The sequence below is a fragment of the Molothrus aeneus genome, chromosome 6 (genome assembly GCF_037042795.1).
Source record: "Molothrus aeneus isolate 106 chromosome 6, BPBGC_Maene_1.0, whole genome shotgun sequence".
In the NCBI taxonomy this organism is placed as follows: Eukaryota; Metazoa; Chordata; class Aves; order Passeriformes; family Icteridae; genus Molothrus; species Molothrus aeneus.
In genome coordinates, this window is record NC_089651.1 from 17,279,585 (window position 1) to 17,342,064 (window position 62,480).

Sequence of the window (62,480 nt, forward strand, 5' to 3'; positions counted from 1 at the left end):
CTCTTTTTCATTTCCATGAGTGCAGACCACTTGCATATTTTCTTTAAATTTGCTCTCCATTCTAAATTCTTTTTGAATCAGCAGTGTGATGTGGTTGTCATTTGGTACTGCCCTGGGACTCCAGTCACTCCTACACTGGCCACCATATCAGTTCTGAAGTGGGCAACCTTTAATGTGCTCCTATTCCATGCGAGGCCTGCACGTCCACACAGGGTCCGCTTCCAGAAAGAGGAAGAGGCATCATGCCTGTTGGAAAGCAGCATGTAATTTATCTCCCGTTTTAGGAGAAAAAATGAGGGCAGCTATAACGCAGAGCCCTTGGTCCCAAGCCCCTCTATCTGATAAATGCTCAGTGCAGCATGCTGAAGTTGTTGATGTTTGTGCTCCCAGTCCGGAGCTACAGTGACCACATTTGTCTATTCATTATGCCCTCATCCACAACTGACATGTGCTCCCTCCTGGCAGCCTTCACGCATGAACAGTCAACTGTGCCACACATCGGGCCACCTGTGACCACAGAGAAGACCACAGCCACCACCTCCATCAGCAGCACCTCCAGGACCTCTGTCTCCACAGGAGCCAGCCCACCAAGCAGCACAGGAGTGCCTCTGGAAACAGCCTCTCCACATCCCAGCTCTCCACCTGCCCCCAGCAGCCCGCTCAGCACCCGGCTGCCATCCACTGCCACCACTTCCACAGCCTCCTCCACAGCAGCTCCCAGCACCAGCCCCAGGCCCACACCTACAACCCTGAGGCCCAGGGCTTCTTCCCCAACAACCAGTGCTGCAAAGGAGTCTCCTGTCACAGAGTCCTCTGCTCCCACCACAGCCAAAACCAGCACGCTGCCATCGCCTGCTTCTTCTCCCTCCTCAACTGTGTCCTCAACATGGCTCAGCTCCGCACACCCTGGTAGGCTCTTGTCTGAACCCAATTTTTGATTCTTTCTGACCAGCCACACAGGTTGCTTGCAGAGTTGTTTTAATTTTTGCTCACTCTTTCATCTTCTTTCAGCTTTGGGACTGTGGTATATGGCCTTAGTTAGGGTTCTGGGACACTGGTCTCTCCCATGGAGGCTGAACTGCCAGTCTCCGAGGCAACGGTCCTTAAGGTCTCCCTATTCCCTGAAGGGACAGATGCAAATTCACACAGGGTCCTCTCCCAGGGATTGGTAGAGGGATGTTGCCTGTTGGAAGGCACTCCATCCATTTCCTCCCGTTTTAAGACAGAAACCAGACAGCTTCAGACAGGGCCCACAGTCTCAGTGCTCCCTTTTTCCCAGGGAAGACTCAGTGCAGCACAGGCCTGCTGTTTTTGTTCATATCATAAATCTGAGGCCTCTGGCCACTACCATTTCAACTTTTGCTGCCCTCATCCTCAAAATCTCTCTGCTTTACTTCCAGCAGCCTTCACCCACAAACAGTCAACTGTGCCACACATCAGGCCACCTGTGACCACAGAGAAGACCACAGCCACCACCTCCATCAGCAGCACCTCCAGGACCTCTGTCTCCACAGGGAGCAACCCACCAAGCAGCACAGGAGTGCCTCTGGAAACAGCCTCTCCACATCCCAGCTCTCCACCTGCCCCCAGCAGCCCGCTCAGCACCCGGCTGCCATCCACTGCCACCACTTCCACAGCCCCCTCCACAGCAGCTCCCAGCACCAGCCCCAGGCCCACACCTACAACCCTGAGGCCCGGGGCTTCTTCCCCAACAACCAGTGCTGCAAAGGAGTCTCCTGTCACAGAGTCCTCTGCTCCCACCACAGCCAAAACCAGCACGCTGCCATTGCCTGCTTCTTCTCCCTCCTCAACTGTGTCCTCAACATGGCTCAGCTCTGCACACCCTGGTAAGGCTCTCTCCTATCCATCCTGGTGCTTCCCCCCTCTTGCTGTTCCACTCATCCTTTGCAACCACACAGGTTGCTTGCAAAATGGTTTTATTTTTTGCTCCCCATTCCCCCTTTTTCTGATTTCAAACACTACTGTCATCTTACTAGGTTATGGATCTGGGGCACTTCTCTCTCCTACAGAGCCTTCCTCTCTTAAAGTTGACTGTCTTTACACTCTCCTTGTTATTAAATGGAGACTTGCATATCCAGACAGGGTGCTCTTCTAAGAACAAGTACTGGGATCTTGCCTGTTGGAAGCTACTATATCCATTTCCTCCCTTTTGATGCCAGAAGCCAGACAGTGGCTTCTGGAGAGGACTCCCAAGCCCAGTGCTTGTTTTTTTCCAAGAAATACTCACTACAGCACTGGCATTTCATTTTAAATCCTATCCACAATCTGAGTCCTCTGCGCACCTCCATTTCCTACTCTTGTCGTCATTCACACCTGACCTGTTTTCCTCCTGGCAGCCTTCACTCTTGAACAGTCAACTGTGCCACACATCGGGCCACCTGTGACCACACACAAGACCACAGCTGCCACCTCCATCAGCAGCACCTCCAAGACCTCTGTCTCCACAGAAGTGCCTCTGGAAACAGCCTCTCCACATCCCAGCTCTCCACCTGCCCCCAGCAGCCCGCTCAGCACCCGGCTGCCATCCACTGCCACCACTTCCACAGCCTCCTCCACAGCAGCTCCCAGCACCAGCCCCAGGCCCACACCTACAACCCTGAGGCCCAGGGCTTCTTCCCCAACAACCAGTGCTGCAAGGGAGTCTCCTGTCACAGAGTCCTCTGCTCCCACCACAGCCAAAACCAGCACGCTGCCATTGCCTGCTTCTTCTCCCTCCTCAACTGTGTCCTCAACATGGCTCAGCTCTGCACACCCTGGTAAGGCTCCCTCCTACCCATCCTGGTGCCTCCTGCTGCTCTCCCTTTTCCTCTCTTTATTTCTCCCAGAGCAGGTTCCTTGCAAGGTTGTTTTATTTTTTGCTCTCCTTTCGCATTTATTTTTGCATCAGCACGGTGGAATGACCATTCTCTTCATTATGGCCCCGGAAAAGGGCACTCCCATGTAGCCTGGCCTGCCAGTCTTGGAGGGGCAGTCCTTACACAGTTCCTGTTCCTTGAAAGGACATGAACATTCAGAAAGGCCATCTTCCAGGAAGAGGAAGAGAAATCTTGCCCCTAGGAGAGCACCTTGTCCATTTTGTCCCATTCAAGGGGGATGTAAGGAGCAGCTTGTGGACAGGACACAGTTTTAATCCTCCCTCAAATTTGGGAATAGTCACTGCAGTACAGGAGATCTGTCTTTCCTTTTGCTCACAGTCTGAAGCTTCAACCAACCATCTTTGCTTTCCCCTTCTGCCCTCATCCACAACTTATGTGTGCTTCCCTCCTTGCAGCCTTCACGCATGAACAGTCAACTGTGCCACACATCAGGCCACCTGTGACCACGCACAAGACCACAGCCACCACCTCCATCAGCAGCACCTCCAAGACCTCTGTCTCCACAGGAGCCAGCCCACCAAGCAGCACAGGAGTGCCTCTGGAAACAGCCTCTCCACATCCCAGCTCTCCACCTGCCCCCAGCAGCCCGCTCAGCACCCGGCTGCCATCCACTGCCACCACTTCCACAGCCTCCTCCACAGCAGCTCCCAGCACCAGCCCCAGGCCCACACCTACAACCCTGAGGCCCAGGGCTTCTTCCCCAACAACCAGTGCTGCAAGGGAGTCTCCTGTCACAGAGTCCTCTGCTCCCACCACAGCCAAAACCAGCACGCTGCCATCGCCTGCTTCTTCTCCCTCCTCAACTGTGTCCTCAACATGGCTCAGCTCCTCACAGCCCAGTAAGGCTCCTTCCTACCAATCCTCCTATTTCCTTCTGCTCTCCCATTTCCCCTCCTAGTTTCCAGTTGCAAAGGCTGCTTGCAGAGTTGTTTTAATTTTTGCTTACCATTCCCCCTTCTCTCTGCATTGGATCACTGGCATGGCTCTACTTAGGTAGGGCTCTGGGACACTGGTCTCTCCCATGGAGGCTGAACTGCCAGTCTCCGTGGCAATGGTCCTTAAGCTCTCCCTATTCCCTGAAGGGACAGATGCAAATTCACACAGGGTCCTCTCCCAGGGATTGGTAGAGGGATGTTGCCTGTTGGAAGGCACTCCATCCATTTCCTCCCTTTTTAAGACAGAAAACCAGACAGCTTCAGACAGGGCCCACAGTCTCAGTGCTCCCTTTTTCCCAGGGAAGACTCAGTGCAGCACAGGCCTGCTGTTTTTGTTCATATCCTAAATCTGAGGCCTCTGGCCACTACCATTTCAACTTTTGCTGCCCTCATCCTCAAAATCTCTCTGCTTTACTTCCAGCCGCCTTCACCCACAAACAGTCAACTGTGCCACACATCAGGCCACCTGTGACCACAGAGAAAATCACAGCTGCCACCTCCATCAGCAGCACCTCCAAGACCTCTGTCTCCACAGGGAGCAACCCACCAAGCAGCACAGGAGTGCCTCTGGAAACAGCCTCTCCACATCCCAGCTCTCCACCTGCCCCCAGCAGCCCGCTCAGCACCCAGCTGCCATCCACTGCCACCACTTCCACAGCCTCCTCCACAGCAGCTCCCAGCACCAGCCCCAGGCCCACACCTACAACCCTGAGGCCCAGGGCTTCTTCCCCAACAACCAGTGCTGCAAAGGAGTCTCCTGTCACAGAGTCCTCTGCTCCCACCACAGCCAAAACCAGCACGCTGCCATCGCCTGCTTCTTCTCCCTCCTCAACTGTGTCCTCAACATGGCTCAGCTCTGCACACCCTGGTAGGCTCTTGTCTGAACCCAATTTTTGATTCTTTCTGACCAGCCACACAGGTTGCTTGCAGAGTTGTTTTAATTTTTGCTCACTCTTTCATCTTCTTTCAGCTTTGGGACTGTGGTATATGGCCTTAGTTAGGGTTCTGGGACACTGGTCTCTCCCATGGAGGCTGAACTGCCAGTCTCCGAGGCAACGGTCCTTAAGCTCTCCCTATTCCCTGAAGGGACAGATGCAAATTCACACAGGGTCCTATCCCAGGGATTGGTAGAGGGATGTTGCCTGTTGGAAGGCACTCCATCCATTTCCTGTGGAGAGCTTTGTGGATAATTGGCTAGCTGAGAAAGGCCACTTCGATGTGATACTGTTGGATAAGGATAGGGGAAACAAGCTGGGGATTAAGCGACCAGTGTCCAATCACTGACAAAGGTCATGGTGACCTTCGCTGAAACAGGAAGATGGGGGAGAAAATCGCTTGCCAGAAAATGAAGATAGCCTAGGTAGAGTAGCTATAAGAATGTAAACATAGAAACAAAATAATCATTAGAGCATAGAAGTAGGTGTGGTTGATCTAAGTGTGCTTTAACCAATAATGAGCTCAGCTTTTGCAATATGTATAAGCTTCTACACCAATATAAATATGTGTGAGCTATCAATAAACTTTGGGATTTGCTGTTCACGCATATTGTGTGAGGCAATTCCTCCGCCGATCACAACAATTTCCTCCCGTTTTAAGACAGAAACCAGACAGCTTCAGACAGGGCCCACAGTCTCAGTGCTCCCTTTTTCCCAGGGAAGACTCAGTGCAGCACAGGCCTGCTGTTTTTGTTCATATCCTAAATCTGAGACCTCTGGCCACCACCATTTCAACTTTTGCTGCCCTCATCCTCAAAATCTCTCTGCTTTACTTCCAGCAGCCTTCACCCACAAACAGTCAACTGTGCCACACATCAGGCCACCTGTGACCACAGAGAAAATCACAGCTGCCACCTCCATCAGCAGCACCTCCAGGACCTCTGTCTCCACAGGGAGCAACCCACCAAGCAGCACAGGAGTGCCTCTGGAAACAGCCTCTCCACATCCCAGCTCTCCACCTGCCCCCAGCAGCCCGCTCAGCACCCGGCTGCCATCCACTGCCACCACTTCCACAGCCTCCTCCACAGCAGCTCCCAGCACCAGCCCCAGGCCCACACCTACAACCCTGAGGCCCAGGGCTTCTTCCGCAACAACCAGTGCTGCAAGGGAGTCTCCTGTCACAGAGTCCTCTGCTCCCACCACAGCCAAAACCAGCACGCTGCCATCGCCTGCTTCTTCTCCCTCCTCAACTGTGTCCTCAACATGGCTCAGCTCCACACACCCTGGTAAGGCTCTCTCCTATCCATCCTGGTGCCTCCTGCAGAGTTTAGTTTTTGCCCTACATCCCCTTCTTTCTGCATTGGACCAGTAGTATGGCATTACATTGTTATGGCTCTGGGGCACTGGATTCTGCCATGTAGCCTGGCCTGCCAATCTCAGAGGGGACTCTCCTTAAGCTCTGCCTATTCCTTGAAGGGACACCTGCATATCCAGACAGGGTGCTCTTCTAAGAATAAATACTGGGATCTTACCTGTTGGAAGCTACTATATCCATTTCCTCCCTTTTGAGGACAGAAGCCAGACAGTGGCTTCTGGAGAGGACTCCCAAGCCCAGTGCTTGTTTTTTTCCAAGAAATACTCACTACAGCACTGGCATTTCATTTTAAATCCTATCCACAATCTGAGTCCTCTGCGCACCTCCATTTCCTACTCTTGTCGTCATTCACACCTGACCTGTTTTCCTCCTGGCAGCCTTCACTCTTGAACAGTCAACTGTGCCACACATCGGGCCACCTGTGACCACACACAAGACCACAGCTGCCACCTCCATCAGCAGCACCTCCAAGACCTCTGTCTCCACAGAAGTGCCTCTGGAAACAGCCTCTCCACATCCCAGCTCTCCACCTGCCCCCAGCAGCCCGCTCAGCACCCGGCTGCCATCCACTGCCACCACTTCCACAGCCTCCTCCACAGCAGCTCCCAGCACCAGCCCCAGGCCCACACCTACAACCCTGAGGCCCGGGGCTTCTTCCCCAACAACCAGTGCTGCAAAAGAGTCTCCTGTCACAGAGTCCTCTGCTCCCACCACAGCCAAAACCAGCACGCTGCCATTGCCTGCTTCTTCTCCCTCCTCAACTGTGTCCTCAACATGGCTCAGCTCTGCACACCCTGGTAAGGCTCCCTCCTACCCATCCTGGTGCCTCCTGCTGCTCTCCCTTTTCCTCTCTTTATTTCTCTCAGAGCAGGTTCCTTGCAAGGTTGTTTTATTTTTTGCTCTCCTTTCGCATTTATTTTTGCATCAGCACGGTGGAATGACCATTCTCTTCATTATGGCCCCGGAAAAGGTCACTCCCATGTAGCCTGGCCTGCCAGTCTTGGAGGGGCAGTCCTTACACAGTTCCTGTTCCTTGAAAGGACATGAACATTCAGAAAGGCCATCTTCCAGGAAGAGGAAGAGAAATCTTGCCCCTAGGAGAGCACCTTGTCCATTTTGTCCCATTCAAGGGGGATGTAAGGAGCAGCTTGTGGACAGGACACAGTTTTAATCCTCCCTCAAATTTGGGAATAGTCACTGCAGTACAGGAGATCTGTCTTTCCTTTTGCTCACAGTCTGAAGCTTCAACCAACCATCTTTGCTTTCCCCTTCTGCCCTCATCCACAACTTATGTGTGCTTCCCTCCTTGCAGCCTTCACCCACAAACAGTCAACTGTGCCACACATCAGGCCACCTGTGACCACGCACAAGACCACAGCCACCACCTCCATCAGCAGCACCTCCAAGACCTCTGTCTCCACAGGAGCCAGCCCACCAAGCAGCACAGGAGTGCCTCTGGAAACAGCCTCTCCACATCCCAGCTCTCCACCTGCCCCCAGCAGCCCGCTCAGCACCCAGCTGCCATCCACTGCCACCACTTCCACAGCCTCCTCCACAGCAGCTCTCAGCACCAGCCCCAGGCCCACACCTACAACCCTGAGGCCCAGGGCTTCTTCCGCAACAACCAGTGCTGCAAGGGAGTCTCCTGTCACAGAGTCCTCTGCTCCCACCACAGCCAAAACCAGCACGCTGCCATCGCCTGCTTCTTCTCCCTCCTCAACTGTGTCCTCAACATGGCTCAGCTCCTCACAGCCCAGTAAGGCTCCTTCCTAGCCATCCTTTTCCTCCTTGCCTTTCCAGCTCTCATTTTTTCTGTCACTCGACTGATTGTCCCTACCTCCACCGTTTCTTTCAAAAAACACATCCCAGTTCTGCATTTGTGTGGCTGCTTACCCCTCTATTACTTTGCAATTGACCAGTTTGGTTTCCCATTGTATTCCTGGGCTTGTGCACTGGCTCTGCTTGGGACAGAGCTCATTATTGTTCCCAGCAGGTTTCCTGGTACTGCATTTTAGATGTGAGTCCCAGCCAGTGTTGATGGCACATAAGAGCTTTGGTGATTGATCAGGAGTGGCAGCTCCACCCCTGGGCTTCCTCTATTTGTCTTTCTGCCAGCCAGGGAGTGGGCATGGGGTGGTCAGGAATCCATCAGGGACACAGCCTGCATAGCTGGCCCAAAGCCAGCATCCAAGGAGACACTGCATGCCACCGAATATCATGCTGAGCTGTACAGTGGGAGAGTAGGGCAGTTACTGCCAGGTAGCCATTGCTTGGAGACTGGCTGGATATTGGCAAGTGGTGCAACGTGGTGAGTTTTGCATCTCCAGTGTGGATCCTCATTTACGGTGCCTTTGCATCTCTGTATGTGGATCCTCATTTGGTTTTTAATTTCTTCATTTCTGAAATCTGTCTCTCTCTGGATATGTGCATGTGTTCCTGCTTTGGCTTTTCTGATTCTCTCCTCATGTCTGAGCAAGGGGAGAGAAGTGTCCAGGTGGGCATTCCCAATTTGACCTGTGCTTTCCTCCTGGCAGCCTTCACCCATGTACAGTCAACTGTGCCGCACATTGCACCACCTGTGACCACGCACCAGACCACGGCCACCACCTCCATCAGCAGCACCTCCAAGACCTCTGTCTCCACAGAAGTGCCTCTGGAAACCTCTCCAAATCCCAGTTCTCTGCCTGCCCCCAGCAGCCCACTCAGCACCCGGCTGCCATCCACTGCCACGTCTCCCTTCTCTTCTGCTTTGGCCTCAACCGTCAGTACAACATCTGTGCCTACATCCCTGACTACTTCCACATTTAGGTCTGCTGAGAGCACTACACATCCTTACTTCCAAAACACCACATCGACTCCACATGGCAAAACATCTTCATTTGCTGTCCCTACTAGTATCTCTGCCCAGTCTAGGCCAGCATTGATCCCAACTGTTTTGTCTACAACTATTACCTTTGCTCCCCATGTTATCACGACGGCTTCTACAGAGTCAGTTGAACAGAGTTCCCTGCGAACAACAACACTGACCACTGCCCACACAACATCATCTCCTTCTCTCACCTCTGGTCTTTCAACATCCCTGTCCTCTGTTGTGCCATCAACAGTGCCACATGGTAATGTATCTCCATCTCATTTCCTCTATCATGGATTTGCTTTGAATGCCTTTTTTTTTTTGATGAGCATATGAATTTTCTTTATGTATCCTTTGGCTATGATCATGTTTGTATCCATTGGCTCATCTTTTTTGTCCTTTCTGCAGTTACTTTTCTAAAGCTATTGTCTGACGTCTTAGATTTCATAAAGGTTCCCTGCTATTCAATATTTTAAACATTAAGAAGTGTGAGTTAGAGTCTAACAGGATGCACTTCAGGAGAGCCACAGAACCTTCACTCTGTCATCTTAAAAAGCAGTGTAAGAAACTTCTTATTGAACAGGCTATCCCCTCATTACCCTGCAGCCTTCCTGTTAGGTCTCACATGCTTTGCACACTTGGGCATATAGATACAGCATCTTAGTCTACTGCCCAGTTAGTAGTTATCTTATTTTCTAATTTAAAAAATCCCAAAGTCATACCACAGCATTAACTGAGCCTCCCCTGCAATAATGTTCAATAATCTATAACCTTTCTCTCAGCTGAGGACCTGAGTGTGCTTAAAAGATTATTGTGCAGGATCAGGTGTGAGCAGTGTATGAATTGCCTTTACAGTTTTCAACATCTTTGTCTCCTTAATATAAACTTCAAACACTGTCTTTGAACTCCTTGGAAAACTTGTGTTGTCAGTCAGCTTTCTGCTACATAAAGTGCTTAGTGTGGTGCTTCAAGGCAGGGGAAAATACAACACTGACACATAGAATTGTTACCTAACATATAGCATTACACATTCTCCCTAGCAAGGCAAGTTGTGAACTTCTGGCTACCTATAAATATATCCTTAAAATGAGTAAATTAAGCAATTTTCAAATAAGTATAGTTGTGAACCAGAAATAATTCTACCAGAGTGAGCCAGCTGGTTGCTCTCTTTGCATCTCTGTGTTCTCAGCATAGGATTAGTTTTTCCATGCTGGACTGAATATGTACTATATTCTTAACTGGATATTTTTGCTTATTTGTAATTCCAACAACTTCTGTTTTCTTAAAAAATTATTCTTTTCTTTTGTTGTCCTCCAGGGTAAGCCTCTCCTGCAACTTTAGTGCCCAGTTTAAAACCTTCTCTTGCTGTGTAACTCACTTATGACTTGTTAATTATCTCATGCAATAAGAATGGTTTTCCAGGAAACCAAATATGGAGGCTTTGGGCATCTAACAAAGGTCACTCAAGAAGACCAAGATGAATTATAGCAGAAATTTTTTCTTTTTACATTTGACAGAGCGTTGTAGAGAAGTTGAATATGAAGAAGAAATAACTTACAAAGGCTGTTCCACAAATGTCACTTTGAGCCGTTGTGAAGGATCATGTACCTCTTCAACAAAGTAAGGATAATTGAGGCTGTACAGTACTAAAGTTGTTTTCCTTATTTGGTCATCTCTAAGTAGGGAAATTCATGAACAACTGTGCCTTTATAATTCAGGGAGGAAAATGTGGTTAGCATCCACCCAGCAATGTACAATGTTGCTGTATAAACTGGTTAATAGCAACAATAAGGTCATTAATTACACAGGGATTTACATCTAATCAAGGAAGGTCATCTCACTTCCTTAAGTTTTTGTTGTTTTGCTTTAAAAAAAAAGCCAGACATCAATACTCCAGGTTTGGAGAGCTATTTTGTTGTTTTTGATGGTTGGGGGTTTTGTTTTGTTTGTCTGTTTTTTAAAGTGGTTTAGACTATAAATACCTATTTCAAATAGCTAAGATAGTAAAACAAGAAATTTCATCTAAGGTAACTAATGCCACTTCAGTTGTCTCATAACATGCTCCTAGTAGTGTAATTCAGGTACATTTTATAATTACAAGGGCACTATCTGAGCCTGTGCAGTTCTGCTCCCCATTAGGAGAATTTGACAGGAAATCAAGGCTTCAATACAAGTAAACAGTGCAGCAGTATTAGAGTTCAGTTAGTGTGGGGGGGGGAAGTTACATTCCCAACAATCCAAGCCAATACAATGTTCAAGAATGGAAAACAATGAAGGGTTCTGCTTTTGCAGAACTAATTTAGGAACTAGTTTAAATTAATCCTTATGCTAAAAATTGTCCCCTTCAAAGCACATTCAAGCATCCCCCAGCATTTGAAAACTGAGCGTCTGACCTTATATGCTGAGTTGACAAAAGGGCTGTGAAACCTGGAGGAAGACTTTCAGAGTTAAGGTTTGTCTCAATTGCTAAGAAAGTTGTGTTAAAACCCAGTTTTAACTGAAACCAAGAAAACTTTTCTCTGTTTCAAAAGAGGGTTTTCAGAAAAAATTTTTTCCCTTAACTCTCCTTTCCCCATACCTGAGTTCTGGCCTGTTATCGATAGAGTTTTCCACTGACAAAGAGAAAAGCAGAACCAAGGCCAGCAGGAGGCTGAACATGGTCAGGAATCAACAGCCTGAGAACTGCAGTACTATAAGGACAGACTCAAATCCTTACCTGCCTATTCAAGCTCTCACTTCACCTACCTGTGCTGTGAATTCAGCAATTAAGTGCAAGTCTTCTACCTTGTTAGCTGACCTCAAACCCAGAAGTGGCATCATACAGCCACCACCTCAGCTTCCAGCACTAACTGTGCAGTGGGAGAAAGGGGTTTTCCTTGCTCTGTGAACTGCAAAAGGAACACACACAATTCAGCATCTGCAAAAGAGACCTTCTGTAAACTCTAAGTAGTCCAGTGCACAGCTTTAACAAATTTAATCCCTAGGTACTTTACAAATATTCAGAAGGTCAAAAAGAGACCAGGGGAATCAAATTCTATTAGTTTTCCAGTGAGGTCTGAGGCCTAACAGATGATGAGATCATAGAATCACAGACTAGCCTGAACTGGAAAGGACTCACAAGGATCATCAAGTTCATCCTGTTCTAAAATGGAAGGCAGCAGCTGAGTACACCAGAGTTTCTGCCTCATGAGAACTTAAAATGGAATAATTTCCCACATTATTTGTAGTCCTGCAGGTGACAGAAGCATTCGACTGAGGGCTGTGCTCTTTCCTCTAAACATCTCACCATAGGAACGAAAGAAGTTCATTGAAAGAAGTTCACTTGAAAGGCTGTGAGCCTAAAATGCTGTAATCAAATGCCAACTGATTATCCCTCCCTTCCACACAGGCTGGATGTTGAGAAGATGATGGTCATCACAACATGTGGCTGCTGTCGGCCACTTGAACTTCTTAAGAAGCAATTCCAACTGCCATGCCAAGACCCAGATAACCCTGGAAGAAGGCTCACCACAGAAATAATTGCATTTAGTGGCTGTGTGTGTGACTTTGACAGTTGCACACACTAGCCAGACCTGATGGCTGCAGATACCATTTTTTGTAATTAAACCCTGATCACAAGTTAATCCTTCGACAGCTCATTGCTGGGTTCTCTTGTACTGATTACACAGACAGCCTTGCTGTCATGCTGCCTGAGCAGCTGCCTGGACTACCAATGGAGTCACAAGATGATAAATTATTCCTGATCAGGAGCAGGGTGGGGTGCACAGGAGGAAAGAAAGAACAGGCACAGAAATCAAGAACAGGCTGAGGGTGGGGATCAGGAGGTGAGACAAGAAACTGTTTGGCCTTGCTCAGCACGATTTATTCAACCAGAGCTAAAACCTGGCCCATGCACTGGGCAGTATCAGAAATTTAATAATCAAATAAAGTAGAAGGAATTGAATTTGCTAACTTCTTTCTCCTTATTTGACCAATTATTTAAACTGAAAAATAGTCTATTAGGTTCACTACAGTCAACTTGACTCTGTAGAAGAGCACACTACTTGAGTGGGAGAAGGGAAGTGACCTGTTCCCTGCCTTTGAAAGTGGACACAGCATGTGTCTCATCATCCACAGATGACAGGTTTGGAAAGCAAGGTGCTACACAACCCAAAGGTGAATGGTGAGGTTTCCACAAGCACCCTTAGTATGGTGGGACATTTCTAGAAAGGTAACTAATACACACATGGAGCAGCTTTGGGATAAAGCAGGAAGCTGAAGGCATTTCTTGGCAAGAAATGAAAGCCTACACGCGTCTAACAGAATACAAGTGGTTCACTCACAAGCAATTTCTACTTGCTGCAATGCCAGACAACCTTTACATTGTTGCAAGTCATTTGAGAAAAAGCTGTATGATTGCAGAAAAGCTGAGTGCCCTTTTTTCCCTTTCAGCAAATGTAAGAGAAGAACCTGAAGCATACATTTAAAGCTTATGAGGTTATTTAGCAGTTTAGATTACTCTTCTTCTACAGTGCCATCAACCCTGCATCCAATACAGGTGTGTGCTGCTTAGCTCATGTACTTACTGCTGTTAAACACTCTAGAAAGAAAGATTTTACACCTGGGGTTTTTAAAAATAAGAGCATTTATAATTTATAACCAAACAAGAGCAAAATCAAACTCACTTACTGGGGGAGCAGAAATCCATAGACCAGGTAAGACTCCAGTGAACAAACCCACCAGTGCTTCTCAGAGAAGAATCACAGCAATTGTGTTCCACAACAACCATTCCACGAGAATATTTTTTACGCCTTCATGCCCCCAGACAAAAAAAGGACAGTTTCATCACTGGTCTAATCATTTATTTAATCTTAATATGTTCTTCTGATGAATATAGTCTAATATATAGTCTTCTATATGAAAATTCTCCACTTAATTTGACAGAACTTTGTTTTATACAAATAAGACAATCACCATAAATGTTACATACTGGAGTGTAGGTCAAGAATGAACATATGCTACCTGTTTTGCTATTCAGTTATTTTCACATGTCAATGCCTGAAAATACTGCACTTAAAAACAATAACACTGTTTACTGCAGAAATTACTTTGTCTGCTTGACAGGATACATCACTGGTAAGTTAACCATCATTCACAAAAAAAATAAAATCAAGTATTTGTCTTTAATTTGTTCACTTTTCTGCTCATGGCTTCATTGAGCTGACACTGAATACAAAGAGTGAACAGTCATAAGCTTAACACAGTCACCACTGAAAAGACACTTTCCCTTACCCCCCCTCCTTCCCACACTTTAATGCACATTTTAGCACAGCTTGAACCAAAGCAAAGTGAAATAAAGTAGTGCAGTGTCTCAAGGTGTCCTTTAATGAGGGCACAGAACATTTTCAGGGGGACAGATATACAACAGGATTTGGAAAATACAAAAGAGAACCTCCTCCTCTGTCTTTGCTAAGACTCCCTTTAGTTCAGCACATCAGATTTTAACAGAGCAGCCAAGAGCATGGTTAACATAACAGGACTAATAATGAGACACAGAACATCGTGAAGCCAAAACAAAAGGTATTCCATCAGTATTTGCCAACTGCCCAGCCTGACCGCAGGAACCACTCACCAAGATTTTCAATGACAATATTTATGATTTAAGAGTCTTAAGAAAGAAGAATTTGAAAGGCCTTAAAGGGCCAATTGTTCCAGAGAACTTTTGCAAAAAGACCAGGCCTTTAGCCTAGCTTTCAGCCGTAATATCCAGTTACCAGCAATTTCTGGAAAAACAAAACACATCCCCCAAAATCCACACATCACAGCCAAACCTTTGTTCCTCATTTTTCTCTTTTACTCAAGTACAACAGGAGCCTTCAGCCAAACCAAGTGATAATCTCCCATTTACATCATTTAAGCTCAAAGCACTGAAGACAAAAAGCAAGGCACACTCAATCATGGAGAATCCTGTCCCCTGCTGAGAATGGGCAGCATGACAGCAGCCCCATTTAAATGTATTTTCAGTGTCACCACCATGACTCAACACCTTCATTTCCTGGGCACATTTGCCTGTATGTGTTCTGACACAGCAGTCCCAGGCTTCCTTTCAGTGACCATGAGGAAATCTTGACCTGAGGTTCCTTCTCCTGTCAGCAGGAGCTGATTTTGTTCACCATGATCTGTAGCTCTTGCTGACACCAGCTCAGGGTTTCTAAGTGGGCCACCTCACCTGCTTTGGTTTAGCAGCTTCTCTTGCACCTCAAGGCTTGAGGAGCATGAGTCAAAGTTTCTGTCCACTGACTTCTGCAGAGAGGCTGCAAAGAGTTTGATGTGAAACAAGGTACAAAGACTTCGGCTGTAAAAACCTCTAGAAAAGCTAAACACTTTTGGGTTTTCTACTTTCAGTTTCAACAGAAGTTTTCTATACCATGTTGGACATTTTTACCACTGACAGAAAGGAAACTGCTTAGGTGTCAGTTATTCAGCTCTTGAGTCTGAACATTAATGTACGCTGGGGAAAAGATATTGATTAAAATCACATTTTCACCTAAGAGTGCATGCCTTACAGCCCTTCAAGGGCCCATTTCTTCCCACTTCTTTTATACACCACTAGTTTCTGCAGTTAATTGTATCACATCATTAGGACTATTACTTGTCAAGTCTGATGGCAAACAGAAAAAACATGGAACAGAATATTTAACTTCACTGAGAAACAACAAACAAGTATATACTCATTCACCCCCTACCAGAGAAGCTCACCTCATTAATGGAGATAAGCAGGAGGATTAAGAATAGCTTTTGAAATAGTGTTCAATCCAAAGATCAGAAAACATTAGGATGTAAAATATTACAAGATTAATACCTTTAAGACTCTGGTCCTGTGGCATTTTTCAAATACAAAGACTGGCGACTCAACATAAATGTTCACTTTAATCAGATTCAAACACATCTTCAAATCTGCCCTTCCATCCAGTAGACAACTTGTGGCAATGTTCAACTGTACAAAATTTTGACTCTACATTAGCATGGGAATTAACCTTCCTGAGCAGCAGTACACTGTTTTCTTTCAGCTCAGAGCAGAGGAAGTATCTCTTAAAGGTACTGAAGCAGAAGGTTTTTGAGCTATTTTCAGCTGAAATCCTTGATTGCCACAACGAAAACCATTTCCCTTCAACAAGTTTAAAAGCCTGACCTCTGCAAAAAAAGGAGCAAAAGACAGCCCTCCCACCCTTTATGTAACACACATAAAAGCCATTTTTAATGGAAAAGTCACTTCCCTGTACTGTACATTTTATAGTCTTAATTTCAAACAAGGGTCAAGTCCTATTAAGGCAGGGAGCTGGTATTGGTTAACATTGCAGTACTCAGACAGTGATGTACAAGACATTTATTTGCAGTATGATGACAGTGATATAAGTGGAAAAACCAAAACTGACATGGTTAATATTAAAACTGTTCTGACAGCAATTCACATAATCTCTGAGATACAGCTTCTTTACTTGTTCGTAGTGTGAGCCTATACATCTGAAAAAGAACATAAAATACTATTTAAACAGTTTGGCATTAAAGGAATGCACAGTCAACAGTGAAAACTAACAGTTACCTCTTACTTGCTTTGTAAACTTTGTTAAGAAAAAGATCTCATAACACTCAGAGGCAGCAAGCCACTGAGCATCACAGCTTTTTCAAACCACTGGCTGAACCAACCCTATCTTCAAACCCTTGTTGAGAATTACTGTTACTCAAGTATTTTTGGGCTTTAACAGAAAGGTGTTGTCCAGAGTATCTGTTAAAGAGGAGCAAATGCTGTGGAAAAGTCTAAAGACCCTGTACAACCACTTCTTCAGGGAACAGAAGACACAACCACCCAAACCCTATTTTTAATCCTCAGGTTATTTTGGTTAACACCTCTGTCAAAAAAGCTTTAGTAAAAATACTCTTAACATTGTATCACTTGCTTATGCTTTCATCTTTTAGCCTATTACTCTTTTAATCATTTAAAGTAGCAAAAGGAAGCATACTTAATGTGGTCCAAAGTGCACAAGACAGTCTGGAATATTGTAACCATCTCTTCCAAGAGGAAAAGAGAATTCCTCTGAAGAAGCATCTTACCCAGCTGGGCCAGGACCAGCTGCTACAATTTAATTTCTTGTTGGAGTCTGCAGTCATAAGCAGCTATTGCAATAGTGATTTTAAATATCTTAAAGGAGTTTCAGATACACAGAAGTATTTAGTTCAAATGAGAACTTGTATCTAAGCTGGAGACAGTTACACAGATACCTGTGCCTGGAGGTTGGGTTCAAGGCGCAGCAAGCATCCAATCTGAGTGGTTTTTGTGTGTATGATACCAGCACCAACAAAGTTAGCAGGATTGGGATCTACCTCCTCAAGCAGGGCTGATCCAAATCCAATTATCTGTGAAAAAAACCAAGATTTAGATGTGGGGAGAGGAAGACACAAATACCAAGTATACTCAAACTGTCACCATCAAATAGCAAAACAAGGAGGAAATTAATTTTTAAGTCTTTGAGACTACTTCATTACTACAAATTTTTGAAGGCTGACCCTGATAAATGAGCTATTCTGTAAATAAGGCTCTTTTAGAAAGCAACTGAGAAGCAAGTTAAGATTTAACATCAGTCTTCCCCAGTTTTGATACAGCCATTCCTGTACACAGTCACTGTTCCTGTTACACATTCCTGTTACAGTCACTTCTGTTTTGCCTAACGCAGCCAAAAAGTCACTTCCTTTTCTAACCAGTACCTCAAGTATAAATTAAGGCTTGAATTATCTTCCAATTCAGTTTTAAGCAGTGAATCGGTGCTTTCTTAAACAGCTTCAAGTCTCCAGCTGCCACTGAAGACTGCATCCAATTCAAACCACAGCTAGAAGCTGTCCATTCAATTCAGCACTGCCATGACCTATCACATAGCATGGACTTACTTTCACTGGATAATCCAACTGCCATATAAACAAAAATGCATAAAGTTTGCTTATACCATGTGCTAATTTGGGCTGGGATAGAGTTAATTTTCTTCCTAGCAGCTGGTATGGGGCTGTGTTTTAGATTTCTGCTCAAAAGAGTTGATAACCCAGGGATGTTTTAGTTATCAGTGAGCAGGGGTTACACAGAGCCAAGGTCATTTCTGCTCCTCAGCCCATGAGTGAGGAAGCTGCGATGCACAAGGAGCTGGGACAAGCCAGGACAGCTGAACAATGGGATATCCCATACTGTAACATGTCCTGGCACAGCATGTAAGGCTGAGAAAGGAAAGGAGGATGTTCAGAGTGGTGTTTCGCCTTCTTAAGTAACTGTTAAACCCGATGGAGACCTGCTGCCTTGGGGATGGCCAAACACCTCCCTGCCAATGGGAAGCACTGAATTAATTCTTTGCTTTGCCTGTGTGCATGGCTTTTCTTTTACCTACTGAACTCTCTTTACCTCAACCTACACATTTTCTCACTTTTACCCTTATTCTCTGTACCATTCCACTGGGGGAGAGTCAGCAAATGACTCTGTGGTGTTTAAGTGCCAGCTGGGGTTAAAACATGACCTGCCATTGCCCTGTACACTATGAATTAAAAATATCGCCACCACCCACCTTTGCTTTCGTGATCTCTGCATCCATCGGGTGCTTTGCTTTAAAGATATTCTGAACTTCCTGTTTGGGACTGCAAGACAAGGCAAGACAAATACATTATGAACAGCATTTCCAATAGCAATTAATTGTACTGAGAGACCTCATGGCTTACAGGATTGAGTGTGGGATAAGGTACTGCACCAGCTACATTCACAATGTATCTTTCTCCTCCCCTGCCCACCACAAGAGGTCCAAGTATAGAGTCTTACTTGCTCAGCTGCTTCCAACGCTGAAAAAAGTCTTGAGAAGACATCTCTGTTGGCTGGAAAAATTTATTCAGAGTGATGGGTAATTTTACTGAAAGATTTTGAAATGTTCCACCGTACCTGCAGATGGAAGAGAAAAACCACAGTGCTTGTGGCAGCCTCAGCAGTGTCAGCAGTAATCAACCAAGCAACTGGGGAACTGTTTATGATCAGAATCCATCAACTGCACATGACATTTCTAATATACAGTTTCAATCCACTGTTAAATAAATTTATTTTCTCTCCTTAGATGGCAATAGATGAATTGGCAGAATTGCTTATAAGGTTCTCTCAGCTTTAGCATAGGTTTATCCTTCTAGATAGCACCCTAAGGGGCAAAAATACGTCCTTGGGAAAACATACCAATAAAAACCAGTTTAGACTAGAAAAACAGCATGCAGCCCAGAACTCAGGATTTTATAAAGCTGAGCTGATGTTGAGTGGACAGAACAAGAGTCTATTTCTGGTTGCATACACTTCCAGGCCAAGTTATTTGCAGAAATGTTCTTGGTTTCCAGAAGGGAGAAGTTACTGCGTATATTCCTGTCAAGATTTCTTAAGCAAACAGGAAGACTGCTGTTTTACACAGATAGCAGAGACAGAAGTCATGGAGACATTTTATCAGTAGCTGCTTCTTGATTGTTTGGTTTGGCTGGGGTTTTAAACCACATTGTTCCAAGTGGATTCTCCCTAGCACCTTAAAGCTTAATTAGATCAAATTTTCAAGTTGTCTACCTAAGAGAGCTTTCTGTGTCCATATTTTGCATTTCAGTCACAGGGCCATGCCAAATTTAACATCTTTCATCCAATTAATTCACTAACATTTGAATCCTTTGTTTTACCTGAACTGAATGTTCAGGATTGGAGCTTCCATGAAGTCTGACACACATTCAATGTTCACAACCTGCTGAACCTGTGCACCTCCATCCACTGTGGGGTCAACAGGTTTTGTCTGAAGATTCAGGCGTAGAAAAGTTGTTAAGGAAACAGATCAATGAACTGATAATATAAAAAGAGCAAATCTTCCAAGAAACTCTATGAGCAATTAACATCATGTTTCCACTAATTCTCTGTGTGCTACTGAACATTTAAAGCTCAGTTTTTTGTACAGGAAAAGAGTTCGTGGGGTTTTTCATATTGACACATATACAAGCAATAGCTCTGAAAATTCTCAGTTAATTGGATATTCTTAAAGAAAGATGCCCTTAAAAAGGTGTGAAGGCACAGAGACTTCACAATAAAAGCCACAGGACTATTCTGAACATGACAGAGATGCCTTGAGTCAAACAAGCCTGATTACTTAATCTCCCAGAAATCCTAAATTTGCAACACCAAGCATTAGGGGCCAGCCATGAATTAAGTACCATCATCTTGGTAATGCATCTCCATGTCAAATTTTAGCCTATCTGCTAATGCCATACTCGAAGGACACATTTCTACCTCTGCTACTTCATGTCAGTGGTGCAAGCTACAGTTCCAGTACCTTCTTATTTAGCTTGATTTCTTGTTATATCAAAAGTAAAATTTGAGTTTATAACCAGGGTGTTAAGGAAAGAATCTTTCATCCGTGCTCAAGACTTGATCTTCCTATGAGAACTTGAGAAAGCTATCAGCAAGTTTCTCATTTCTTCATGTTCAAGGACACCGTGTCTTGATCCAACAGATTTATTATATTGTGCAGCAATAAACCACAAAAATCTAATAAGAACAGACAACTCCTACTACATTTAAGGATATTTGACTGAAGGTCATCTGAGCAGATGACTGTTGGAGTAAAATTCAAGAACTGTGTTGATGTCTTATTACCATAGAATATGAACATACGTCCTGGAAAGAGAAGAACGAGACATCAGAATTTTTAGGTCATGTAATCGCATTGAACTACTCATGCTTCAGTTCCCTTTCTACCTTTCTTTAAAACCACTTTTAAGAACAAAATACACTTTACATGGTTTATCTCACCAAGACATTCACAGTTCAAAATGCAGCAATTTAACCAAGCCATTAGATTTCTCCTACAGTAGCTGTCACACAGGCAGTTAAATCATCAGTGAAGTCTTTCAGTTGCTGGAGAATTTTGTTAAGATGCTACTATGTCACCAAGAGTTTTACAGAAAGGGAGAAGCAAGAAATTCTATTGCTAGCCTGTGTTCAAATTCCATCTCCTTCCTAGATGGTTCCAGTATCCTGTGCATTCAATCTCATCTGAAATGTATTGTGTTTCATATCACAACAATAAGCCATACTACAAGATGTAAATTTTGAAAAGAATGGTGCTTTATAAACCTGGCTGCACCAGCCATACAAACAGGCAGCATGAGCTGGAATGCTGGAGCTAAACACCTCTATTTCATATCAGCTACCAAAACAATAAAAAAAATTCAAGGAAGCAAGAGCCCACACAAAAGCCAGGGATGCGCAACAGTGGGAGCTGTAAAACAGCTAAGGCCTATAATGCTATTTCCCTCTTCAGGAGCTGAAAAGTGAGTCCTGTCTGGAATATCATGCTGGCATTGTGATTGATAATGCAGACAGCCAACCACAGCAATACAGATCTTACCCAGGTTCTGTCGAAATTCAGATTTCAAGCCAATTTGTAGCAACTGATTTTCAAATAAGACTCCATTATTTTTACACACAAACCTAGGGGAAGAGAGGGAAAACATGTTTTAAATTGAGCCATATTAAACAATATTTAGAACCACAAAATTCAGGGTTTACACAGAGGATGAAGATTGCGGTTAACCTAGAATGCATCAATCTGTGAGAGAGGCCTTTGCAGAAAACTGCAGTTAGAAAAGACAGTTTTACATCCAGAACCACCACTTGTAGGACACTAAAAGAACTGACATTTTTATTTGATAGGCTGTCTGAGAAACTATGAAGGAAACCACAATATGCTATATGCACACACACTGTCTAATAAAGGACCAAGCAACAGGATTTTTCTTTTTAGTCTTGAGAACTTCTGAAACTCATTAGGTTCGTGCAGAATTGAAAAGTTTGAAGTTTTGACTGTTTTAACCTGAAAGAAAAAAACCCTCCTTGATTTATCATTTCTGTATCACCTAAGCCAACTAGAGATGTACATTTTCCATTTTGAGAGAGGAAGCCCATTCTCCAGTGATCTCAGTCCTTTCTATCACCCTTCACTTAAAAGTAGAAGAGGTGGTCAGCAAACATCTGCCTTTTGCATCCAAGGTACTTAAAACACACTCCCAAATATTAGTACTTTTGACTAGTACTCTGTTTTTTATTTATTTCCAAGTAGTTGCAAAAACTTTACATACAACTGGCATTGCCTCATTTTAGAGCAGTGTGTGGTAGCACTGACTTGTAAAGAAGACTCTAACCTGTGTATTCATGAGCCTGTCACAAAATCCACAGCATCCACAGAGGTGTTCTAGTCACAAGTCTGACAGTACATGTTTCTCTAGTCTTGCTGGTATTAAGTTAATGAACAATATAGTTTTTCTTTATAACTATATTCTGGAAATTGCCCAGCCTTGCAAGGTTTTAGTATTGCTTACTTGTGAAAAAGCTCATCAGCATCATGCACAGTATCAGCTGGTTCCTCAGAAACTACCTCAGATGAAGCCAGGTCAGGGCTAGTTCAGGCAGCACAAAGGAAGAAAGGCAGTAGCGACAGAGACAGCAGGAGTTAGTAAAGACAGCTTAGAGCTTAGTTACTTCTTTTACCTCCTTCCTCAAAAATGGCACTGCTGAGCTTAATGCACGAGAAATTGATTAGCTGCCCTAGCTCAGTACCCTAGAAAGGTTTTAGGCATTAGGCAATGTTTTCCCCCACTTCTCTCCCCCATCCCACCCCGACTGCTAGAAAACAGCAATCCTTCACGAAGAGAGCTGAAGGTGTTCAGTAAATGTAAATCTCTTACAGAACCAAGTCCTTTCAGGTGTTTAACTGTGACAGCAAAAGTGTTTAAGTTCAAAATCAAAAAGGTAAGCTGCATATTGACTACTACAAAGATGCGCTCAAAAGCGGAGGCCTCATCAACCTTAGACACCCTTCTAATTACAGGTGCACAATCAGTACCTAAAAACACACAAGTATTAAGCATAGGCAAGAGTACAGAGGCACACAGAGAATGACTTACCCAAGCAACAGATTAGAAACAAAAGTGACAACAGCACTAAGAAAAAGCAGGAAACTGTAAACAGCAACTTCTCAGTATCATTAGAGAAGCATTTAATAATCTACAGACAGACCAAGGAGTTGGGCATTGCTACACTTTCTTCTGCAGAGAGAGAAAACTCTTTTTATGTAACATTTGCTTATGAAACTACTAGCATTGGTTCCTCTTTGAACCCGCTTAAAAAAAAAAAAAAAAGGAGGCATGAACAAGCTTGTGTAGCTTCCTAAAGCCCTGGTTTTGTGTTGTATGATCAAGTATCACTTCAGGCCTTCCAGCAGAAACACAGGATCAAGTATTAATCACTGCAAACCTGCAACAATGCATTGCCTGATATAAAATTTTGATGAAAGTGCCAATGATCCAGGCAGATCAGTTTCCCTAATTATGTCTTTTATATTAAGATGCATTGAAAATTTGTTGTGCCAACATTCGAAATTTGGTCCTTGACAACAGTAATACATTCTTATCCAGTAAGACAACTGATTTTAAAGACATTCTGTGATTTTATGCCGTTCATTCCCAAAAATTTAGCTAAATAACATATGAGAGTAGCCACAGGGACTTTTAATAATAATGGGGTTAATAACACATTGTACTTACACTACACTTACTAATGTATTTGTAGTATCAAATCCCCTTTAAAAAAAAGAAAACCAATTGTTCTTTATCCCCCTTTTCACACCCCTTTGTCAGACAGTAGAACAATTGAAGTGTAGCATTAAAATATGGGAAGCAGTATCCTGGATACAATCCATCTCACTGTTTCAGTAGCAGCTTGCCATAAGTGGAGAGACAACAATACTTTATGAAAAGAAAATAAGAATAAATGTATTCATATCAGGACAGATAACCCCCACTTCAAGATGTATGGAGATGCACAAGCAGCTTAATTTAACAAAGAAACAAAACCAGCATGAAAACCAGACACTACTGTGTGGCAAATATCCTCAGGTTGAGTAGTACAGACTCAGTTTTTCCATTACAAGAGATATTCAATAAAGACAGCACATCCAGCAGAGTGTCCAAGAACACCTCTCTTGCTGCAAAACTACCACCCAGGAATGCACTTAATATGCTGGAACAAAACCAAAAGTTATGTGTGCTTTTCCTTCAATCCTGTTTCAACAGACAAATTCTCCTTCAAATTCCTTTCAGGGTGACTTAATTACCTCGCAAAGTTGTCATCAGAACCAGGAGCAAGAGGTGCAACTGCAGAAGCTGAATCTGAAAATACATCCACGAGCAGGCTACCACTAGAGGAAGGTGGGGGAGCTGAATTGGTGACAGGGGCAGCACCCAGACCCAGCAGATCCGCCGATGGAGAAGGAGTAGACTAAGGAAGACAAGACACTCCGGTGTTACACTGCAACAAAACTACAACAAAGCTGTCTCGTTTGCATAGACAACTACGCTATGGCACAGCGCCTCTCCCCACCCCAAATCCACGTTTGAATGGATGTAATAAGGTTCACAAATGCAGCAGCTGCCACGCTGAATTTCAGCTTAAGGTCATTTACAGGTGTGGTTTTCTTTTTTTCCTTTGAAGAGAGTCAGTCCATCTAACTGTTAAATAAAAGCAAAACCAAAATTCATCTGTCTAAAATCTGGTTCTGCAGAAGAAAAATGACAAAGATGAGAGTTTTTCCCCCCTTCTCTTTTCCCATTAGTTTCAAGGGAAAGTAAGTACTGTAGGGAATAAAATTCCCATGTTGCTTTTCATTTATGAAGAATCCATCAAGAAAGCAAGTGGCTTTTACACAAAGCTAAATCACAGGTCATTACAGCATTTTTAAAAGTGACTATCAGTTTAATCCTGGGTTTCTGAAGCCTAGCAAATCTTAGAAAGAATGCAAACCCAACCAGCAAAAATAGCAGAGCCTGTAGCCAGTTCAAGCTGCAAACACTAGAGGAAGAGACAAGATGTTTAAAGTGTTTTTTCCTCAAATAGAACAATCAAGCAGCCAGGACACAGAATCATGCAACAGAGGCTGCATATATCTGCCCAAGTCGCATGCAAGTACAAAGCACAGACTGTTAATCAAAATGGCCATGTATTAGACATTAGCAGCTTCCACTATGCCAGATAATCTGAGGATGAGTCATGAAATGTACTTGGATGAATCTGAAATCTTGTTTTTGTAAGCCAACTCCAAGTTATCATTTACTCCATACAGTATAATGAAAGACTGGCAAAAGACTTTAAACGGCCAATCACTAGGATCAACTAAAAGTTTGGACCTCAAATTTCTTAACATTTTTGCAATCCAAACGAGATAAAGCCGCTGGTGAAGGTAACTGTGCAGTTTGTTACATGGCTGCAACCCATTAAGTGAAGCTCGTAAAGCACAATGCAGTATTAACTGCCAGTCACTTCAATTTGGCATTCAAACAAAATTTTGCAACTTCTCTGCTGGAAAGAGATTTCTGTCCAGTCAAAAGTGTTGCACTTGGAGTAGCTACTCTTATACACTGCAGTGACTAAGAAGTAAATTATTATGCTATAACAAACTGCGCAGGGAGCATGCTACAGTATTTCCTTCTCTAGGTAATATTCTACGGCATCTTAAATCTAATTACAAGTTATTCTCAGCATTAAAACCAGAAAGAAATATTACATTATGGGAAAAATTGATCCTACCAGCTTTAACTGACAATAAAATGAGAAGTTTCAGCTCAGAAGGAAAAATCATGTGGACTTGTCAAGCATAACAGAACTCAAATAGTACCGTCAAATAAAAAGTAACAACTTGATATTGATTTAAGAACATCCCAGTGAAGGTAAGTGTTGTCCACTTCTATTAAAAACAATAGCCCAAAACAAGATGCAAAACAACATGTTAGACAAAGCAGAAAAAACAGCTGATACTCTGAAATTCAAGTTAACTCCTTTTAAATATGTTAATTTTATAAACCCACCCTCAGTGCAATTTCATCAACAAGGAAATTCACATCTCTAAAAGTAACAGCGACATTTTTCAAATAACAATATAAAAGGGAGTTTTTTAGGCTGCAGACACTTCATCCCCACTTACATAGGATTTCCAAAGGAAAACTGCATCCAACCATGCAGTGAGGGGAAAGCAGCTGTACGTCCCCTGCTTTACAGCAAACACCCACAGCCTTAAGTTTCAGATGGGAGATTTTAAATCCCCAAAAAGCCACTTTATGAAACCAGTCTTTTCTCACGTGCACACCATCTAAATTAGTGAAATAATAGCTTTTAAACTCACAACAACACTGGCATTGACAGAAGCAGGTTCAGCACTTCCATTCATATCAGAGCTCCTCTCCTTTTTGATCTCTTCCAGGTCAGTAACTGTGCCTGGGCCTTTCTTCTTCTTCAGTTTAGCCAAAATGGAAGATTCCCTCTCTGGAAAGGGAGGCATTTCTTCCAACACTGTAGCCTTACCATAGAATAAAAAAAGTATTAGTTAAACTTCAGAGAAAAAGCCAAACAAGCTTCTGAGTCTTTGAAGAGACACACCCTTATAGATTGCATAAAGCAAAAGCAGAAGTAGTTACCCACACAGAAAATTATTATGCAGTTTACTGTAGTGAGGGATTGATCGATTTTTGAAAGAAAAAATGCTTTAAAACTTTCTGAAGTCCTTCCAAAGCACTTGGTTAAGAAAACAGGAGCGTATCACTTCTCTGAAACAGTGATAATAAATTTAAAAAAAGAAAATTTAAATAATTAGATCATAGTAGACTTAAGGGTCCTTAAATCAAGAAGACCTAGACTTAAACCACAGAATACTCAAGTTTCTACCCAGACCTAAGCATTTATTAGATGTCAAACCCAAATGTGCCATGTCCTGCTCAGACCTGAGAGCACCAAGTTAAATCACTGAACTTCAAGAGACAAAAAATTACACTTTTCCTGCCCACCATCAAGTCCTCAAAAGAAAGCCCCAGCCTTTTAATTAGGAGCCTCTATTGTGCCAGCTTTCCCTGGCTTCTCTGCTCCAGATTAACATGTCTTAATGGTCATATGTCCCACTACAGCAGTAACAACTTGGAATTTAGCTCTAAATTAAAGATGACTACAACAGAATTAAGAAGACTAAAAGAACCAGCATCCATATTGTAATCCTGAGATTTCTGAGCAATCAGGTAAGGTTTAGTTGAGTTTAACTTGCTGATAGAGTACTGCATAATTAAGAAAATAAACCTCTATACCTACCAATATATCAGTACTAGCAATAGTACTGAGCCTCAAATACTCAACAGCTCTCTGCTGCAGCTCAACATCAGCATTCTTTAGCTGACTGTCACTGCGCAGCACATCTTGAATTGTAGTTTTGATTTCTGGAAACAGGTTCACAAACTTGATGTAGGTAGACAGAAGCAGAGCTCGAGTAGGAACACTACACAGATGAAACTTGGAATGTAGCAAGTTGAACTGGATGAGGGGACTTAAAAGAAGGAAAAAAATTTGTTCAGTTTTTGTAGATATGATAATCCTTATTATTGCATTATTAACAAGAGCTGAATGATTTTTTAACTAGCCTTTAGGAATGCTAGGAATTAAATTCTTTACAAAAAGCATTACTACTTCAATTCAGTATTTTAGAAGGTGTTTTACCTTGATCTTGGATCACCTGCTATCAGATTTCCAAATTCTCCCAAGATGTAACCACCTACTTTTACAAGATTCTCATGGCATGCTGGAGCTTGAAGGGCCTGTAACACATTAGAAATCATTGATATGCAATGTACAAAAAAACCCATCTTTTCTGTCACTTCCATTCCCAGGCTTCTCATCTACTTTCCTGCAAGAGCAGACTGTGGATCTAGGCACTACAGAGTACTTATGACAAAAACATCATGGGTGGTATGATTTCCCAGAAGACTCTGATGTGAGTATTACTTGATTTAGAGCATTCTTAGGCCCATCTAGCAGTACTGTGGACTTTTGATAACAGATAGAGCTCCTTAAGTTTCCCCTGTTATGTCACGTGCTGCTTCCTTAATTCTTAGCTCATTTTGAAAGGGAATTGAAAACAGTGACTCTCACCTCGAACACAGTCTTTGCTGCATATCCTTGCACATCATCCCTGTTGATGACAATCTGAATAACTCGGTACCACACTTCTTCACTGACATAGTCACCAGCAATGCGAATCAGATTCAGGATTGTATCCACGTACCAGGTGTAATCCACTGCATACTTCTCAGCTAGAATTGCAACCTTCAGAACCTGAGCACACAAAACAGAACACAGAAAGCTGACTAGCTCTTACTACGAGCTGTATACACCTGGTGATGCCCCACAATGGCCCAGGAGCCTCAGTTTCAGACGCATGAGCTTGTTCCCCTGTTCCCACAGCCAAGGTGAAAGGTGAACATTGAAATGCTGTGCCAGAATACAGCAGTTGCCAGGCACATACTGCTTTCCCCATAATGTATTCAAATATGTCGTATCTTTGTGACTTTCCAGTTGTGTACCTAAGTGATCAAGAGCAATTTACAGAACATTTTTTTGTTTGCTATAAAAACACCATCTAAACTACCACTGAGAAAGGATCAAATAGGAAATTGGAAACCTCTCAAAAAAAGGCAAAAGCAAACTCAAGATAGCAGAGGCAAATAGAGTCACCAAAGCACAGCTGACTTTTTCAGGTCATACTCAGATTTCTGCATCCTGAAGCAACAATCAGCTTCAGGGGAGACTCCAAAAAATTTATTATCAGTTGCATTTACTACTCTTAAAAGAACAGATCAGTATAAGGGAACAGAATGAAATTCTCACTATCTGCCAAGTCAGGGGACATTGCCAACAGCAACCAGACAGCACAAGAGGTAAATCAACAAACAGTATATTCCACATTCACTTCTCCAACCAAGAGACTTCAGCACCTAAGCTAAATAACTACTGTAAGTACAAGTAGTTTTTTTTACCATCCTAAAAAGGTTGGAAGTTGAGTATTTCAACTTTTATTCTACTGGTAAGAAGGGGATAAATATCAGGCCTCTTAGCTGATTAGAAGGTATTGGTTTTGGGAACCCTTAGACTGAACATTCTCAGAGCATACAAAGTCCTACCTACAAATAAGCATTCACCACTAAATTCATTTTGCTTTCTATATACACTGTACTGAGACCAAGATCAGCTTTTAAAATTCTTAAGTTTCCAAGGTTCCTCCCTGCCCCCTGGATTAGTTGAACCTAAATTCTTTGCTGTTAGACTACAAAGTTAGGAGGTTTTTGCTTGTTTGTTTTAGTAGTTTTCTCTAGTTTGTTTTTTTTTTTTTTAAGCCACCGTGAAAAGTAATCTCTATCACAGACTATGCAGCATCCTAATCAATAAATGATAATTAAGGTACCAAATCCAGCTACAAAACAAATATTTAAGAAAAACACCAATAGCTTACAATTTCTTCTCTAATGGAATAATCAGCAGTCTCCAGGTAATTGAGCATTTCAGCCACAATCTGCTGGGCATTGCTTCGGTCACACATTGCATACAGGAGATCTACAGCTCTTTGTCGTACACTCACATCTCTCTCAGTCTGCAAAAAGACAGAGGCAAAGGTCAAGATGATTTCATCTTTGTTTGGGAAGTACATGCAACTTAAGAGATGAAACTTAGTGTAATACACAGTGAAATTTAAAACAAATGAATTTGCAAAATTTTTCAGATGCAGAATGAACTCAGATATACCCTTTATATTAGCTGTGAGTTTCTTATTTCTCACTTTCAGTCACCTAAGAAAAGCTCAGTGGAGACTCAGACAGCTCCCTGCTTTTAAATACTATCCAAAAATTCAAATAATCAGGTTTTGTTTCTGTAGCATACTTATTCAAATCTGTGCAGGTGCTAAAAGAATGGAGGAGTTTGTACAGAACATTTCAGTATTACGCAGAGTAGGGTGGGTGAATTTGTGGTCAACTATGCACTGAGTAACTGGTACCAGTGGCCATAAATGCATCCATAACTGGCTGAAATTCTTAATTGTTACCTCAGGTTTAGTGTCAGCCATGCCTTGTAACAACTGAAGTCCAGCTAGAACAAATACATATTTTGAACTTAGACAAAGGTATAAATATGCTACAGCACAAACTTGGAAGAAAATAAAGCATTTAAATATCCAAGTATGCAAGTAAATGTACATGCAAATCAGTCTTACTCTTTTGACTTTTGCTTTGTCACATAAACATGGCCTGGGATTGTGTCTTTCTGGTTTCTTTCTGGTCTTTACAATTCTAGTGCAAGCTGATCTGCTCTACCACTCCCCATAAGCTATTACAGCAAAGGAAATGTGTGCAATACCAGCAAGATAGTAATAAAACTGTTTTCTCAGCATTCTCAATTTTGAAATTCCACATCTTTAAACAATTATTCATCTTCAGCCTACACTTGAGCAGATACCAGTGTTACAGGGGACACAGCTCCAGGTATCAGATTTACCGGCAAGGTGCAAAAACCAACAAAAGCTGATCATTGTGATTGCCAGCACAGCAAGATTTTTCTGGATTGAGGTAAACTGAGGTAGACTTCAAAGAATAACTCATTTGATTATTAGGTATTATTAACTTAATTGGGGACAGGGAGCTTGGGACAGTGGGGGAGAGGGCACTGAGGGAAGGGAGAAGACAACACTCAAAACCAAACCACACACTTCAATATTTACCTTCAATGCATTGATAACTGTTTCTATGTGTGTTTTCACAGCCTCATGTGAGAATTCAGAGCTGGCAAGCGTGCACATGCTTTCCAGTGCTAGGTAACGCAAATTAGTTTCTCGGTGCTGCAAGAACTGACCTAGCTGGTTACAGGCACGGACTAGCAGGTTTGGCTCACTGCACAGAACAGGAGAGAAAGTGAAAGGGTTAAAAGCAACAGGTTTGAGAACACTCAATTCAGAATACTATTTCTGTAGTGGAGATTTCTTAAAATGCTTCAAAGTGTCTGCTAGAATGCTTTGCTAGTGAAATGCAAATTCAGATACTGTGAGCAAATAATCTCTGTTGGATTAGAGCAGTGGGGTCAATACAAAACATCAAATAAAGAAGCAGCAAAACCCAAAGCTACACAGCTCATTAAGACTGTTCAGTTACATTGCTGTGGTTGTGTTCCAATCTAGCAAGCAACTTTGTGTTGTTTTCCCCTTCACTCCCTCCCCCATTAAAATCTGATTAACTGTTCAAGACATAGCCCCATATTTTCACTTTAAAAGCCTCTCTGATAACAGAAGTGTTGTGCCAGCTCACCTGTCATGATGTATAATTAAGCTTATTGCCTCAAACAGGACAGCATTCTTTGCATTCGAGTGTTGAACCTTCTTTGACTTTGGTGGCTCCTGTGCTTTGTTGAGGATGGTTTCGAGGCATTCTGTCAGACGGCCACGTACCGCAGGGTCTTCTGGAGAACAACGAGCCGTTGGACAACTTCGCTTTGCTCTAAACCCTAATCCCTACCTTAGCTTTTCCCCTGGCTAAATCCAAATTAACTGAATTATTCTGAGACATTAAAAACATTTAAACTCCCCAACACACACTTGGGAAAAGAATTCCAAGCCACAGTTCTATTTGGGTGAGAACAAAAGCCAAACAATCTGTACTACAACTGCTTGGAGGCTTTAATACAGTTGATAGTATTAATGAATGTTCAAAATGGCAGCTGCCAGTGATTTGTAAGATGCACACTGGTTAGACATTTTGTTAAAATTAAACACAACATAACTCAAAAGGCCAATTAGCTTAGAGCTACCAGAAACACTCAGGAGTACAAACTTCAGTATCTTTGCCTTAAGACAACGTGCTTGCACTCCGAGCTATGGTAACACTGCAGCACAGTAGCTCTTTGGAGCCAGTGTACTGTGTAAGGGAGATGACCAGTGCTGTGATGTGTGCGTTACCTGGAGGCGGATAGCACTGTAACAGCCTCAGAAGTTTCACAGATAGCCAGGGAGCAGGAACAAAGTAGTATGTGTAATCCTGAAGGTCTGTTGATGCAGAAGTTACAATCTGTAAAACAAACAGCCAGCATGTCAGCTGCTGAAGTTAATTGATTCACAAGCTTCAAAAAGACTCAAAGAAGACTGTAGGTCACCTCCGACAGAAGCTTAAAAAACTGTGTCACTAGCAATGTCTAGTTCAGTAGATTAATTAGGTGCAAGCTGTCATACTATGGATACACCACAGTAAATGCTAGTAATGGAAATCCAGTTCTGTAGATACAGTAGTCTAGAAAGTCTCTTCTGAAAGCCTACTTGCATTTTTAAAGAATGAAGACAACCGTCTTGTAACATCAAAATGTTTAACCAAAGTTTGACTTTCTCAGTTCTAGCAATTCACAGATTCAGCCAACAGCCTGGTGGCTGCTGACAGGTGACCCTGCAATTCAAGTACAAGATGCTATGACAGACTGACCTAAAGCAGAAGGATCAACTAACACCTTCCGTAACATCCATACAGCAAAGCAAAAAAGAGATAGCATTCACAGAAGAGGTTTATATACATAATGAAATGTGGTAAGGATTAGATTAGATTGCCCCTCTTCGTAGATTTATTTTACCCCTTTTATTCTAGGGTTACCATAACTTTGGCACTAGCTTTGCTCAAAATAATTGTACCTAATTCTTACTGTTCTATTACAGAACAGCCTTTCACTTCCCTTAGCATTCCCTTGCTTTTAAGTATTAGAAAAAAATCTTCGTATTTGAAAAGAAAGTTAACAAGTAATTTGGGTATAAAACTGCATATAACTGGGTGTAAAACACATTTGTGAAGTAGTAGCCTCCCTAGTCTTGCACACCTTCCAAAAGGAGGGGGAAAACAAAATCAAACAGAACAGTGACATCAGTTTTCCAGCACAGAAATGTTAACTTACACACATTTCTCCCCACTCTTCCCCGCTCCTGCTTAACTCCCTACATCATTTACAGAATATCAGATGCTTACAATTATTAAGTTAGCAGCAGCTCAAAAGAAGTAATAGGAAGGCAATTAGCCTTGTAAGAAGCTTAGATAAAGTTAAAGCTACAGTCTGTATTTTCGAGGGGTTTGTGTGAAGTCTGTAGAATCAGTCTTTGATCCAACTATTTTTTGCTATTACAGCAACAAAATGAGGATTTACTACTTGGAGCACAACAGGGATTAAACCAAGAAAGTTTGGGCAAGCCAATACAGCTTTCTGTCCTGGTAAGCAACAAGCATTTAGAGGTTACCTGAAGCACCCACATGAAGTGACACTGAATCATCTTCACATTTCATGGTACAGTAAACTAATCTGACCCTAGAAAGCTGAACAGGAAGCTAACCTGATCTAGAAAGCTGAGTAAATTAATCAATAGTGAAGTATTATCAGGGTCATCATTGGACTCACTCTGCTTAATCGAGACACTGCCAAGGAGACTGAAGTCTTAAACTCTTCTGGGTTCTTCTGTGCCAAAGTGGTGATCAGACTTGTAGCTGCAGTAACCACACCCTAGGGAAAAAAAAAAAAAACCACAAAAAAACCCCCATGTTCAATTTTGGATCAGTTTACGACCCTGCCGCCCACCAACACCCTTCAATTCAACTGGTTTTTAATACACAAAAAAATTGTTTATCCGCATTACAAAGCCCTACATTAAAAAAACTCTTATTTGGCTAGCAGCTAGACTAATTACACACCTGCAGAATCCAACAGAATTTTCAACAACATGATACTGCCATGCTTGCAGAGCATTTTATGCTATTTTTTGTGCTAGCTTTGTCACATGATTGGATAGTACATCTAAAATAAGAGAGCTGTATTAAAATTAAGCCTGGACACAAAGTGTCTTACTATACAAGAGAAGCATGAGCAGAAGAAATTCAATGCAGCAGATCATCCAGGACAGAATTCTTACAACCCAACATGAGGAGAGGGCTTTGTATAACACAAGCACTGGATATTACTACTGCAGACTACAGCACTCATTACTGCTAAAGCACAGGTATTAATAACCTTATTTCCATAAAGTAACTGGACGGGGGAAAAAAATAGGGTCTCCTTTCTAAAGCAAGAGGGTTTTTTAAGCATCAAAGTAAGAATGACATGGACATCACATGACAAGGAAGTCTAAGCAATGACAAATCAAGTCTTGAATCTTTAGTGCACATCTATTCTTAAAAGGCCTAGGGCAATTAATATTACACCTATGCAATGTAACTTAGTGTAATAAGTCATAAGATTAAATTATTTACAGCCAGAGGAAAAGAAGAACTTTAATACAGTATTCTCGTATCTCTAGTGGAAAGGTAAACAAAGCTTTATTAAAAATTAATAAATACAGCAAATAAAAAAGGGCAACTCTTCCATTTTCTTCCCAAAGCCTGAAGACAACAGTAAGCCACTTGCTTGAAAGACTCCAGAAGAAATAAATTGTGTATTTCACAGCAGAAGTCACATCATTCTCTTTACACACTAGGCCCAAGAAGCATAATGAGGCTGATTTACCAAGTGCTGGTCATTGAGGAGATGCACCACTCGAGACGTCCAGTCTCCCATGGGAACAAGGTCAGGAGAAGTTCTGTATAAACGCAGCAAGCATAAAGCAGCACTTTGCTTCACACTATCCATAGTGTCTCTGCAAGACATACATACTGATTTAAAATACAGTGGTTAGGGCACAACAATACCTGCAGGACAGCTTTATGCCAGATCCCACACTGACTCAGCATCCCTGGCCAGGCTGCATCTTTTCAACAGAAGTCACTGAAGTTTTCTTATGCTGAAGTATTTCTTCTTCTTAATTTTTCTAGTAAGTTTACTTAGTCAAGTTTTCAACTATTATAGAGGCTACAAGACATATGTAATGATTCTTTACAAAGTGGAGTGACATTTCATATCTTTTATGAGAATTGAAAGTTCATCTTATCTGATCACAAGAAAAAGCTTCTTCCAGGCTGACTGAAATCAGACAGTTCAGATATACTACCTTATGAATGACCAAAGCTGGATCTACTGATAGGTCCTGCATGTCAGCTAGAAATCATGAACTACTCAACAGCTTCAGCACCTACAGCTAGAATGTAAGGTGGCTGTCAACAAGCACACAACCCATAAATCTATTCACCTTGCCATCCCTGCTGCTGGCACAGAAATTGACTATTTTAAGAGTGGCAAGCAAGGAGCTATTCCAGTTCAGTGAACTCCTTTTCACAAAGTTGTTTATTAAGCATTTTGTGTGACGCACAGACAACAGCTATAAAATGTACAGAGCACTACCAGTAAGAGTTTTAAGAGGCAGCTTATAAAGTGCAATCTTGGTAAAATGTTCAGAAACCTCTATATCCCCAGAAGTTCATCTCAGCTATTCTTCATAAATTTACCAGTTTTCCACGAGATCAAGTTGTACCTCAGTTAAAAACCACAAACCTATTCCTCCCCTGTCTCTGATTTCTATTTAAGCCAAGAGAGCTACATTGAATTGGCAAATGTAACTGACAATGCTCATTCTGCCCAGGTCACTTAGACAGGACAGGCACAGAAACATGTTTCATATCTATTATCTTTGAAATGCAGAAAGAATGAGACCCTGAAGAGTGATCTCAGAAAACATAAACACAGCTCAAAGTTTAAACACTGACCTGAAGGTGCTGTGCTCTGTTTGCGATTAGTGACCCCAAGTGATATTCTCAGAATTTTTTAAGGCTATCTTATTAAAACCCCATGACTCATCACTGCAGTATTGTCTCCACTATGCTACATGGAGAACAGCACCTAGCAATGGCAGAGGCCTGACATTTAGAATACAGTTCTTACATTAATATAGAAAGTGACATGTGGTATAAGACTTGTTATAAAAAGATCCATGCATATTCTAAAACATTTCATATCCCTAGAATTTAAATGCACTGTTTGCACTTGGACATTTTAAGTCTCAAAATAAATTAGCCCTACAATCACTGGTCCAACTTTACACTGACTTAACTATAGTTTCAGACATTTGCCAGGTCTGTTTAGAAACTTTCAGCTATACCAAAGTAAGAAAGTTGGTGGTGACTATTTGCCATTTACACAAATTGCTCTTTACATGGTTAGTAGAGCAAGTAAGAAAACTCACAAATCATTATTATCATGTTCCTTATGAGATCAGTACATTTACATAAGAACTTCAGTTTATAACAAAATGTGTAGTATAAACATCTATTTAGGTTCATTTATTTTTCATCAGGAGAGGTAAGGAAAGTAAAACATATGCATTTCAGGGGTATTCAATACCACAGATTTATCCAAAACAAAAATCAGATCAGAACAAGGCTGTAAAAGCCTATTCAAGAAACCTAAACCCTTAATTTTCACTCCAGTCTTACACTCCTACAAGCAACTCCACATGCAGGCAAGCAAAAGCACCTGCAGGTATTTGAACTGTCATTATCACTGCAAGCCCAGGGCTGTAGAGCCCAAGCTTAAGGTGGTGCAATGGAACCAAGTTGCTGAAAAGTTTACAGATGTTGTATTTGAAAGAGGCATGTCACACCTACCCAGCCACAAGAATTTTGGGAATTTCTCCAGCAAATGCTTCCGCCATCTCCCGGCTGCCCACATTGGCAATGCAGTGCAGAGCAAGGCCCATGAAGGTGGGGTTGCGGCTGGCCAGGTCGTTCTTGATGGCATTGTTTATCAGGCGGATGAGCTCGCTGTTGGAGTTCACCAGCACGGAGATGAACAGATAGCCCTGTGAGTCACAACATGGAAAATCTATTTGAGCTGACTTCATTTATTGGGGCATTAACAGGAAATATGATTTCTTGGACACATACACTTCTCTCCAATTCCATGCGGGCAGAAATAGGCATTTAGACAGAGCGAAGGCTAGAAAGATTAAGTGAATTAAACAAAACTGAGTAAGTTCACTGTTACCCTAATTATCTGGTTTTTAAGTGTTTTCTCAGTCTATTCTGGCATATACTCAGAAGATCATTTTAGATGGATGGGGACCAATCAAGATTTTGGCTTATTATTCAAATACTAATAAGTTACATGCACCTGATAAACACAGCCTTACCTATGGAGATGGAAAGAGACATTTGGAAAATTAAAAGGTTACTTACCTTTTAATGCAAGACTCAAGGCAGTTTCTTAATAAGAGTAATAATTTTATGCAGAATGCACATTTTGCAACTAGTTCAAAGACTCCCTGTGTACAAAGGTATTTAGATTTCAGAATCATTCCTAGAGCCAAAATAAGGCTTTAAGCCCGGGCAGGGGGAATGAAGCAAAATTCTTTATAGACTCCACAGCTGAGGCAGGATATCAGACAGACCAGTTTATCTTTTTTAGAGCTCAAGTTACTCACAATTTGTTTCTCTGTATATCTATTGGAACTGAGCAGGTTTACAGCTTCCATGTGACCAAAGTCAATGTCATGCCCCAGCAGAAAGATGAAGAGCAGTTTGCAGACATATTTTTTCTTACTGTAACCATCCAGAGCCTTGTCACCTGAAAAGCAAGGAAACAAACAATTAAGTCTATGTTGAGCTTTTACCTTGGTTACTTAGTGATAATTTCATCTATCATTATCTATATCCTAAAGGATGGTCAGGAAAAAATGGTGTCATCTAGTCCTTGAATTATCCTGCAGTGTCCTTAGAGTATGTTCTTACTAAGAGGCAGCACATCCATGCTCGCCCCGTTTTGATTTTCCCGCTTCAGTTAAGAACATTTATGTCTTCCATACATGTTCTCCTCTTAAACCAATTATCAAACCTTTATCTCAGTAAAAGTGTTAATGTACTTTTCCAAGTTCACCACTGTCGAGAACTTAGCAGCAACAAAAAAAACCCCAGCAAGTTGTTTTACAAAGATCATGTGACAACAGTCTATTCCAAAGACTGGAAGAAATACATGAAATGAGAGTATCACGAGAATTTTAAAGCTTTTGTAAAATGAAAGTTTTCACAAGTGTTCCAGTTTCAGAAGAAAAATGCACTCTAAATAGGTTTGGCCATATGTTACAGTTCTGCTGATTTTAGAAGCTTGCAGAAGCAACATGGAGCAGTGCAGCTTCCAGTTCATCAGGAGACCATTGCTTTTCCTGAAGGGAAGAGCTACCTATGAACATAACACTTTCTGTGTTACATTCCCTCCCTACCTCAAATCAGGAAATAAAGGGGTATCCAGTAAATCAGGCAAGACTGACTGCTGGGTAGCAAAACTCTGATATATACTGCTGCCTAACAGACTATATAAGCTCCTTCACCTCAGCATTCTGGGCCTGGAATAAGTGATCTGTCACATCAAATGTGTATTTCTTGGTGACGGGCAAGCTCAGCCAGGAACAGCACAGCATACACTAAAGCTTCAATAAGATATCCCTTACTCATTGCCCTTGCCAATAAAAGCTCTAAGCTGCCTTTTTATTTAATATTTCGCTGTCTATTACATAAATCTGAAGTTAAAAAAGAATCTTAATAGTACAGAAGTTGCTTCTTCTTCCTTCTCATGAACTTCACCTTAAAGCTATTTTTACATTGTGCAAAGAGGAGTCGTCTTCAGGGCCATACTACAGAAGCCAATATATGTCACGTTTTACTTCAAACAGGAGGCAGCACTACTGAAGATACCCATAGCAGTGAAATTCTGCTGTACTGGATCCTGTGAGCATCCTCTGACAACAGCCAGCTCTGCAGACAGCTATCTAAAGACATGTTTTCTCAAGCCACTTTTATAATTTGCTGCTATAAGGCTCTTTTCCTGCTGAGTCAGCAAACAAATGTAGGGAATTTTGTTCTCCTAGACATTGGAATTACTGTCAGAACAACCAGAGCGAAACATTCAGTGGGAAATATATTTTTCCCCTTCTTTGGAAGCAATATGGCCAGAGGAAAGAGAAGATACTCAACCATGTCTGCTTATCTGCTGTGACCTCCAAACTATGGTGTAAGCAACAATGGAGTATTCTGCATAAATACTTCCTGTTGTACTATTTTCCCAATGAAATGGCACTCAAGAGCAGAACCTTCTTCCTATCCCACCATGGCAGGGAAATGCAGATCAAAGATACCTTTCCTTAGGAGAAGCAAAGGAAAAAAAACCCAAAACCAAAACACAGGAAAGGCAGTGACAGCTTTAGTTTTCTAGTATTTTTTCAGCTGCTTAAGAAGAGTTTCTACAAACTCTTAAGATTTGATTTTAATTGGTCACCTACATGAGATCCATAAGGAAAAGAAATCAGTGAACAAACCAGTAGGTCTTTACAAAAACCACTCTAACTCCTGACAAGCCAGCTATTCTAGGGGACGGATGAAAGGAACAGGTGATGCTCCTTGCCATTAAGAGATACTATTGTGACTCACAGAAGGGGGCACTAAATAAGCTAAATCCATTTTAGTCAGTCTAACTCTAGTGGCCAAGCTCTACATTACTGAGGACTTACTATAGTTACTGGATAGCATTAATAGCATGAGTTGCTTCTCTGAGATTCAGATACACCAAAAGACATCAGAAAGTAGCTTTCACATCAACGTCACCACAAGTGAAGACACCCCAACCAATCCCCAAAACTGAATTCTCAGGAGGCCAAGAGGTTGAACTGGAGCTGTCTGTTAGTGTACAATCCATCAGCAATATAAAATGGTTACAAGTATTAAATCTAATCTCTTATATTCTCAAATGACTGGTGGTGACTTTGTGATACCAGAAAGGAAAGGGGAGTACAGAATGCTGCAATCCAATTGCTTAACAAAGAACATAAGGGATGAAAATATGTATACTTTGAACCACATCAACTTTCACAACAAACTATTTGTCAGAGTTTAGCAATTCCTTTTTTAGGTTTAGGACCCAGCTATTTAAAACATTACATCCTTCCAAGATCCCAGTATTTTAAGAGCTCAGATTAGCAAGGTCCTTGGATCTCAGGGTATTTGAAGAATTTTTGATAGAAGCTACACCATGGAATCAAGCACAAAACATATCACCATCCCACTAACAAGCAGCTTCCTTCTCCACCATGTGGTATCAAAGAAAAATATTGAGAAATCAGTACCTGAAACACCTTTTCCAAAGACAGAAAAAATGCTACACTGACTGCTTTCAAAAGCTCCTGTTCCTTGGATACAGAAGTGAAGGCAATGTGAGAGTTCTCAGGTTTATAAACTAGGCCAAGTTAGAGTTCTACAGCTCTTCTTCAAAGTCTTATTAGTTCCCAGCAATAACAGAATATCAGGGGTTTTAAAAATTTTTATTATTTAGTTATCTGAGCCATTTGAAAAAAGACTACTTCAGTCAAAGATCTCACAGTAGTTGCCTAAATCCAGCTGTCTTTTGAAGAAGTCTGTTACTGATTCTTATTGAAATTTTAACTATTCCATTCCCTTCCATGTCACATTTATGGAGAGTTCTAAAGGTTCTATTTTAAACATTACTAACAAGTCTCATTGCTTAAGTATGTGCCAAAATAGTACAGCTTCCCCCAGTCCCAAGCAAACATCCGAACGAGAGCAGAAGGAAATGTCACATGTTCTGTTATCTTTATTGCAATACACAATCATTTCTTTTAACTCAGCTCATTTTCAAATGCTTTTGGGAACATTTGCAAGTGCTGCAAATCAAGTCAGCAGAAACAGGAAAGATTCACAATACATGTCAGCAGGTTTTCAGCACAGTGGGCATTTCAAAGGCTACTTGCTTTTCCTGAAAAATGTATTAGTTATTTGGCTAAGAAAGAAATTATTAACAGCTGATTAACAATGAGTACTACTAAGAAATAATTACTATTTCCAAATTTCTGTGTATCAACTCACTAGCATTTGAACACAGAAGTTTTAGTTTTCTTTGCTCATACACAACTACCACACAGCCCTCTGAAAAGAAATAAGGTAAGTATTTTAAGACCTTTTGGTTGTCAGGCAGCAGCTTCCAGCTCTAGATTGGAACATAAGTTAAAGAACAGCACCTGGTTTCCAATCTAACTCAGTGTACTTAAAAGCCAGTGTGCTGCACTGTTCTGAGCCTGCTACCAGCAAGAGGGGTCAGGAAAACAGTTTAGTCCTTGAGATGTTCACTGGGGGTAGATAAGGAAGCCTGACAAGTCTAATCTCACTAGCTTTCACATGGCCTTAAAATCTTAGCTTTTAAAACCACAATAATGGCTTTTGCAAAACAGAATGGACAACACTGTTTCTTTGCTTCCTTCCTACACTGACCTCTGTTCATGCAGTTGGCAGCAATCCAGGGATATACTGTATCAGAAGGCAACTACTAGCTTAGAGGCTAAGAGAACTGAATTTGATTTTTATGAATGTAGCTACACTTTGAGACAAGATCCGTATTTCTGTAGGGGTGACAGTCCAAGCCCTCTACATCAAATGCTGAATAACTGTGCCAAACAATCCATACAAATCCATAAACTAGTATTTATTTACCATACTACTAGCACCAGAAAAAAGATCAGCCCTACAACTGATACTTGTCATATTTGAAGCCTGATTTTACTTCCAACAATTCAGTTTGTCACTGAAGACACTTTATGATTTTACTGTGTGATTGCTTTCACACGTGATCAGAAGACAGTGTGACTAAGCAGGCCCATCTTAAATATAAAGCCTATGCTTTCACAGCCTGCCAGGAAAGCAATTTACTGAGTTCACAGTTACACAGCTTCAGTTTAAACAGGTACTTAGAGCCTTATCTTACCTTCCTCCAAAGGGTTACCAAGTATTTTGGGAAAATAGAGATAATTTGCTCGAATATGACAAACTAAGTCAGCAAAAGGAAAAAAAAAAGGAAAAAAAACAACAATAAACAAGTCACATTGGGGTACTTTTGCATGAGCCGAAAAGATACACAAGCATGTCTGAAATCTAGCAGCCACTCTGGTAACACAAACCCTACTAAGCAATCAGAACAAAACTAAATTCTAATGCCAGAGCAGGAAAAAAAGAACAAGTCTGAATCAGGAAGAGAACGAAGTTCCTCTGACCACAGAAACAGCTTACAGATTTGTGGGCAGCTTCATTAATACACAAATTCAGGTTTGAGAGAGCAAAGTGACACAACAATTTAATAAACTGGATATTTTTTCACTCCCAAAGCAGTTACTGCTCTAACGCTGAGACTTCCAGTTTGGTTCAGGCATGGGAGCAAAATCAGCTTACAGGCTGAACGTGTAAAACAGAAGGAATACCATCTTGGCACACTCTACTCCTACAGCTTCTCCTTTATCACACTGGTGTAGCTTCTCTCTAGTACATTCTTCTTATCTCAGTTAATGCAGAAGCATTTAAAGCAACTGTCAAGGACACAGTGACCTCAGCAATGGAGCTTCCTCATGCTTAGACAAGAGACACAGCCACCTTAAGTACAGAGATTCTAAATTTCTGCTGAGCTCAGTGCACAAAAGCTGGATCAGAACCCAAAGCCATAGCACAAATTCCATCAGTTGAAGGAAAGTATTGCTTGTGCAGAGATGTGAAACCTTATCCCAACTTGTTAAATACAAGGGTACTTTCAACACCAAGTTACCCAAACATAAGGCAGGTATCAGGCCTGACAGCTACTTGCATGCTCAAACAAAGGTAGAAATATTGAGGCTCTGTCTGCAACAGTGTAAGAATACACCTTGCAAGTTACATGGGATCAGCACCCAGGTAATGCAACAGTGTGTGCTGAAGGCCCAGAGGTAGACCAGACTCCTACACTAGTGTCACACCAGAACTTCTCTGTCAAAAGGTCTTGTTTCTTGGAACCTTTCCCTGATTACAACCATGGAGCCAGTCCAAAAGCTGCATCTTTGGCCAGGAAGGACCAGTAACTCAGGGCACCAGCATTCACCACAGTTATTTAACAAGGGACTTCATCTTAAGTTCACAATTACACATTTGTCTTAATCCAAACTATTTAAAAACATTTCAGGTCAGAGCTGCATCAAAAGAAACTAGGCTAAACTGAGTAATCACCACTTAAACCAAGAATAAAATGCATATGAAGGTCTCTTAATTTTTATATAACCCTTCTGCAAGGAAGAACCACACACCATGAAGTCCATGTGGGATTCCTGCAGCAGAAAGATAACACAGCTATCAGCTCCTCACACTCTCACAGCCTCAAGCAGTTACACAACAAGTTGTCTAAACACAACTTTTTCCAAATTGTGACATACATGTTTTTGCTCAGGCTTCATGAAGTTATTGTCTTCAGGTAATTAAAATTTTCCACTCAAAATCCATACAGATTTAGTAATAAACCATAATGAGGATCAGCTACAAGAAGGTTTAGCCATCTTCCACTCAAGCTACTGAATGAGCATATACCGACCTTTATTCAAAACTATTTAAATAGTGCTTAAAGGATGCTACATAAGGTATGCAGGCTAAAGTTATGACACTACTTTGCTGAAAGCACCTCTGTTCTCTGATCACTGCCTGATTTATGGTTCTACATAGCCAGAGATTCCTATGATAATTTCTCCCCTGATCATGAGTAAGCAGAGAAGAATTAACTGTTCATGTACTTTTACCTATTTTTCTAAGAAAAAAATGTGAACAAAGAGGCATGTGATGGCTTTTAATTTTGAATAATTTCTTGAGTGTCTTGCATTGTGGTTAACTCTTCCCTTCTAAGCTGTTGATGAGGCTTCTAAAGGTCTTCATACACCTTTAAGAGACATACTACTTAAAATATAGCCACAGATCATACAAAGTTCAGGAAAAGTTGTTTGTTAATACACCAAGTATTCCAAACAGATATGCTACTTTAAGCCATTTGTGGTAAATGAATTACTACAAATCCAGCAGATTCTGAAGGCACATATATATGATCGCCACATTGCAATACCTAATCTAACTACACACACTGCCCCAGAACTATTTAAACAAAAGTTGCCACAGCCACAACTGCTATAATTCTATTTAAAAACATCCCAACTACCCCTCAGAATTTTTAAATTTTGAAACCACATACACAACTTGAATACAGCTAACAGCATGAGTTTTATCTTTTGTTGTTTAAAAGTTAATTGCTGCCTCTTTAAATTAGTTACTGCATATCCTTTGTTTCATATGAATAATTTGTACTGCTGTTGCTTGTGGTCAAGATGTATAGCTTCAGCAACTACATATTTTAATTTAATTCTGCTAGAAATCAGCCTAACCCATTACTTCCATAAAGGGCTCAGGGCTGAAGAGGAAGGAAGGAAGGAAGAAAAGTTTAAACAGATGCTGTTTTACTGGAAATAATCATGTCCACCCATCTTACTTCAAACTATTCACAGCCTCACAGCTTTCTGGAAACAAACAAGGTGAGTAGTCACATGGTTAGGAGGGCAAGTATTAGAAATAGTTTGTGACCAGTAGCCAGTTCTCTGACAGAGGAGGGAGTTTGCTTCTGTTATGGCCAAAAATGACAGGACTGTCAGAAGTTTCTAGAGTTAAGAGAACATTTCCAACAGTAATTCTAACAGACTGCTTCAGCATTTTGCTTGAGTCAGCAGTTGACAAAAGATGTCCAAGCATGTAAAAGCAAAACCCCATAAAAGAAAGTCTTATGGAAATACATATAGTATAGTATGACCAAGTCACTTACCTTTAAATTTTGACCGAATATTTGCTAGTTCTTTATTTATCCTCTTTATTTCTGCCTCTTTACTTTTGCCTGAAATGAAAAGAACACGTATCAGGACACAATGCTTTGGAGATTCCTCTGCCACCCGAAGCATCTTTTCACCCAAACAGAAACATTCACTTGTGAACATACAAACAACAGGAGGAGTTATAACTCTCCATTTCCATCATTGGAACTAAAGGCAAACAGGGGTAACTTAAGCATCACTTTGTACAGGAATTTGAGAAGCTCTAAGGACCTCCCAGTTTCAAGAAGCTTTACAGACTTTAGACAGTGTCACTTGCATATAACCTGAGATGCCACTGCTACTGACTTTCACAAATGCTCCAGTTTTTCTATTCCTGAAACTGCCCAGAGGAAAGTGAATTTTACTTCCTATGTGATTACTAAGTTGACAGTGCTTTGAAGAAGTGAGTCTCCTAAGCACAATCTTATAAACAAGCAGCTCAGGTTATTTCTCACCTTAAGGACAAGCCAATTTGTTATTTCTCTGTTGAACAGTCATCCAGTTCAACAGCTTTAAAAACATTCTTAACAGACTGAAGAGGAAACGCAGTAAACTCACAAGGAGTCCAAAGGCTCAAGACCTCACACAGTTAGGATACAAGTTCAGACTTTCAAGGTAGCTCATGAAAGTAATTTGAAACCCAGAAATATTTAAAATTCACACTTTATTAGATGACTTATGCTTCTCAGCACCATTAGTATTTCATATCAATTTTTGATTTCAAGAATAGATATTGGGATTTCTAGTACCAATTCAAGTTACACAGAGCAACAGCTGCAGTTTAAATTGTGATAATGCAAACTTATTCAAGCAATATTTGCATTGTCCAAACCAAAACAGCTTATCAGCTTATTACTCTTTAGCATTTTAGCTTTTGGTGACTGAGATTGTACAGACATCTGGGTCCATTGTCTCCTACATGAGTAGAAGCACAGAAGGGTAAAACAGCCAGCTCGGGCACTGTGATCAGCTGCCTGCCATTTGAGGGAAGCAAGTGAAGTACACTTCAGCAATGCAGATCTGGCCATTTAGTTCTGTAGTTAATTCAGACCTGTACCTATTCAAAATTTCAACAAGTCTAAAACTTTTGTCCATTTCCCAAAAGTTTCAAGCCGTTTCAAGTGTTCAAACATCAACTAGCAGCAGAAAATGACAGCTTCCTTCCCTCTTCATCACAAATATATTTGCTACAAGGTTATGAGCAGAAATGTCCTATCCCTGATTCAAATTGGTCCAACCTTATGAGTCGTGGGGATCACATGCCCTTGTGTTCACACCACACACTTCCCCACACCACTGGGATCACAGCTACAGCTATGAATGTGCAAGTAGGGGATGTGAGGAGGCTTGAAGAGCAGATCGTGACCAGGATTCCAAAGCACCTCCAATCTAACCCCTTTCTTCAACAGAAACATCTCACAGTATTTAAATATCCCCCTACATTTGCATGTCCAAAAGCCTGTCGTCCGAGGATTGTTAATCCTCCCTTTACTATTGCTTTGGGGAATTTACAGCAGGCCCTATAAAAGGTGACTAAATAACTCAAGGAAACAAGTGCCTTAGGATAGTTTAGGAGCAAAGTATGAAGGAATCCCTTGCCAAGTACAAATGAATCTAGGTTTTGTAATTTCTTGACTTAGACTCAAAAAAAATAAACTGAAGTTAGCACTTCTGAAACCAACTCTTGCATAAGATGCAGAAAACAGGTTTGTATTCATCTGCCTCTAACAACAGCCACAAGAGAACAGACACAGAGCAGCCACAGCACACTGTACAAACAGAAGTGTTAAGCCCACTACAGAAGCAACTACTTCAGTTTGCCTTGTCCTTTTAACAAAATACCTACAGACCCCACATATTCACTTCAAATGCAATTTTTCCATTCTACTGCAGTGTTTTGTAAAGGCTGCTGCTCAAAAGACTTAAGTGCAGGTGCCTTGGCAGGCACTCCACAGGACAAAAAACAACCCACAATTTCAGAGCTCAATCATTTACAATTCCAGTTCTGAAACAAACTGTAGTTGCTATCTGTATGCATCTTGATTTCCAGATAAAGCAGAAGATAATGTCCACAGTTTTAATTTGACCTAGAAATTCCAATTAACTTCTAGAATGACAAAGCTAGAGAACACAGTATAGTTCCCTCCGTTTATAAAGATGCATCTGCTGGAATCACAAAGTCTAACCAGTTTTCACTAATATATTGTGCAACACGAGTTTTGTTCTAATTTAACTTGTCAATCTAAAGAAAGCTGGCTTTAAAGTAGTAACACTATTTATTGTGTAAATGAGCAGCAAGTCGTACAATCTAAGACCTCAAGTGTCTTCCTTTATAGATTTTAGATTTGTCTTAATTGGATTATTTGTCCTGAGCACACAGCAGAGATACTCAAATGTTTGCTTCTAGGGCACTTGCCAGCATTAGGAGTTCATTACTACACTGAAGCAAGTCGTTTGCTCTGGGGTCCCACCCTCTGAGAACAGGGACCACATTAACACACTCTGAAAGGGTGCAAATGTTTATGTAAATAAACAACACTCCAATTTTCAATTTTGTAAGGTATTTCTTTTTAAAGACTTTAGAACACTTCCCTTATTTTCAGCCATACATATGCTTCTGATGAAAAATTTAATCTCCTAAAGCTATTCGTTTATTTTCCCTTTTACCATAGGAAGAACACATCTCATTAAGACATAACCACAGAGTCTGGAGATTTTGTACTTAATTTACATTAACAGAGCAGAGAATATAGAGCTCAGTCTGGGACATTGCTAACCTGAGTTTTTAAATTTAGAAACTAGGTCTTTACTCTGTATCTTTAACCTATGTTTGTAAGGGAAGTGAACTGCAATATTTACTTTGAATTATTAGCAATTGTTTCTCTAACCTCAGCAAGTGTGGTAATAATCACAATTTTAAAATGTTAAAAATAGGGTGAGGAAAGGGAAACATATCAGCTAGCTTTTCTTACCCCAAGATGAAATCAAGGCCATCTTTTACTTTTTTAAAACCACCAAAACCTCCTGGCAAACCTTTCAAGCAGCATTATTTACCTGCTACACTCACAGATTATCAGTTACTGCTAGGAATTGGGTTCTTTGTGTCCTAAGCAAGCAACAGAGCATTAAGCAAAGCCTGACTAAAATACTTCAGGAATCTGTGAAGTCAGCACCTTTCGTAGAAATAGTCTGCAGGCTCAGCAACACAAACATGGAAATCCCACCCCCATGCACACAGCTGTAGCAGTGAGATGACAGGAACACCCAGACTCATATCTGAAGGTTTATCACCTCAAATTTTAAATCTCACTTAGCATATGAACAAAAGTCTTTTTCAAATAATTTCTTCAGGCTGTTCTATTTTTAAGGCAGTATATGATCTCATCCAGACTATAACCAAACATAAGCAGCATAGCAATTAGCAGGTGATAAAAAGTTTAACTCATATATTGGAGTTCACATTGAACAATTAAGTTTTCATCTTATTACTAATTAAAGTCTAAGCAAGCCTGAAATTGTAGTTTTAAAGAACAGCACTAGCACACCAAGTGTTAAATGTCACTGAGGGCAATCACACAATGCTGAGGACAAATGACAAGTTAAAACCAGGCTGAAGTATCTAACCCCAAATTTCCTCAACTCCAGCAGTTTATATTGTATGGTAACCTTATTCAAACACGTTTAACTGCTCATATTAGAGGATGACAAAGCAAAACAAAACCTCACAGTGGAAGGCAGCTTTCATTATAAAGGACAAAAGAAAATATAAGTATCATAAAAAAAGAACAAATTTCTAGCTAGATCTTCTGTCCCACTAAGTGTGGAAGGGCACTGTTAAAATGTGTGTGATTAACTTAAGTTTTCATCACATTACTCTGACTTGCCAGCACTCACTGAATAATTTCTATATGCATCTTTTATTTTTACCATCACTAGAAACACTCAAGTAGTCCTTAGGACAGTAAAAACAAGATGATGACAGCTGAAGGAGTGCTATGCTGCAGGAATAAAGGCTTACATTTCAGAGCTAACAAAGGAAATTGCTCTGCCACACTTTCAGGCTCTTACCCAGCCCCAGTCTCATGAAATTATCAGAGCTGTATAGCAACAAAATGTTCTGTAAGCTTGGAGAGGCTTTAATAAAGGTCATGTAATGTATACAGACTGAAGGGTAGGACAGCAGTTAAGCCAGAGCACAAGAAGATTATGTTCCGTATGAGTTCAGGCCGTATCCTTCTCACTTTCACTTATTCAGACTTTTACCATTTTAACAGACTATCATTAAATATCTGCAAGTCAGTAAGCTTTGGTTGCTCTTTTGCAACAAAGACATGCAGTGTTTGTAGCCTTACAGCCCTACTGTACGAGTGCTGCTCGTCATCTCCAAGATGGGTACTGAGCACACAGGTACCCAGCCACAACACAGTCCAAGGTGCTTATGGGTGATCACTTCATATCTGGCAGTTTGTCAGGCTTCAGACTCCATCATGCTGCCTACTGCCTTCATTAGAGAAGGTAAATTTAGTCTGCAGAGCAGTATTATCTTTAATTACCATCTTGTTTAACAAAGATAGAGTAGGGAACATCGTAAGTCACGCAGCTCATCAAAGAACCAACTACTATTCTTGTATTTCCCAGTAATCCAGGCTACAGTCAGCACTTCAGTACTGCACAAATACACCTCCATTCCTCTGTTCAGAGCTCTGCATTACAACCTAAAGAATGAGAAAACAGAGGTTACAGGAAAGGGGTTTGTTGAGTCCATTCATTTGAAAAAAACCTGACATGTCTTAACAGTAACCTGGCAGCAGGGTTGCAAGGTTAAGGAAGTGCTTCAAGGTTAGAATTAGTGGGCTGCTTTGGCTCACTCAGACAGTGACCTGCTCCATCAGGATTAACTTGTTGCTATACTAACTGCAGACTGTAAAAGGCAAGTTTGAGGCATACAACCCACCTGTGCTAACTAAAACTGCTACTAGTTCTTAACTTTCATACAAACCACTTGATATACTTCTGACCAAGCCTATACATTCATTTCCCAAAGGAAGAGAGAAACATTTTTTCTATAAGCAGCTACACAAATACTGAGCAGAGTAGATTTCTGCAGGCAAGGCCTTGAAACACAGGCATACTGTCAACATCTGAAGCAACAAATAAATGAATCACTTCACAAAACTTTAGTTGTTCCCAGTATTCATCTTGCTCCAATCTGCTTTAGGCCAGCAGTCAGTGTAATTAAGCCCAGCCAATAACTTGTTTTGAATTTACATACAGGTGAGAACTGATATACTCTTAGCCTTACCTGTCCTATGGCCATCTGACAATTTATGATTACAGATGCACAACTATAGTTCAGCTGGCACGAACTATAAAGCAGAGGATAGGAGCTCTTTTTGCACACAGAAAAAGCCTGCCACAGTTCTACACAGTTACAGTTGTAGTGTGACTTTTTGTGGCACTATCATAGGTCTAATATAACATGAACTCTGTTCACATTCAATTATCAAACAGGCCTTGAAGAGAGGACAAGTCTACTTCTCTGTTTAGGAGAGAGAATACAAATACTACCAAGGTTAAGAGCAGGAACTTCTCTGAATTCCTAATGGCTAGGAAAACTTACTTAGGAACAACACTTAAGTTCTCACACAAATGATAAATTCTCAATTTCAAAGGTGATGTTAGACATCTTCCCTGAGAGCTGTGAGTCAGTGTTTTCCAAACATAAGAATGTTTCTGGTTATGTTTTCCTTAGCCTCTACATTAGGAGCATCTAAGCTGATTGGCCACTTTGGTGGGAGAGACAGCACTACCAAACTGCTACCCAGCTTCCCTTGAACAAAACATTGATAGTTTGAGAGTCAGTATGATTCAAGGCTATGCTTCTTAAGAGACAGCTACAGACAGTTCCTAAAAACTGCTCTCATCCTGGCACACACATTCCTGCTACTACCTTGTATTGCTGCAGGTCAGTTTGGGAGCCTAACAACCAAAAGCAAGATGGCAAAGTCCAGGCTAAGGCTACATCATGCCAGCTTTACCACAAGTGATAGTGACAGCAGAAGACATGACCAGGTATAGAACAAGTTCACCGGTTCATTGTCTAAACACACTTGAGTTGGCATAGAGCAATCAAATGACCCACTTGCCTTTTCTACTGCTAAAACAGCCTGCAAGCATGATGCAAAGACTACACTGCATTCTTGAACCCTGCTGTCAGGGAACAGAGAAAGAAACTGGTTGAAAGACAGGGAAAACAAATAATAGTGTCTCCACTGTAAAAATGGTAGAGATAGAGGAAAATATGCATGCAAAGGTAATCCGTGCCTCCATTTTTGCCTCTGTGAAAGAGCTTTTTTACTTGCTCATATCAGTAAATTAAACCATTACTTTTACCTGCCAGCAGGACAGATACTCATATTACAGCTCTAGAGGATAGATTAGCCATTTGCTATGCAGATCATGATCTTCATGAAGTAAACCACCAAATCCATCCTCCAGCTTTCCCTAATCTCTCAACTGGCTCTTTAGCACAGCAGGGAAGAGGGCAAAAGAAAGGCAGACAGGTTGCATAGCAATACATTAGAGTGGTCTGCTTGCCCATCCTCACATTGTTAGTCTGTCTACATAAATTCCTTCATTTGGTTAAACTATCTAGGCTACTACAATAGAGGTGCAAGCTCCACCTCCATCTGAGTCTGAAGGAGCTTGTTAGTGCAATTGTTTACAAACTCACTGCACAACTAATCCAGAGAGACTACAATAAAATACTGGACACCCTTAAAAAAAAGTTAATATAGCTTCACTTTTGTTCACAAATCAACCTGTTCAAGTCTGCAGAACAAGAAGCTTTTTGTTTACTGATGTGCTAACATCCTGTTATGAACAGAAACAGGAGTGCATGCTGTCCTTCCACAAGATCTGTTTGATCAGAAGAAATGCCTGTCATGTTGAAGATCTTGAATGGCACAAAGGCAGTTTAGGAGTGTTGTGTCTTGGGACATCCTGCTGTGATTAGATATCTAAAGACAGAGACCAGTGACCTACTGATATTTTAGAACTTGATGTAGAGGACATTTCTAATATTCTGCACAGTAAGGTAACTACTATCCACAGAACTGACTTCTTCCTCCACTATGCCACTAGAGATTTGCCCCTGTAACAACACTTCTCAGGAAACAGAAGGGAGTCACAGGCTTTACTGTAATCCCCTAATCCATTAACTCCTTGTCCCCATAAGAGAAGAGAAATTAGAGCACAAAAGCAGCTTTTCAATCCAGATGTAATAAACTGCAACTATTTAATACAAGTTTAATGATTTTAGATGCTTACCATGGCTTTTTTTTCCCAACTAAGCACTCCAAGTTATGAGAAAATTTGACAAGTAACCAGGTAACAGGGTCTAGCTTAAGACCAGAGCTTTCCCAGTGTACTGGAAGTTCATATCCAAGTGACTTTGTGACATACAGAACATCTATCTGTCAGTTCAGGTGGCAAAACAACATTGACTCCTATCAAAAGAGAAGCTTTAGGCCAAGAAGATATGCAAACAGTAAGTGCAGGCTCAGGCTTGTACTAAAGGAGTTCTTCCTCCTTCCTTGACTGAGCAGCATCCAAGCAGTCATTTCCTTACCAGTCTTTCCACAGTGTAGAGCTACACTCCCTTTAACAAGATAAGGCAGTATCAGCACTGATTTACTACAAGTCACTTTGGACTCTCTTCTACCTCCTTAGTCCATGTTCAAAAAGAAGAACAGATTGAGGCCTACCCTGGTTTAGCTATCACTTCTAAACTACTGCTTCAGGGACCCTAAAATACTTTTGAGCTCATTAAATAATGCAGATATGTAATAATCTCTGCAATAGTCCTTAGCTTCCTCTTATCAGTCCTGATGGGCAGTCTTTATACAAAGGATTTCAAATTAAGCAGTTCAGAGTCTCTAATAGAGAGGTTGGATGTCACATGAAAGATTCTAGCTCTTTACTATCTCTCCTCCATTACTCTCCTCTAAGCCAAACATGCACAAATTAAACAAACATTAAAAAAAAAACCACTAACAAAAATAATCCCAGCCCCTCAGAGCTCTTTGAAATGACCAGGAGCAAGCCAAGACAGAGAAGCCATGGGAAGAACATCAGTTTTGCTTTAGAGATCCTCCTCAGACTAATCTCATGCTAATTGTGTTTTCCTTAAAGCACTCTCCTGCAAATAGTAGCAAGTGATGCAAGACTTAGTGCTTATTATAGCACATTCTTAGGGCTGTTTTTTCAGGCCAGAAACCGACCATATTAGATGCACTGCCACAGCTCTGAAGAAGCGACAGGAGAGCAAACCAAGATGCTTTGCCTCCAATTTCTTCAAAAGGTAAGTAATCTAAGAATACATGTAAAAAAAGTCTCTGACTGTCTAGAGAAGTATTTCAAGTTCTGCTTTAACACTACATGCAATGCAAACAAGAACCCACACCTCAGAGGAGCAATGCAGTAGCTTTAGCCTATACAGTGACAGCTTATTACTGACGTATAATAATTACTTACAGATAACTAAATCCAGCTGTATGTGCTCAACTCACTCTATGTGAAGTTTGTTTCACTGGGTGGCTGCTCCCACAGAGAAAATAACTCTATACATACCCATGCAGTCATTTAATCCATGTACATGCCCCTCCTACCTACACCTGCAATGCACTTCATAACTTACCATCCATTCAAACAGGTGATCATCATATGATGAATTTAATGAATCATCTTTTTTCAATCCCCACTTGCTGATCTGTAACCTGATGCACCAGTCCCAATGCAGTGAAGCAAAGACACATTTTGGGAGGTTCAGCTTCAGGACACTATCCCTTGTCCAGTACAATGAAAATTTAATGCATTAAGTCCTATGAGAAGAGATGGACCTTTGTTTATTATATTTGTTGGATTTTATTTAAGGAAAAAATTTGGCCTGAGGAAAAAGAAACAGTAACTTGGAAGAAAACATACAAAGAAACATTTGGAGAACAAACCCAGGAATCCTTCTTCTGCCTGTCCAACTTCTGGGACAAAACTGAAAAGTTAAGACAGTTACCTAGCAAGGGAAATCAAGAACTGTCTTGTCCTCCAAACCTTTGACAAAAGCAACTTTTGCTTGCGTAGACACATCTCATCAACCTAAGAGGAACTGACTTCCCAATTTTAATGTGGAGCAGGGGGTTACCAGTAATACACTTACTACTGTAATAGAAACTATTTCTACATTACAGGCTGCAAATGAAAGAAGAAAAGCAAGCTTTCCTGGTTTTCAGGGTGAATAGCAGAGAGCACTGTTGCTGCAGCAGAATAGGTTGAGTGACAAATGACTTTAAAGTATTTCATTGTGAGATAAGCATAAAGCTGTACTCAAAAAAATGAAAACAGACTCCTGATGCTCTATGTGTCAGCTAAGACAGCTGGAGAATTTATAAAGCACCATCTTGCATAAGCAAATTGCTTCAGCAGCTCTGCAGTACATACACAAGAAAAGACTTAACATACTATTTAAGAATAAATATTTCTTGCAGGAGTCCATATGCTTGTACGACATGAAGATCTTGTTAGGTTTTAGTTCATGAGGCACATAATCCATGCAGTGACAAGGACTCTTCCTGACCTGAACTCCTAAGTTTGGATCGCACTTCACCAAACCACAGGGTTCACAACTTTCAGCTCCACTCCACCACAATCTTTTGTACAGCATAGCCACACCTAACTATTTTCTCAGTCGCACCAACCAAGCACTCATTAACTGGGCTATCCTAATCAAGTACTGCAGTTTGGCTTTCAACCCGTAGTTTTCTTGTCTCTTCTCTGCTGTCTATGAAAGATAAGCTAAAAACCTACTTACTGTAGTAATTCATATATGTTACAAAACAATCCAAATGATCAAGTCTCTAGAAAAGTTCATGCATCTATTGGCAAATTGACAGATATCTAAAAGGGTTATTTCCTAAAAAATATTTTTATCTGCCATCTGCACTAGGATCTCCATATGCAAAATGCAGAGCCTACAATAAGAAGCTGCCCTGAAACAAAATTCTGGAGAGCTATAAGGAACTGAAGGAAAATTCATTTTCTTGTATTATCATACTTCAAAAATTCACTTGATCTTTGTATGAATAAAGAACATTTCATTTTGAAAGAAGACACTCAATATGACAGCTTCAGAGAGACTAGAGCAAAGTCAAAGTGCTAAGAAGCCTCTCTTAGCCTTGAAATATTTTACAATTGCTGCTGCAAGTAGTATTCCAACTGTTTTTAATGAAAAACATCACAGACTTTTGAGAAATCAGTGTACTTTAAAATAGTCTGCTCTAAAAAATACATCTGACATAGAAGTATTTAAGACAAAAATCAAGAAGTTTAATAGATAAACCATGTGCCAAAAATATGTCTAAACAACACAGAAGTGACAACCAAGCTTTTTAGTATTAAAAACAGGCTGGTAGTGCGAGCTGCTTGTTCACAATCACCTACAGTTGTAAACACTGAAAACTGCTATCAAGTAAGACTTATGTAGCAGACTGGTACAAAGATAGGCAAGACAGGCATCACTCCCAAATCAGTAATATATCCAACCTGTAAGAGAATCCTGCATTATTTAACGCTGCAGACATTGTAGATACAATATCAAAAAAATAAATCTTGATATAAGGAGATCAAGCATTTCCAAAGGTAAACAGTCAAAATTTACAGAAGTATCCCCCAGAAGTTTAGGTTCCTTGAATTATTTGAAATCACATGCTGTGCATACATCCGAGCACAGCCAGCACAGAACTGCACTTTCCTTTTTCAGCAACATCTACAATGTAGAATCCTTATCTGTGCATACACCCCCCCAATACACACCATGTTTCACCATTATGTATAATCTGGAAAGGCTATTGGCAAACTAAAACTGCCAGGCCTTTGTGGCAGTATTCAAAACAGATACAGGAGTCCAGCAAAGCCAAAATTTGGATTGAAATTAAGAATGCCAGCAGAACTTTCTGTGTTACTGCAACTATCAGATATTTAGTCCAATTGTAAGGCTAGGAATAGAGGTCATGAGCTGCACATGGTTTAGCTTCCCTCCCTTCTCAGAAAAGGAAGACTTGCTTTCTTTCCTTAGTCAAAAGATGCTGTTGACCTCAACAGCTGCTACTTTTTGTTCTTGACAACATCTAGCTCCTCACCGAACAAGCCAAGAGGGATCTTTAGCCAATAGCAGTACCTGCAGAGCCCAGAGTCTCCAGAGAGTATTTCCGTGAATACTCCAGGAAGCACTTTTGTGAATCTTACTCTGTGTAAACTAGCGCAGGGTTAGCTGACAGCACTCAGAGCTCCACTAAAGGGAAGGCTCAAATGCCTTTCACAGCTACTTGGAAGCTTCATACATCACCGACTAGTGGGAATACCAGCTCTTCTGCAGTTGTTTGGAAGATGCTGCTACTTTTTTCATTATGAAGACAAGAAAGATACACAAGTAATTACAGCTCCCAAGCATCTGTCTGGACAGAGACAAAACATTTGAGATATACCAGTATTTGTTTAAAGAGTCAAAGTTAACATTCTATTTGTATCGCCAGTAGGTTACATCTTTGTGTCTCCTGAAGATAACTAGAGCATGAGAGGTTTGTTGTCCCATATGGACGAAGGTAGCTTCAGCTCTGTTCCCACACAGCCTCGTGGGGAAATAGGTACCTAATTTGTTATATCCTATCACATTAAATTTGGTTATTTCACATCCCTGAACACATGTTACAAACCTAAGAGCCTAAATGCTTCTCTTGAATTTACTTCTAGTGAATTCCACTAAAAACAAGCATGGATAAATTTAACCAACTGCAAGATATGAAACACTAATGAATCAAGTCGTACTGTTTCTAGCTAAATCAATGAAAACAATGATTAAAAAATCATTGTGAATTGTATTGGGTAGATAGAACAGCTTAACAAGTCTTAACTGCTATGACACCAAGTGGAACTATGTTACACACGAAGCTTGCACAGAACACCAGGACACTGAAAATGCTTACTAAATAGCAAGGCCAGCTAGACAAAGCACAAGAGCACTTGTGTAACCTGGAACTGCTACACTACACATTTTATAGGCCTTCTTCTTCTACACACAGAGTGAAGCTTAAAGCAACCTAAGGACCAGCACTCTGTTTTGAAAAAGAAAAACCCCCTCATTCAAACAGCTTCTGCTCTAAGGAAGATTATTAACCTTGAATTTGTTCACGACTGAATGTCCAAATCACCTGATTATAAAGACGCTGCAATTAAATGGTCTCATTTTACCAATATAATTTCTTTGCCAAGTTTTTTTATTAGAAATCATCAATTTGAAGTTTTTCAAGCCAGTGGGACTAAGTAATCCCAATGCAAGCCCAGTCAGAATAACATAATTTGCATTGAAAAATTCTCAAAAGCTGTTCATATCTTTAGAGCGAAGACCTTAATGCCATTCCTCCACTGCTTTTAAAATAGCCTCAAGTGATCTACAGAGACACACAGGTGGACAAAATAGAGCTGTTTCATCACACCAACCACAGCGACCTTAGCCCTTCCCCAGGCAATTCCTGCCACATCATACACTTAGATCTCTAACTCTGATTAATATTAAACTATTGTATGCAATTCTCGAACAAAAAGGAAGACTGAGCACTGAGGTGTGCCCCCACACATGCCCCTTCCCTCCTCCACCGAGCAGCAGCAGATTTGTACTCCTCCTCTCCCACTGCACACTCACGGACACGCTCCCCCATATCTCTCGAGGGGAGGAGGGACGGAGAGGGGGACGGGGACTTACTGGCATCCCCCCTCCATCCCATTTTTAATTACACTGATCCCAAGCGCTGATTTCCACCTAAGCAGAATCTTCAAGCCAATTTAAGCCAAGCCTAGACATACGCACTGAGGGCCCTGCTCTCAGGCGCCTACAGAGGCCTGTTTTCCATCAGTGACGTGATGAACCGAGAGCCGCTCAGGGATCTGGAAGGAGCCCAGGACGCCTCTCCCTGCCCCGCCGCGCACCCACCCGCGCCCCGGCACCGCTCCGGCGCATCGCGAACAACGGCGGCACCGACCCCCGGCACCCCCTCGGTCGGGGTGGCCACGGCGACACTCAAGGACGGGCGAAGGGGGTGACAGGGGCGGTGAAGGGGGAGGGAAACACCCCAACCCACCCACCCAACACGCACAAACCCACTGGCAAATGCTTTATGCTGCCCCCCCTCCCCGCCGCGCCGCCCCCCCGAGCGCGTCGCCATTTCGTGAGACAGGAGCGCTCCGAGCTGCCCGCTGCGGGGGTCAGGGGCAAGAGGGGAGCACTGGGAGGGGGATCGAGGGGTGAAGCCCCGGCCCCACGGAGCACCAGCCCATGGCGACGGCCGCCGCGGCCCAGCCCAGGCCCCGGCCCCGGCGCCACTCACAGTTGCGGATATCGGAAATGAAGACCGCCAGGCCTCGCATGCCATCGCCCTTCGATACCGCAGGCATCGTGGCGCACGATCACTGCCGCCCTAGGACGCGACACACCGAACCCCCGCAGCCGCCGCCCGCTCTCCCCGCGGGCTGCTTCAGGCCGCTCCGCCGCCGCCGCCTCCGCAGCGCGCAGGCGCCGCCGGGGCTCCCGCGCCCCCGCAGCCGCCGGGCGGGCGCTGCTCGGGCGCCACCTGCCGTGCGGAGGCGGGAGCGCCGCGGGTGCGCCGGGCCCCCTGCGCCTCCCGGTGCCGCAGCCGCGGCGGGCGCGGTTCCTGCCCGGCCCCCGGGATATGCCCCGGGATGTGCCCCGGGATGTGCCCCGAGATGTGCCCCCGCTCCCGGGCATCTCCCGTGCGACCCTGCGGCCCGAAAGGACTGGATAGCTGGAGGTTGGGCCCCACGGATCGGCCGTGCCGCTGCTGGGATGCAATTTCCAGTCACCGCCCGTGAGGGCAAACGGGCCCGGGCCGAGGCGAGGGGCGGCAGGGCAGCGTCAGCCTCTGTGTCCGTGGGTGAATTCACTGCACGCTCCCTGCTCGGGAACAGCCTAATCCCTTCCTCTCATCGTGACCCTAATGGCCGAGAAGTTTGATGATTTTTGAAGGTGAAATACTGGGCTTCTCAGGCACCTCAGAGAACGTAACTGCTGAGGGAGAAGGAGTGGGAGGCTGATAAAGATACTGGGAAATTTCACTTCATCACTTAAGCTTTGAGCAGACTATTGATCTGCAATCTTAATTTTCAAATGTGAAGAGCAAGGTACAGACTCTCAGCGGTATAGACCGTAACAACATGCTTTCCACAGGGTGGACTCCAGGAGGCTGTGCCTTGGTCCTCCTCCTCAAAAGGGACCCCAAAACAGTGCACGGGATCTACTGCACGTACCCTGTACAGTCCCTGTGAGCACTGACAAGGCCAGAGGCTGCTGTGTGCAGCTCCATCCTTAGGCACATCGCCCTTGTGAGCCTGCCATCGGCTGTGTGAGTGGCGCAGTTGTTCTGTGTTCATGTAGAGATTCCCACTGCCTGACTCCCTGGGCGTGCAGGCCTACACATCCAGGGCCACATGTTCCTCCTGATGGCTGTAAACACGAGGAGTGACACAGTCCCACACCACACCTACTCCAGAGACTGAAAACATTTCAAGGTTAAACTGTCTTAAACATGCCAAAGAGGTGGGACTGTGCAGAGCATTTAATATCTTCACCTGAAAATAGGTGCAAATGGTCTCAAAACTGGCCTAGACTGCCTAGCCACAAGTGTGCTGGGGGCTTCAATCACGATGCAAGGGATTAGTATGCTTACTGGAGAATAATGACTTGTAGGATCATGGGACTTAGAGCTACTGGAGATCAATCAGTCATTTCGCCTTTATTTCATCATACTTCAAGCCATTGCATTTCATCTGTTTGGGTTTTTTTTTTTTTTTGTTTGTTTGTTTGTTTTTTTACACCAATGAATGTAGCCCAATATCTAGCTTTTAGCTACAGTCTATCTTCCAGAAAGGCACTGAGTCTTGCTCTGATATAATCAAATTCACTGTTGCCCTGGATACTTTGCTCCCGTGGTTAATTCTCCTTGTCTAGACCTTGCATCTTTAGATTCATCAAGCTCCAGTACCTTTAATTTTGTGATACATTTTTCTCTCATAAAGATCTACATAATACTTGATGCCATCTGTCTGACAGTGGCTGTATACCTCAAGGGTCTATTCTGAGTGTTTTCAGGATACATGGTTACATGAGTACTTTTTAGTTGTGCAAGTCTCTATGGAAAGGCAGGATGACAGCATGTGGTAGTCACGCAATTATCCCTTTGTCCCTGGATCCATTTTGTAGACCAACTGCAACTACAGGCAGTCGTGCACAATTAGTCTATTATTCAACTCAGATTATTTGTAGGCTTTCATGAAGAGCACTTTCCTTTTTCACAGCTTTACAAATAGATTTTGGTGCTTAATAATAATTTCCATGCACCTTTGAAGATGAAAACTTCCCATGTCACCAAATGAGGCTTTTTCTTGTGATCAGAAAAAAAAAATCGTTTTTGAGCTAGCCAAAATGTTGAGCTATTTTCTACTTCTAAGAGTACAGTGACACCTAAAGGCTTAGTCTGTCAGTCCTGTCTGGCTGTATTCCTGTCAATACTGCAAGTCATGCAGGTATTTAACTGCCTTTTCAGCAGTGGCTTAAATACTGACAGCAGAATAGTTGTGGCAGTACAAAGCTAAGTATGAGCTGCAAATTCTTCTTGAGAACTGGGAAAATATCCAAGTGGTTAACACATCTGGATGACTCTAGTTTTGCCGCATACAGCTAAATGTTTCATTTGAAGAGGCTCAGTGTGCAGTACACATACCCTGATTATTTTATGTCAATCTCCTTTGACTGGCTTTTGAGGCTTCACTATATTCACCCTGCTGTCTTTTTGCCTCAACAAAGGCTTGTGCAATCAGGACAAATGTGTAGGCATGTCTATCCTTACTGCCTCGTAACTTAGAACTTAGTAGTGCATTTCAGATGTCTTGGTAAGGACAAGATAGAAATTTTATGTGAATAATAGGTGTCTAGAGGAAAGAGAGTCTGTAATGGTCTCTAGATGCATCCTGGCTGAAAGAAACATTGTAATGTGAACCCAGCTGTTACTCAGCACAGAGCTTGCACCAGACACAACCCTTGGCAAACACACTGAGTTGGTAATTCTGTAAAATTTTGGTTTGAGCCTAACATCTATAAAACACCAGGCTGCCTAAAAAAAACCATAAGTGGTTCTATCCATCCCAAGATGTTATGATTATTTAAGACATTTATAATTACTGGAAGATCAGCATTAAAGGGGAGATGGTACCAATAAATATTTTCCTATTACATAAAACATTTGGCATCGCATTTGTTTGCTAACAAATCCACAATGTTTGTGCCCTCCTTCCCATTTTATATGGGAGTTACATTAAATTTTTTTTTCAGAATTTCATTGCACTTTGGTACAAAGGCTTTAATAATTGCACTGACCTTCATAAAACTATCACCATTCATCTGAGTGTTTTCAGCTGGTGAGGATCCAGTTGCGGGAATGACAAAAAAGGAATTGTTCCTTTCCCTTTGTTACTTCTCTCACATTTGTCTCACCAGTTATTGTTTTCTTCTGCTCCTTATGATCATTCCAGCCATTACTGGAACCAAAATGAACTCAGGACTAAACAGAATCCGTGGCTCCACCACACACACACAACCATGCTTCTGTACTTGATATTGAACATTCATTATCCCGTAACAGAGAGCACAATGCCTTCTGCCATGCCAGAGTATCAGATGGGTTGCTTTCAACACTAGAAAAGACAAAGTTAGGCTACGTGAAACTCTAAATTTACAGAAATTTGGGATGGATCTGGGCATAGAAGACCATGCATCTTCTTCACTGACAAGGCTTTTGTTCAGAGAAAAAATATTTCCATTTGTCTTTTCAGTGCTGAAGAATGCTCATGAAGATCTTCATTACATAAGAGGGAATGAAAGAAGAGGGCAGTTCAGCAGAATAAGGCAACCTTCCAGTTCAGCTTCTAGGAGGTTGCACCAAACTGTAACCAAGAGAGAAAGCAGGCCACAGGAAGGCTTCTGTTGGGAAGTGCACTGCTAGGATATGCTGGCCTTGCCTCTACATCATGATATAACACATCCATTTTTTTATCAAGTCTTTTGATAGGGTATGTAGTCCCTGCAAGCAGCCTGTGAAATAACAGGGTTATACCAAAATTTCTGCTGCAGTAAATAGCGGTAACACAAGCCATGCTGCAAGCAAAAACACAAACTGTAGAAGGTCAAAGCAGAAGAAAATAAAAAACTCAATTTTAAACACAATCTTTTCTTTTAGAGTCTGTTAAAAGCCATCTGAGATTTGACCCCTCCTTTCTGCACACCCAGAGTCAGCAGTACTGCCTGCAGACTCTCTGCAGCCTTACCTATACCATCATTTTGCCTCCAGGTCAGTGTGTGCATTTTAGCCCAAGCTCTTGATTTACCTACACTATTTCTCGGAATCACAGAAACAATTGGTTTCAAAAAGATCTCGGAGATTATCGAGTCCAACCTGTGATCAAACATCACTGTCAACTAGACCACGGCTCTAAGTTTTTCTTAGACACCTCCTGGGATGGTGACTCCACCACTTACCTGGACAGCCCCTCTGAATGTCTTATCACCTTCTGTGAAGGAATTCCTCCAGGCTGCCTCCCCTGGCATAGCTTAAGGCCATTTCCTCTTGAGTTGCTGGTGGCCTGTGAGAAGAGGCTGATCCCAACCTGGCTACAGCCTATTTTTGAGTAGTGAGCGATAAAGTCACCCCTGAACTTCCTCCTCTTCAGGCTAGACCTGGAACTGTATCAATTTGCTATAGCTTGGGCAAAACCAAGAGGCTCTTTATGGGAATTTAGAATCACACCA

At 41.9% G+C, this 62,480-nt stretch overlaps 1 protein-coding gene across 4 annotated transcripts; it reads right to left on the minus strand.

The window, feature by feature from the left end:
• Positions 1-13,812: 13,812 nt before the first annotated feature.
• On the minus strand, positions 13,813-58,163 carry AP2A2 (adaptor related protein complex 2 subunit alpha 2). Of its 4 annotated transcripts, none has more exons than XM_066552902.1 (23): positions 57,991-58,163; positions 44,512-44,580; positions 37,286-37,428; positions 36,471-36,664; positions 34,441-34,570; positions 33,343-33,444; positions 31,874-31,982; positions 31,227-31,374; positions 30,647-30,815; positions 29,387-29,524; positions 28,030-28,212; positions 27,598-27,695; positions 27,196-27,427; positions 26,243-26,416; positions 24,182-24,345; positions 22,389-22,466; positions 21,419-21,501; positions 20,596-20,685; positions 19,701-19,824; positions 18,823-18,939; positions 18,575-18,644; positions 17,253-17,387; positions 13,813-16,496 (listed from the first exon to the last, which is right to left on the minus strand). In XM_066552902.1, exons 1-23 carry the CDS (start codon positions 58,055-58,057, stop codon positions 16,419-16,421), a joined length of 2,895 nt encoding a protein of 964 aa, XP_066408999.1. In that variant the 5' UTR covers positions 58,058-58,163; the 3' UTR covers positions 13,813-16,418. The 4 variants fall into 4 exon arrangements, with proteins under 4 accessions (XP_066408999.1, XP_066408998.1, XP_066409001.1 ...); XM_066552901.1 differs by having other exon boundaries at positions 31,227-31,377; XM_066552904.1 differs by lacking the exon at positions 22,389-22,466.
• Positions 58,164-62,480: the final 4,317 nt, after the last annotated feature.

What these genes read in the sequence shown, in the direction of transcription:
- AP2A2 (XM_066552901.1), bottom strand. Translation starts at nt 58,057, where the DNA reads ATGCCTGCGGTATCGAAGGGCGATGGCATGCGAGGCCTGGCGGTCTTC. An exon ending in CCCAAAATTCTTGTGGCTGG is followed by an intron (nt 34,571 to 36,470) that starts GTAGGTGTGACA and finishes TATGTCTTGCAG; the next exon opens with AGACACTATGGATAGTGTGA. An exon ending in AACCCAACCTCCAGGCACAG is followed by an intron (nt 16,497 to 17,252) that starts GTATCTGTGTAA and finishes GTTCTTTTTCAG; the next exon opens with ATGTATAGGCTCACACTACG.